Source organism: Meriones unguiculatus, chromosome X (genome assembly GCF_030254825.1).
Source record: "Meriones unguiculatus strain TT.TT164.6M chromosome X, Bangor_MerUng_6.1, whole genome shotgun sequence".
Classification (NCBI taxonomy): Eukaryota; Metazoa; Chordata; class Mammalia; order Rodentia; family Muridae; genus Meriones; species Meriones unguiculatus.
Genome location: NC_083369.1, coordinates 119,301,258 through 119,373,346, shown reverse-complemented (window position 1 = coordinate 119,373,346; position 72,089 = coordinate 119,301,258). Strand labels below are relative to the sequence as shown.

Here is a 72,089-nt window from a genome sequence, read left to right as displayed (position 1 = left end):
TGTAGCCATGGCTGTCTTGGACTTGCTTCGTAGTCCATGCTTGCCTCGAACTCACAGAGATCTGCCTGCCTCTGGGTACCTTAGTGCTGGGATTACAGGTGTGTGCTACTGTGCCCAGCTCACCCAAATACATTTTATCCCTGATTCAAACTTCCACTATGTAGATAGTGCTTATGTCCATCATCAAGCATGATTTTTAGTGGACTTTTAGGGACTCGGCTTTCTGTCACACCTCCTAAGACAAACTCCTGATCCGGTGACAAAAAATGTAGGGTTAGGGCCTTCCATACACAGTGAATACCCAAGGGCGCCTAAAAGCAGCTTTTCCTGAGACCTTCCTACTGGTGCAGTCACAATGGGAGGGAGGGGCCAAATGACTCAGTCCAGTGCCTTTCATTGTCTATAGCTGTGACATAGGCAAGAACATTGACTCTCATTGGCTGGCGAGCAGATAAAGGTGGGCTCTCCCTGGCTGGCGAGCTTTAAGGGAAGTGGACAGCAGCCAGGGAAGAACCTTGTCCCTGGCTCTCCTGAGTGTGTCCGTTTAGACATTCACTAACATCCCATAGAGACTGGGGACTGGGTCCACAGTCCTGGAGACACACAACAGAGACCTGATGATTAATCTGTAAACATCAAGCCTTTCCCAGGCTGATAGTGATTCCACCATGCTAAGTATTCTACGGAGGATATCTGCTTTATTTCAGTGGAATAAGAAGTCTGAGGAAGCACCCGAAGAACAGCCTCAAGGTAATCTTCTTCGAGTTAGCCCCCATGTCTGCCACTCAACGAGACTCTCCAGAAAGGTTCTCTTCCAACATGAGATGAAGTAGAATGGGCAGGAACAGTGGGGAGCAGTCTGCCACCATTCTGAGTGGCTGTTGAGCTGAGGATGTCCCTGAGTTCATGAGAGTAATGTCAATACTATACTGTGGCCCAAGCTGCTTTGGTGGGACCCACTCACAGAACAGGAGACACAAGTGTGAACTGTGTTGTCAAGATGACTTTGCATCTTGCCCTTGGAAGATGCTCTTGAGCATTCCCCAGAAGGGGAAATGGTTCCTGTCTTATGTTCAGACAGGTGATGTTATATGTTCATATCTACATGGGTGGTGTATAGTGTTGCTTTGTTATGATGCAACACTGAACAAATCAAGTTTGAAGGAGAGTGTTTGCTTCCACACCACTGTTCATCATTGAAAGAAGTGAGAATAGGGACTCAAGCAGGGCAGGAACCTGGAGGCAGGAGCTGATGCAGAGACCATGGCTTGCTCAGGCTGCTCTTTTATAAAACCCAAGACCACCATCCCATCAAGCACTGATTAAGAAAATGCCTTACAGGGTTGCCTACAACCTGATCTTGTGAGGGCATTTTGTCAAGTGAGGTTCCTTCCACTCTAATGACTCTAGTGTGTGTCAAGTTGACATAAAAATAGACAGTACAGATGGTCAGAGCAGATTTTCTGAATACTGCTTGCTTGCATTTGACATGAACCAGTGTGACCTTTGTTTCCTGTTTAATAGACATCTCAAACCTGCAGTCTGTGCATGGAGTCGTGACCAGCTTGTGTGCCAATTATGGATGGATTAACAAATCCATATTCTTCCACACTGACGTAGTCTGTGATAATATGCCTGTGAGAATCGGAGTAAATGTCATCGCTCTTGTGGAAGAAGATGAAACAACTCAGGTCCTGAATGCCATCAAGGTAACACTGAGTTTTCCCAGAGTCTCTTAACCTAGTGGGATTTTGATTTCTCTCCTGGATAAGACCAACACTAATGTAGGGTGAGTTTAATTGGCTTGTTCTGATATGTGGTTGCTGTATCATGTTTTTTCTCTTCCTAAAGAGTTGTTTCAGTTGTCTTCAGTATTTAAATATGTTGAATGATGACAATTATGTGAACTCATATAATCTGCAACTTCCACTGATAGGAAAAGCTTATTTTCTCTTCTATGAATACAAACAATTGGAAATAGTATGATAAACATAATGTACTTTATACTCTTTTTATACAATATTCAAGCTGTATTTACTGTGCAACAAAGTTCTGTCATAGATTTTGTAAGAGTTAGTTCTAAAAATAGAATTAGCTCAGGTATTTGCATATCAATGACTATTCTCAAATAAAGTTTGGCTATACTGTTCTAATGTGTAGCCTCAGGCATAGGCTACAGAAAAACCTTTTTATCAGTACTGATATGCAAGGTACATTTATCATTATCATTATTAGTATTGGAAAATTACCAAAAATTTTAGAACTGAATGTTAGAGTCATGATTTTTTTTTTTTTTTATTTTTTTCAGAATTTCCTAAATACTTAAAGTGTCTTTGGGTGACTGAATCTGAGTTCTGGACCATGGTGTACTTACTGTGCTTTTCTAGGTGGGGTCACCCACATTCCTCTAATAATGTCTCTTTAGGGTGTGTATAAACTCACATTTCTCATAATGTTGGGCTTTGGTGAAATGATCTGCATTGGTACCAATCTGAGGTGAATTGGCTTAGTGTTTCTCTCCAGGAAATGTGATAAAGCACATTGTCAGTCATATTTCATTCCAGAATAAAGAAACTCTTATCCTCTAAGTTAAAAAAAAATATTCAAAGTGTAAGAAAAGCAGACATTCCTGATGAGACCTGATATGTATCTTCCTGAGATATTTCAATAGCATGCATATTGTTCACTTTTGCTTTTCAAACAGGCAGCCAGTCACTGTTTCTGGATAATGGAATTACACAGTATGGTTTGTAGGAGATGGTTTTCTGCTTTGTGCTCATGTGGCTATTCTATTTCCATATAAAGGATATACATGGATAATTTCAAAGGAGAAATACTTCCAATAAGGGTCGTTATCTTTGATAAGCCAGGAACATAGTATCCTTACAAACTGTAGGTAAATGGAGCCAGCCTTGCATGACTTGTCTTTGCAATCTCTTCTGGGTTACTTCTTCCAAGGCATTGAGAGCTCCTGTACCCAGGCCACATAGGGCTTAGCATGCTTTCCTCCCTTCTCCAAAATTGGGTTGCTCATTCTTGTCTCGGTTGACTTAGTTCTGCTCCACTCCTGTCTGCCAGGAAACCCACTTCTCTTCCTTTCCATGTACCTCAAAGCCCATTTCCTCCAATTACCCCACGACATGTCACTCTAGCAATTTCTTTCTGTATACATGTGCAAAACAATTCTCTAATTTGAGTGACAGCCATAATTACAACTTGTTCAGGAGTAGATATTTAAATGTATTTTACACTGTTGAATTTTGAGTTTCCAGAAAGCAAGAGCCCTGTATTCCTAAGGTCAGAAGGTAAGTTTGTGAGTGAGTTAAACAAAGGTGTGAAGTTCACATTTGCAAGGCAATTAGTAGTCCATGGAGCAAGAACACAGAATTTTTTTTTTTTCGCGTACACAACAAAGCAGATCTTTATTTTTAACTAGCTTGCAAGAGAATTTCTCTGAGATGGATGGCGGTCTTCTAGCAAATACTCTCCCCCTTTTTGTTTATTGTGGAAACAATACCAAAGGCACCTAGTGAAAGAGAACAGCATTAAAAGAGAATTATGTCTACTCCCACAATAAACTCCCAGGATCCATGCCGCATGTGGTTGTCATGCCGTATGCTACCCCAGGTTTTCTTCGTTCCTTGTGGTTTGTAACACATCTGAAGTGTTAGTAATCTCCGGAGTAGACCTGAGCTTGGGCTTGCTCAGTTTTCCTTCACGGTAAACTCCAGCCCTGCATATTAGCACCCGTGTAGAGTCTTCTTGGTGCACTCTAGCAGCATAGTACTCACCGTCTCTTGACATGTTACCTGATTAGAGGTGACTTCTTGGAAGGGGTTACTACAAGATTTCCTGCCCGCCATATTAAATACCAGGTCTCCATTAAGAAGTCAAGTAGCAATGTCAGCTAGGCAGTGGGTAAATGAGTTCAGGAAGAGAAATGATTGTAGGCCTAAGTTTCTATACAGGAAGCACACTGTTAAGGCTGAGTAAGAACCCAAGGTGATTCGTAAGTACAGACAAAGGAGATTCAGTGAGTGGTTAATGGAACAAATCAAGGTAAAGGAGAAAGTCAATGTAAGCAATAGTCCCAAGAACTTAAGAGTCTCAAGGGCAGTAAAATCCAAGAGAAAAATGGCTGGGAGATTTAAATCAAATATAATCAGGCAAGTAGATTTGGTCTGTGAGCCATGTGAGAACAATGCACAGATTTTTTTTTTCTGGAGTTTCAAACCACTCGAGCCATGTGACTTTAATACAAGTAAGACAAACACAAACTATGTTAGTTATTTCACATGAGAGGAAGGGTGGCATGACTGTAAAAATCAGCACTGGTAAAATGTCCCGAACGCCAGATATCATCTCAGGTCCATAGCATATCTTTAACAGAAAATGCTTGTTGGAGGGTTGATAAGAGTTGTTTAAAAGCTTTCTGCAGCAGGAGGGATGTGTGATAGGAATAATTGAGTCCATTGTCTCTGACACAGAACTATACCCTGGAAGTATCCTCAAAATTGTGAGAGGTCAACCCACTAAAACCTGTTGTTTTAATGGCAACTCCTTGGGAAGTGTACAAACTCCTGAATATAATTGAGGTTTTACCTGCAGCTACTGTCTTCTTCTCTTATAGGTGAAAATTATGAACAATCCACTTGACTGTAAGGATCCATCAAAACTCCGCAAGAAATTTTGTATTAAATATGTCACTCACGTAATGCAGGACAACATCTACGTTAGCAATGGTGTTTCTTTTCCTATACACCTGTTTTCTGGAGGTAGGATTTATAGCTTTAACAACATTGGGCAAGGCATATAGGTATTGGGCTTGGGTTAGAAGCTCTTGAGAGTGTGGAAAGTGTCTTTGAAATTGAAAGTAAGGCACAATTAATGGGAAAAGGGCAATACTTTAAACATCGCCTACAGATTCTGTCCCTTGTGAATGTCGTCATCATGTGTCCATGTGGTTTTCACTAATTGATTCATTTATTTGGCTATTTTTTAATTCTGATTTGTGGTATAGGCTTTGTCAATGTTACCTGAAGCAAACAACATATGTGAGAACTGTTCATGAGATTAGGAATCACTTCCCTTGCCCTTCTGAGTGTTGAGATCATAGTCTTTTCGCCAGTGCATCAGAATGCATTCAAAATCAAATCAGTGAGAGCATCACACATGTATAAGAGATTTACCTTGAAAGTACTTCCATCACTTCAAAGCAAAGGTGCAGACAGGTCTCTTTCTCTTTGGGTCCTCTTTCTAGAACACTCAACAGATAGGTTCTAATATTTTGTCCCTAGACCAGGTACCAAGGTTCAAGCATGTGACTGTAATATGTAGCTAGTTACCATCCTCAAAAGAGATATCAGTGTGACCCCTTGAGTAAATCCAGGGCTCCTAGCCATAACTTCCATTCTCCAGAAAAACTCATGTCATTATCAATGCCTGACAAATCATTATAGATACCCATCATTAAAAGGGCCTAAGCTTTCCTTCCATAAGTAAGCTATGTGAGGTTTCTAAGCCTTTGGAAAAGTTACCCTACATGCAAGAAATGTTGGTCAGCATATTGCTGTGACAAAGGGCCTTTGGAAAAGGGATGTGACCCTAGTGGAATTCTTACACTTCTAACTTTGTTTACTGTTTCAGCATTCAGGCCTTTCAAGGGAGATTTGGTGCTAGTGGCCTATTCCATGATCCCAGGAACTTCATATATCAACATTGACTCTGTGAGACCACTTAGCTTTCAGAATATGCAAAGGGTAAGTTACTTCATAGGTAGGTGGCTACCTATCCTTCCTTCCTGATACCTTTCTCACCCAGGGTTTTGTTTGGTATGTGTGGCAGTATATCCCCTGCCAAAGTGCGTGAAATGATATACACATTTGTTCACTAACTGAAAAGAAAATAAGCAGAAAGTTATGTAGAGCATACACATACTCAATTCCTAAGCTGTGAACTTTACTTGACGTTAGGCTGTTCTGTGGACAACAGTTACAAGACTGTCTTGGCTATGAGACAATCGTGGGGAAACCCTGAGTGCAGGGGGTTTGAGGTGTTCAGCCTGCTGATGAAGACAATCAAGACTTTGGTCAGTAAGGCCTGAGATGAGATGTAAAACCAGGGAAGTAGAGTGTGTAGGGCAGACACCCAGGACTTCTCCTGTTTCCCGGGTTTAATTAGAGTGTGGGGGATGGTCACTCAGATGTTTTGACTCAGTACCCAGGCATTTCCTGTGTGTCAAGGATGAGAGCCAGGATAGGGTGAGAGACCTGCTGTTTGGAGCTGAGGGGCTGTGGAGGGCCATCTGTGGAGGGTTATCCTTCATACTCATTGCCATTATTTTTCATTATAGGCCTGTATTACCAGACTCGATGGAAGAACTGGAGTCGTGGAACACTGCATGATGTTTACACTGGATTCTCTCCATACTCTCAGTGGTTATACACCTGCATTATATGACGTGGTTAACGTGATTGCGGTAGACAGCATTCAACTACCGTATTCTTGGAGGGTGGTATCCATGATTCCTGCGGACATGTTGTATTAACCCATCTTGTTCAATCCTTTCAAGTGTTCCTACTGGGTGTTACCGCCTGGTGAAATATACTAGCATGGCTGAGAAAAACAAAAGGTGAATGAATTCAGGACTTTTTTTTTGAGCGTTCTTGGGTTATTTGTTTGTTCTTTTTTGTGGAATTTTTCATGACATAGGTTTCTTTTGGAAGATGTCCTGTCATTTCAAGAATGTGCACTATTGGGTCTTGAATGTAGAAGAAACCAATTGCATTCAGGTCAAATTCACTATTTTCCATACGCAAGAGTGTATTCTCTGCTGTGGAACCTCTTTCCTATCCTAGGATTTCACTTCCATATAGACAAACAGGTTGAGTTTTCTTTTTTTAAATCACCCAGCTGTTAGAATAGATTTGGTAAACATTAGGGGAGGATCTCTAAAGCCTCTTTTAACCGAAGTCCTGGCACAGTAGTATTGCTTTGCTATAGTTTTAATAGTAGGGATTAAGTTTCTCAACAATCTATTAGAAATTCATTTGTTCACTGAAATGGGAATGCTAGCATGTGCTAAAATATGCTCTGTGACGGAATTCATGGGATAGGAGTAGCTTTTTTTAGATATGAATCCTGTGGAAACATCAAAGCTTGAAGTCCATATTGATTTTCCAATGGTAAAGGGCATCGGAATATCTCACATCTGCACTCCATGAAATTTCTCCTCTCTCTTTCATGAAATATAAGTGCGTCGGTGGATCAGTGGCATTTGAGGCTTGAATATCACTGGGAAGGGTTTTTGTCTTCACCCCTCCTGTACTGTCTACAAGCCTGGCCTCCAGTAAACAGTTTGATGTTTGTGCAAGGTTAAACATAAAGGTGAAACAACTAAGAGGAAATGAAAATTTAAAATAATTGCCATGTAGTGTCAGGAAGACACTGCTGAGTTTTCCAAGAAAACAAATGTTACCAGGCCACCTCCAATCCATTGCTGACCCTCCCCAAAAACACCTGGTTTTGCTTTGGCTTGAGTGAGTGCCTGGCCATCTGTGAGTTAGTGATTGACTGCAAGCACTGCAAGTTTGGCCTAGGAGTTAATTAGGTTTCTTGATTTTTCTGCTGGTAGTTTTGTATTTTCTCCCGGACACAGAGCCTTTTCTGTTGTTGGTAACTAGGAAAGGCAAGCTGAACTGCTCTCTGCAAGCCCTCATCTGAGAACCGGCAAGTTTCTCCAGATTCAGCCACTAGGTGACACACTCTGTGAGCTATTGTTTGCTGTTTCCTTCATTTTTTTTATTAATTACAGTTTATTCACTTTGTATCCCACCATAAACCCCTCCCTCCTTCCCTCCCAGCTCCACCCTCCCTCCCCTTCTTCTTGATTGCCCCTCCCAAGTCCACTGATAGGGGAGGTCTTCCTCTCCTTCCTTCTGATCTTAGTTGATCAGATCCCATCAGGAATGGCTGCATTGTCATCTTCTGTGGCCTGGTAGGGCTGCTCTCCCCTCTGGGGGAGGTGATCAAAGAACAGGAAAGAGCAGGCCTATCAGATTATGTCAGAGGCAGTCCCTCTTCCCATTACTATGGAACCCACTTGGACACTACGCTGTCATGGACTACATCTGTGCATGGGTTCTAGGTTATCTCCACGCATGTTTCTTGGTTGGAAAATGAGTCCCTGGGTAGACCCCTGTGTTCAAATTTTCTGGTTCTGTTGCTCTCCTTGTGGGGTTCCTGTCCTCTCCAGATCTTACTATTTCCCACTTCTTAAGATTCCATGCACTTTGCCCATCAGTTGGCCTTAAGTCTCAGTGTCTGCTTTGATATTCTGTAGGGCAGAGCCTTTAAGAGGCCCTCTGTGGCAGGTTCCTAGGTTGTTTCCTGTTTTGTTCTTCATCTGATGTCTATCCTCTTTGCCTTTCGGGATGGAGATTGAGCGTTTTAGTCAGGGTCCGCTCTCTTGATTAGTTTTTTCAGATGATCAGGGTTTAGTAGGTTTATCTTATGTTATATGTCTATATGAGTGGGTAAATACCGTGTGTGTCTTTTTGCTTCTGGGACAACTCACTCAGCATGAATCTTTCCATGTCCCACCATTTACCTGCAAATTTCATGATTTCCTTATTTTTCATTGCAGAGTAATACTCCATTGTGTAGATGTACCACAATTTCTGCATCCATTCTTCAGTTGAGGGGCATCTGGGCTGTTTCCAACTTCCGGATATTACAAATAAAGCTGTTACAAACATGGTTGAGCAAATGTCCTTTTTGTGTACTTGAGCCAAAACAACAACAAACATTTCGAATAAGAAATTTCCAATCATTGAAGTTGACGTGCACTGTGGATTCTCACTTGTTCCAACACTGGGGAAGCTGTGGCAGGTCTTTCATAGTTGGAGAGGTCTGGTATGGCTGCTGTTTTCTTCAGTGCAGTAATCTTCTCTTCATTGTTAGTTCTCCTAGGTTGTTCACATTAATCTTTTACTCATTCAAGTCACATAATTTTTTTCCTAAAATGAGGACCACCACCTCTAAACTCTTTTTTTATTTTTTAATTCTTCATTAATTACAGTTTATTCACCTTGTATCCCCCCTGTGTTTCCCTCCCTCCTCCCGTCCCAATCCCTCCCTTCCTCTACCGTCTGCATGCATGCTCCTCCCCAAGTCCACTGATAGGAGAGGTCTTCTTTTCCTTCCTTCTGATCCTAGTCAATTAGGTCTCATCAGGAGTGGCTGCAGTGTCTTCTGTGGCCTGGTAATTCTGCTTCCTCCTCAGGGGGAGGTAATTAAAGAGCAGGCCAATCAGTTCATGTCAGAGACAGTCCCTGTTCCTTTTATAATGGAACCCACTTGGATACTGAACTGCCATGGGCTACAACTGTGCAGGGGTCTTAGGTTATCTCCATGCATAGTCCTTGGTTGGAGTATCAGTCTCAGGAAAGACCCTGTGCTCAGATATTTTGGTTCTGTTGCTCTCCTTGTGGAGTTACTGTCCTTTCCAGATCTTACTATTTCCTCCTTCTTTCCTAAGATTACCTGCACTCTGCCCAAAGGTTGCCCATAAGTCTCAGCATCTGCTTTGATAGTCTGCAGGGCAGAGCTTTTGAGGTCCTCTGTGTCAGGCTCCTGATTTGTTCCCTATTTTCTCCTTCTTCTGATGTCCATCTCCTTTGCCTTTCTGGATAGGGATTGAACATTTTAGCAAGAGTCCTCCCTCTTGATTAGTTTCTTTAAGTATACAGATTTTAGTAGGTTTATCCTGTATTATATGTCTATATGAGTGAGTATAAACCATGTGTTTCTTTCTGCTTCTGGGATAGCTCACGTAGGATGATCTTTTCCAGTTCCCACCATTTACCTGCAAATTTCATGATTTCCTTGTTATTTATTTATTTATTTTTTTCTTTATCAATTACACTTTATTCACTTTGTATCCCCCCTGTGGTTCTCTCCCTACTCCTGTCCCATTCCCTCTCTACCTCCACCCTCTGCATGCATGTCTCTCTCCAATCCACTGATAGGGGAGGACTTCTGTTCGTTCCTTCTGATCCTAGTCAATTAGGTCTCATCAGGAGTGGCTGCATTGACGACTTCTGTGGCCTGGTAATGCTGCTTCCCCCTCAGGGGGAGGTAATTAAAGAGCAGGCCAATCATTTCATGTCAGAGACAGTCCCTGTTCCTATTACAATGGAACCCACTTGGATACTGAACTGCCATGGGCTACAACTGTGCAGGGGTCTTAGGTTATCTCTATGCATAGTCCTTGGTTGGAATAGCAGCCTCAGGAAAGACCCTTGTGCTCAGATTTTTTGGTTCTGTTGCTCTCCTTATGGAGTTCCTGTCCTCTCCAGATCTTACTGTTTCCTACTTCTTTCTTAAGATTCCTTGCACTCTGTCCAAAGGTTGCCCATAAGTCTCAGCATCTACATTGATAGACTGCAAGGCAGAGCTTTTCAGAGGTCCTCTCTGTCAGGATCCTGACTTGTTTCCTCTTTTCTCCTTCTTCTGATGTCCAGCCTCTTTGCCTTTCTGGATAGAAATTGAGCATTTTAGCAAGTGTCCTCCCTCTTGATTAGCTTCTTTAGGTGTACAGATTTTAGTAGGTTTATCCTATATTGTATGTCTATATGAGTGAATGTATACCCTGTGTGTCTTTCTGCTTCTGCGATAGCTCATGCAGGATGATCTTTTCCAGTTCCCACCATTTACCTGCAAATTTCATGATTTCGTTGTTGTTATTTTCTTGAATAATTTTTTTAATTTAACTTTTATTAATTACACTTTATTCACTTTGTATCCCCCAATAAGCCCCTCTCTCCTCCCCTCCCAATCCCATCCTCTCTTCCTCTTCTTCACACATGCCCCTCCCCAACTCAACTGATAGTTCTTTCTCATCTTAGTCTATCAGTTCTCATCAGAATTGGCTACATTTTCATCTTCTCTGGTTTGGTAAGGTTGTTCCCCCCTCAGGGAGAGGTGATCAAAGAGCAGGGCAATCAGATTATGTCAGAGGCAGTCCCACTTCTCATTACTATGTAACCCACTTGGACACTGAACTGCTATGGGCTACACCTGTGCAGGGGTTTTAGGCCATCTCCATTAGTCCTTGGTTGGAGTATGAGTCTCTGGGAAGTTTCTTGTGTTCAAAATTTCTTGTTCTCTTGCTCTCCTTGTGGAGTTCCTGTCCTCTCCAGCTCTTACTATTTCCCACTTCTTACATAAGATTCCATTCACTCTGCCCAACAGTTGCCCATCAGGCTCAGCAGCTGCTTTGATAGTCTGCAGGGCCAAGGCTTTCAGAGGGCGTCTGTGGCTGGTTCCTAGGTTGTTTCCTGTTTTCCTCTTCTTCTGATGTCCACCCTGTTTGCTTTTTGGGGTGGGGACTGAGCCTTTTAGTCAGTTTCTTCTCTCTTGATTAGTTTCTTTAGATGTAAAGATTTTAGTGGGTTTAATCCTATGTTTTATGTCTATATGAGTGAGTATATACCGTGTGTGTCTTTTTGCTTCTGGGACAACTCACTCAGGATGATCTTTTCCAGGTCCCATCATTTACCTGCAAATTTCATGATTTCCTTAATTTTCTTTACAGAGTAATATTCCATTGTGTAGATGTACCACAATTTCTGCATCCATTCTTCAGTTAAGGGCCATCTGGGCTGTTTCCAGCTTCTGGCTATTACAAATACAGCTGTTACAAACATGGTTGAGTAAATGTCCTTATTTTGTACTTGAGCCTCTTTTGGATATATGCCTAGGAGTGGTATGGCTGAATCTTGAGGAAGTGCTATTCCTAGTTGTCTGAGAAAGCACCAGATTGATTTCCAGAGTGTCTGTACAAGTTTACATTCCTACCAGCAATGGAGGAGGGTTCCCCTTTCTCCACAGCCTCTCCAGCATGTGCTGTCACTTGAGTTTTTGATGTTAGCCTTTCTGATGGGTGTCAGGTAAAATCTCAGTGTTTTTGATTTGCATTTCCCTGATGACTAATGAAGATGAACAATTGTTTAAGTGTTTCTCTGCCATTCGATACTTCTCTATTGAGAATTTTCTATTTAGTTCGGTTTTTCCTTTTTTAAAATTTTTTATTTAACTTTTATTAATTACACTTTATTCCTTTTGTATCCCCCCATAAGCTCCTCCCCTCCTCCCCTCCCGGTCCCACCCTCCCCTCATTTCTGCATGCCTGCCTCTCCCCAAGTCCACTGATAGGGGAGGTCCTCCTCTCCTTTCTAATCTTTTTTTTTTTTTTTTTTTGTTCTTCTCAATGCAGTTTATTCAGGAACCTTGAACAATCTTCTGACCCTGGGGAAAGCCAGCCCACAGCTTAAAATAGCCTCTGGGTAGCCAATCCCAGCGTGCCTTGTGGGAAATGCAAATAGGTCCACATACATGGAAGCAAGCCAGATCCTCAGCCTTAGCCAAATATGGAGTTGTTTGTGACAGAGAGCATTCACCATTGGGAAGGTGGAAGGCAGAAACCAGCCCCATCTTTAAGGCGCGGCATTACGCAGCTCTCTACAGTTCCCCCTTTTTGTTTTAGACGCATCAGGCAAGAGTAGAGGTCTGATATGATATTAGAAAGAAATTGGGACTTTGTACCAATGCTCATTTAGGTGTCATCCACCCAAAGAGCATCAGACCTGTCCGATACCTTTTTCTCAGAGGCGGGACCTGGCGGATCAACCAGCATGCAATCAGACATGCTCTTCTCTGGGTCGAAAGCAGCTGACCCTGAGTGCAATGCTTAGCCTCGCATCCTGAGCATAACATTTTAACTTTTTATGGTAGCCAACCATGCCTGGGGAGACTGTCCTGCTTTAATGGCAGTGTAATTGTGGTAATGATACTTGCTTTTTTGCCCAATGCCAGAATGCTAGTGAATTTAGGTATGCCCTGGTTACTCGCATGCCTCGCTGGGTGCCTGTGCCCATTGATGCCACTCGCACTATGACTCTCTTCAGACAGAAAAGGCATCTTGGAATTACAGCCGCCAGTGTTACTGCCATCTCATTGGCGTCTGTTGGAGCTACCACCGCGGCATTAGCCACAAGTCATACTATGCAGACTGCTCAGACCCTAAATAATCTTTTAGCCAATGTAGCTCATGCTTTAGATGTACAAAAAGGAATTAATGCTCAACTAAAAGGAGACTTGATGGTGTTCAATCAGAGGATTGACCTCCTGCAGTAGCAAATTGATACCTTATGCCAAATCGCTCAACTTGGCTGTCAATGGAAGTATGCTGGACTTTGTGTTCACTAACATACAATATGAGAATTTTTCCCATGCTGCAAATCTGTCTAAACAATTGTCTAGCTATATTTTAGGTAATTGGACTGAAGAATTCGATACTATGATGGAGCAGCTGAGAGTGGCCATTGTTACAGCAAATTCTACCAGAGTGGACGCAGGACTAGCCACAGGATTATCATCATGGATTGCTGCAGCCATGAATCATCTGAAGGAATGGGCGGGCATGGGAGCATTAGCAGGCCTTCTGGTGTTGGTCTCCTTGGTTTGCCTGTGGTATATATGCAAGATTAGAGTGTCACAACAGTGTAATGCAGCCATGATCATTCAGGCCGGTTTTTCATTTTTTAATTGGGTTACTTAATTTGTTGTTTTTAAACTTCTTTAGTTCTTTATATATATTGGATATTAGCCCTCTGTCAGATATATATTTGGTGAAGATCCTTTCCCAATCTGTAGGTAGTCATTTTGTTCTGACGACAGTGTCCTTTGCTTTACAGAAGATTTTCAGTTTCATGAGGTCCCATTCATTGATTGTTGCTCTTAGAGACTGTGCTGTTGGTGTTCCATGAAGGAAGTTGTCTCCTGTGCCCATGAGTTCAAGCCTCTTCCCCACTTTTTCTTCTAACAGGTTTATTGTTCCTGGTTTTATATTGAGACCTTTTATCTACTTGGACTTTAGTTTTGTGCAGGGTGATGAGTATGGATCTATTTGCATTTTTCTACATGTACCCACCCAGTTAGACCAGCACAATTTCTTGAAGGTCTTATCTTTTTTCCATTGTATGGTTTTAACATCTTTGTCAAAATCAGGTGTCCATAAGTGTGTGGGTTTATTTCTGGGTCTTCTAGTTCCATTGATGCACCATTCTGTTTCTATGCCAGTACCATGCAGTTTTTATAACTGTTGTTCTGTAGTACAGCTTAAGATCAGGGCTGGAGATACCTCCAGAAGATCTTACATTGTAGAAGAATGTTTTAGCAATTCTGAGTTTCTTGTTATTCCATATGAAGGATTTTTCTTTCAAGGTCTGTAAAGAAACGTGTTGGTAATTTGATGGGAATTGCATTGAATGTGTAGATTGCTTTTCATAACTCAGCCATTTTTACTATGTTAATACTTCAAGCCATGAGCATGGGTGCTCTTTCCATCTTCTGATATCTTCTTGTAATTCTCTCTTCTGAGACTTGAAATTTTTTTAATACAAGTCTTTGACTTGTTTGGTTAGGGTCACACCAAGGTACTTTATGTCTTTTGTGGCTATTGTGAAGTGTGTTGTTTTCCTAATTTCTTTCTCAGCCATTTTGTCGTTTGTATGCAGGAGGACTACTAATTTTTTTGAGTTAATTTTGTATCCAGCCACTTTGCTGAAGGTGTTTAATAACTGTAGATGTTCCCTGGTAGAAATTTTGGGGTCACTTAATTATACTATTATATCATCTGTAAATAGTGATACTTTGACTTCTTCCTTTCTGATTTGTATCCTCTTGATCTCCTTCAATTGTCTTATTGCTTTAGCAAGGACTTCAAGAACAATGTTGAAGAGATATTGAGAGAGTGGGCATCCTTTCCTTGGCCCTGATTTCAATGGGATTGATTTAAGTTTCTGTCCATTTAGTTTGATGTTGACTATAGGCTTGCTGTATATTGCCTTTAATACATTTAGGTATGTGCCTTTTATCCCTGATCTCTCCAATACATTAGCCATGTTGGATTTTGTCAAATGCTTTTTCAGCATGTAAGGAGATTATCATGTGTTTTTTTTTTTTCTTTCAGTTTGTTAATATGGTGGATCTCATTGATGGGTTTCCTTACACTGGAGCACCCCTGCATACTTGGGATGAATCCTACTTGGTTATACTGGATGATACATTTGATTTGTTCTTGTATTCGGTTTGCAAAGATTTTGTTGAGTATTTTTACATCAATGTTCATAAGGGAGATTGGCCTGAAATTCTCTTTCTTTGTTGGGTCTTTGTGAGATTTAGGTATCAAGGTGACTGTGGTTTCATAGAATGAGTTTGGTAGTGTTCCTTCTGTTTTTATTTTATGGAATAGTTCGAAGAGAATTGGAGTTAGCTCTTCTTTGAAGTTCTGGTAGAAATCTGCGCTGAAACCATCTGGTGCTCGTTTTTTTTTTTTTTGTTTTTTTTTTGTTTTTTTTTTTTTTTTGATGGCAGACTTTTGATGATCGCTTCTATTTCCTTAGGGGATATAAGATTATTTAATTGATTTACCTGGTCTTGATTCAACTTTGGTCAATGCAATCGATCAAGAAAATTGTCCATTTCATTTACATTTTCAAATTTTGTGCCATATAGGTTTTTGAAGTAAGTCTTAATGATTGTTTGTATTTCCTCAGAGTCTGTTGTTATGTCCTCCTTTTCATTTCATATTTTGTTAATTAAGATAGTGTCTCTCTGCCTTTTAGTTACTTTGGCTAAGGGTTTGTCTATCTTGTTGATTTTCTGAAAGAACCAGCTCTTGGTTTAATTGATTCATTGAATTATTTTATTTGTTTCTAATTTACTGATTTCAGCCCCGAGTTTGATTATTTCCAGCCATCTACTCCTCTTTGGGGTGTCTGCTTCTTTTTTTTTTTTCCCTAGGGCTTTTCGGTGAGCCATTAAGTTGCTTGCATGAGACGTTTTGAATTTCTTCTTGAACGAACTTTCCTCTTAGCACTGCTTTCATTGTGTCCCATAAGTTTGGGTATATTTTGCCTTCATTTTCTTTGAGTTCTAGGAATACTTTAATTTCTTTATTTCTTCCCTTACCCAGTTGTCATTGAGTAGCAAGTTGTTCAGTTTCCATGTGTGTGTAGGCTTTTTGTTATTTCTCTTGTTGTTGAGATCTAGCTTTAGTCCATGGTGGTCAGATAGGATACATGTGATTATTTCAGTCTTTTTGTATCTGTTGAGACTTGTTTTGTGACCAACTGTATGGTCTATTTTGGAGAAGGTTTCATGAGGTGCTGAGAAGAAGGTGAATTCTTTTGTGGTTGGGTGAAAGGTTCTGTAGAAGTCTGTTAGGTCATTTGATTCATGACATCTGTTAGTGTCATTCTTTCTTTTTTTAATTTATGGTTTGTTGTCCTATCTTTTGTGGAGAGTGGTGTGTTGAAGTCTCCCACTATCAATGTGTGAGGATATACGTGTGGTTTAAGTTTTGTTAATGTTTCTTTTATAAATTTGGGTGCTCCTGTATTTGGGGCATAAATGTTCAGAATTGTGATGTCTTCTTGGTGGAGTTTTCCTTTGATGAGTATAAAATGACCTTCCCCATCTCTTTTGATTAATTTTGCTTGAAAATCTATTTTATTAGATATTTGAATGGCTACTCCTGCTTGCTTCTTGGGTCCTTTTGCTTGGAAAACCATCTTCCAGCCCTTTACTCTCATGTAATGTCTATCTCTGTGACTTAGGTGTGTTTCTTGTATGCAACAGATTCTTGAGTTTTGTTTATGTATCCATTCTGATAGTCTGTGTCTTTTTATTGGAGAGTTGAGTGCATTGAAGTTAAGGGCGATTAACGACCATTGGCTGTTAGATGCTTTGATTTTTCTGTTGGCTTTGGTAGTGTGTTTGTGTGCTTGGCTACTTTTGGCTTAGCTGTAGTGAGGTTATTTGTTTCCTGTGTTTTCCTGAATGTAGTTAGTTTTTCTGGGTTCTATTTTTTCTTCTAGTATCTTCTGTAATGCTGGATTTGTGGGTAGGTATTGTTTGAATTTGTTTTTGTCATTGAATATCTTGTTTTCTCCATCTATAATGACTGAGAGTTTTACTGGATATATTAGCCTGGGCTGACATCTGTGTTCTCTTAGGTTCTGCATGATATCTGTCCAGGCCCTTCTTGCTTTCATAGTCTCTTTTGAGAAGTCAGGTGTGTTTCTAATGTATTTGCCATTATAGGTTACATGGCCTTTTTCTCTCGCAGCTTTTAGTATTTTTAATTTGTTCTGAATACTTACTGTTTTGATTATTATGTGGTGGGAGGATTTTCTTTTCTGGTCTAATTACTTAGGTGTTCTGTAGGCCTCTTGTATTCTTATAGGTCTCTCCTTTAATTTGGGGAAATTTTCTTCTATGATTTTGTTGAAGATATTTTCCGGGCCTTGCAGCCCAGGAGGGCACTGTGTCTGAGGGGCAGGACAGCAGTGTTGGCACAGCGACCAGGAGACTGAACTCTGGGACCTAAAACACCAGTGTTTGTGATTGCCAGGTGAGAGGAAATCCTATGGTGTGGAAATCAATTGACACCGAAATCAAGTCATCTCGTTAATCTTTGGAAAGGTCCTGGGGACCAGCAGATGCACCCACTGCAGCAGATTGGAGCACACAGCCTTCTGTGATGCCCCCAGCAGCCATCCTGGACTGGGACACACAGCTTTCAGCACAGAGTGAGGAGCCCATTCTACGGACCAGAGCAGAGCCCTCAGTTGCTGGTCTAGAGAGGAGTGCACATCCTCGCACCCAGAGGTGTACCCCCAGCCACTATCCCAGACTGAGGTGGGGGTGCACAGACTCCTGCCCATAACAGAGCACTCAGCCTCTGGCCCAGAGACTTTCTGTGCTGTGTGCTTGACTCACCTTTCCAGACAGAACTAAGTGACCCAGGGTACCAGAATGAATTTCCCTATTGGGAGAAAACCCCACAGCTAGGGAATCAGCAGATTCTTCAAGAGTACTGTACCTGGGAAACAGTGTAACAACAGCAGCAGCTCACTAAATTCAGAACAAGAAACTCAGAAGCAGGGCAGCTGTCTTCCGGACTTCTATGGGTGAGAGGAGAGCCCCCTTGACTAACACAGACCACAGCCACTACTCAGTCTATAGGCTTGAGGTGAGCAGTGGCAATTCCGGAGAAACACTGGCCATACAGTGACCATACTGAAAAAGCAGAGGAAGCCTCCTTCAGGAAACCTCATCTTCCTGCCAAGGGGTTTCTCCCTATCCCAGGATTCCAGGAAGCACCAGAAACAAACAACCAACACCTAAAACAGCCCAATGGTTAACCAACAAAAGACAGAGCAATATGGCATGTCCAGAACCCAGCCACCCAGAGGTGAGCAGCCCTGGACTCCCTAGCATAATTGAAATTCAAGAAGATGACCTTACATCTATGCTGATGAAGGGATAATAGAGGAAACAAATAAAATATGTAAAGAATTAGAGGAAGATAAAAATCAGATTATGTCCATCTGTGAAGAAATACAGGAAGATGCATCCAAACAGTTTGTGGCCTTCAGAGAAGAAATAATTAAATCACTGAAAAAAAAAAAAAAAACAGAGAAATGTTCAGACAAAGAGTTCAAGGAACTAAAAGAAAACCAGGAAAATACAATCAGACAGGGGGAGGAAATAAACAAAACACCACAAGATCTGAAGACAGAACTGGAAAACAAAGAAAACACAAACGGAGGAAATCATGGAGAGGAAGAATTCAGGGAAGAAAACAGGAAGTACAGAGGTTTTGTTCATTTAATTTTTTTCTTTTTCTTTTCTACAAAACCAAAACCAAAACAACAACAAAAATTCAGATAAGAAATTTCCAGTCATTGAACTGGACGTGCACCTTGGATTCTCACACTTGTTCCAACACTGGGGAAGCTGTGGCAGGTCATTCATGGTTGGAGCAGTCTGGTATGGCTGCTGTTTTCTTCAGTGCAGTAATCTTCTCTTGTTGCTAGTGCTCCTGGGTTGCTCACATTAATCTTTTACTCATTCAAGTCATATAAGTTTTCTAACATGAGTACCACCACCTCTAAACTCTTACCCCTTCAATGTATGCTATGGTGTCAGGGAGAATATGGAGATTTGCACTCTCCAAAGGAAGGCTGTGCACTTACAGTGAGACTGACTGTTCTTCCTATGAAGTCCGACGGCCATTAGCAGGTTCCTGGACCTTGTCTCTTGCAAAGTCAGTTTGGATCAAGTTCACAGGACCCACCCAGGAACCCTGACCAGTTCCCTTATGTTGATCAGTGGTTGACACCTGTTTAAAACTCAGTTCAGATTTGTGCTTCAAAAGATTATCCTGCTGTTTTGGTTGCTAAATTTCTCCATCTCCATCTTCCTGCTGAATGTCATGCCCCTTTCAGAAGTCAGGGATGCTCTGCTGGTCCTTTCCTCACCATCATTCCTATACCCACATTCATATCTCTCATCTGCTGCTCCTTCTGACTATCTACTTCAGAGGAAAGGGATTGTATAATTAGCAGAGTCAGGGAAGGCTTTTAGGCCTCAGCTACTGTATGAATAGTGAAAAGCTACTAACTTTTGAGGCAACTTTCCCATCCAAGCACCCTGATTGGGATCCCACTATGTATGCTGGTTCTCAGGCCCTGGACACTTTTCATTGCTCTGCTATGTCTTTAATTCAGGATGCAGCTTGAAAAATCATAAATTGGTCTATGACCACGAAGGTTCTTCACATTCCAGAAGAGTTTTCTGGGGCACTTCTCTTGACCCAATGGATGCAAAAAGTGCCAGGCATTAAATTTGGCTTTTGTCCTTTAATCAGCCCTAGATATATGGATATACAGAAATGCTCCAACACTAGATGCCTTTGCAGGGGTGAAATAACTCCCAGCTCATCAAAATAACCCAAAAGATTTTCAATAACCAAGATACTGAAAACCAAAACAAGCTGCCTTCCTGTGAGGACTGGCTTCCTGCTTTGCCCTCTGAAATCAAGCCTGCATTACAACTGCTGTCTCCTGACCTTCATCTTTTGATGCTTGATGTTATGTCATGGAGTCCTAAGGAGGATCACTCACACACTGACAGCGTCTAAGTTTCCATTGCTCATCCAACCCTTCTGCTCAGGACAGAACAGGACTGGGACATGTGTTAAGTCACCAGAGCACATTTTGGCCTGGATTGTCCTAAGTTTTTAGTTGGAAAATGAGACTGAGCACTAGCGTCAGGAAGACTTAAACCCTGTCACCTAAATGAAGCTGTGTGCTGGAGTGGAGTCATGTTCAGAGTTGTCTATGTTCTACATGTACCTGTGTGTTCCCCTAATCTTATACACAACAAAGCAGCAGGTTGTGTGGCCACCCCTGTGGTCACCAATATTTCTTTCAGTCAGGTCTTACCTATGTTCTATAAATAAGTCTGGATTAACTAATCTTCTCCAGTGGAAACTTGACCATATGAGGTGGGGTTAGATGTTGCCTAGTGTCCCACTGCCTCATCCTTTGTGCCTTGTGACTGATAAAAAAGGAATTATTCTAAATCCCAAACTTATATTATGTTGTTCTCTTTTGAATCAAGGTTTCACTATGTAGCCCTGAATGTCCTGGACCTTACTGCTATGAATTGTAATGTAAATACCCGTGTTTACTGTTGGTCTCAAGCAACTTCTGCTTTGTAGAGCAGGCTGGCCTTGAACTCACTCATGCACTGGCCTCTGTCTCCCAAGTGCTGGGATTAAAGGCATGTGCCCCCATGCCATGCCTCCCTTACAAAATCTTTATTCATAAAAGTTAATTAACAGATGTTCATTTAGGTGTCATCCACCCAAAGAGCATCGGACCCGTCCGATACCTTTTTCTCAGAGGCGGGACCTGGGGCATCAACCCGCATGCAATCAGACATGCTCTTCTCTGGGTCCAAAGCGGCTGACCCTGAGTGCAGTGCTTAGCCTCGCATCCTGAGCGTATCATTTTAGCTTTTTATGGTATCCAACCATGCTTGGGGAGAATGTCTTGCTTCTAAATGAACATCTGTACAAAGTCCCAATTTATTTCTAATATCAGAGATCAGACCTCTACTCTTGCCTGATGCGTCTAAAACAAAAAGGGGGAACTGTAGAGAGCTGCAGAATGCTATGCCTTAAAGATGGAGCTGGTTTCCGCCTTCCACCTTCCCGATGGTGAGTGCTCTCTGTCAGGAACAACTCCACATTTGGCTAAGGCCGAGGATCTGGCTTGCTTCCATGTATGTGGACCTATCTGCATTGCCCCCGTGGCATGCCTGGGTTGGCTACCCAGAGGCTATTTAAGCTGTGGGCTGGCTTTCCCCGGGGTCCGAGGATTGTTCAATGTTCCTGAATAAACTGCATTGAAAAAAAAAAAAAAAAAAAGTTAATTAACATTGTAAAAGAAATTTGCTCCCACAGGTAAAAAGCTGATGAAATTTTATTTGGAAGTCAACAGGAACAGAGTACTGCATTTTATAAAGCTAATGATCAAAGATGGTTTAAAATACAGTCAAATTTCAAAGACATATGTCTGAGGTAATACAAATTACATCACTCAGGTTCTTGTTTTCCTCAGCTCACCAGAATAATATTTTTGAAGTGTTGTATTTAAGGAAAACAAAATATTTTGGTGCTTGTACTCTTCCATGTTTCTACAGTTCAACATTTAACCATCTGTAATTTTTCTTTGCAGCAGAGTCTTCTGCTTTTGAAACTCATTGTGTATACTGTTAAGTACATTGGTATAATTCTTCTCGAAATCCTCCAAAACCTAAAGCACAAAAGAATGCTTTAGTTCCAAAACAACTTTTCATCACAGTTTCTCAAGATAGTTTAAAAACTTAAGAATCTTTTCACATTCAAATAAGATACAATATCAATTCCATCTTCATAAAAACATTGGAATACATCCAAATTCACCCCATATTTTATATATATGTGTCTGTGAACAAGTGAATCAAAGATAATTATAACATTATGAAAGTAGTGTACTTTGTGTGAAAGCACTCTCTGTGAATTAATAGTCCAGTGAGATGTTAAGGTTAGAGAGAGAAAAAAGAAAGTGTGGCTCCAAGTCTCCCTAAAGCTCACTTGAGAGCATAAAGAACTTGGCACTAATTTGGACAACATAGTAAGACCCAGTCTGAAAAAGCAGGGTGGAGCTGGGCAGTAATGTTGTTTGGTAGAGTGCTTGCCCAGCATGAATGAACCCTCCACTTGATCCCTGGCACAATGTAAACAAAGCAGTGGGACACACTTGTAATCTTAGCTGAAGAGAGGTGAAGGCAGAGGGATTTGGAGTTCTCAGGTATTTATGAAGACCAAGGCTAGTGTGAGCCACATAAGACCAAATATTTATAAAGGGAGAAAGAACAAAAATGTGTAGAATTAGATACACTAGAAAATCCAAAAGTCCAAGTAGTACGCATGACTTTTTAAAAGGTTCTCAAATAATAGCTTAACTTTTATTTTTTTTCATGATTAACAGTCAGTGTGAATGATAATTAAATGATCTGTATTACAAGAATTTTTCTAAGGTATATAAAACAAAAACTACATTTTGGTACATTTTTTTTATAGGATCACAATGTTTAGCCCAAGCTACACTCCATCATCACATGCTTCTCTCTCAGGCTTCCCAGAACTGGCATCATTTGCCTGTGCTCACATAATTACTGAAAAACTTACGTTAATTAGCTAACATGTTACTTTTGCCTAGTACTTAAGGTGTACTGTTATGTGAATGTGTGGAGAGACTTTTAAAAAAAATGACAAGGTAGTTCACTCCTTTCAATGCAAAAAGAAAACCCATGCAAACAAAATTATTCAAACACTTCATAAATGGAATGGAAACAAGTCAATTTTTAGCTACAGTGTAGAAAATGGGGCAATTCCAAGTAGGTTGGCAAAAGAATAAGGTTTCAAAAATACGGAATTAACAACATTCTAAGGAAAGAATATATCTAAAGAATGGAAGTCCATCATCACCTGTGGGTTTATATAAAGCAATTATGTACAGAGATGAGGTTAATGAGCAGATGTAGTAAAAGGAAGGGATCTTATAGAACAGGAAGTTACAGATTATATTTGCAGAAAGTAATGTTTTAGATAGCGTACATAGCAGACATATGGAACCAATTCTCTGCTAAATATACAAATAGATTTTTTAAAAAAACTCAACTAGTCTATTGCACACTTTGGGCCCAGACTCAGAGGACCCAAGCTGTATCTGACTTGAAAGACTCCTCCTTGGGAACTAGCTTTCATGGTACCCGAAGTTGGCAGAAAAGTTTCAAAAGAAGGCAGGCAACCAACAGTCCTACTTAGCCAGAGGGAACATGAACCACAACAACTGCCAGCATGGCATGATACCTCTAAAGGTGCAGTAACCTTGGCAATAACAGATCTCCAAATGGACTTAAGACTCGCTCTTTGATGTTCATAGAAATGAGTATAAAGTTCTTTCAAAGTGTCTTAAAACTACTGTTTGGACCTTGATATGCCTATCTACTTATATAAAATCCTTTAACTCTATAACTTTTATAAAAATTTTATCATTTATATATGTGGGTGTGTCTATGTATGTACATATATGTACGTGGTTGTTCATGGAGGCTAGCAAGAGTGTCCTATGCCTTGCAGCTGGACTTGTGAGCCTCTTGATGTGAGTTCTGGGAAGCAAATTCCAATCCTCTGACAGAGCAGCAAGCACTCTTAACAGCAGAGCCATTTCTTCAGTCCCGGAATTTTAACACTCACCTTTTGTGTTCTAGACTCTCTTTTATGATTATATGAAAATACTTTGGTACCTGTAATTATTTTAAAATCTATTATATCATGAAATGCTTCTATAATACATTTGGAAACAAAATATTGAACAATATCAACTAAGCACTTCCTTATTTAACAAATACTGGATACACAAAGACAGATAGTTATGATGTTATTATATTATGCATTTGATGCATAAGCACATTTCTAATAAAAAGTCTCAACATTTCTTGTTTTGAATAATTTCTCACTAAAATTTTGAAAAATCTGCCATCACTTCATTCACAGTCACTTATTCACAATGGAAAAAAGGTAAATTTTGAAATGTATTAAGAGAATGCATGATGTTAAAATTTATTACGTACCTTTAAGAACTCATCATCTGCCTGCTTAAGTGTTTTCAGGCTGTCAGTCTGAAGCATTCTAGTTTGTTGAAAAGTCTTCTGTTGATGTTTAAAAATACCCTAGAAGTAAAAATGGAAAGTTGGGTAATAACAATTAAGTATGAAATTTGTTGCTCTTAATGCTGTTCTTGGCTTCACTCATGCTAAAGAAAGACTACAACAAGGTAATGCCATGGACAAAAATTTTAAACTCAAATCATCCCTTTAAATTAATCTTTAAAAGGATTCCTTAAAAGAAGTTGTTTTCATAATAAATGCCATCAATATTTTATTTTGGTACTTTTTATCACTGAGTTTACACAATTGGTGCCTTTACCACTAACCAGCAAAAATCATCCTCGAAGTCATGGAGTAGGAATTTTCAAAGCCAGATTCTACACTGCACAAAACAGTAGAAACTCATTATCTTCCTGCTTCAGTATCCCTTGTAGCTGGGATTTGAAACATGCAGCTCATGTGAGTGAGCAGAAATTCCTAATATTCAAGATATAACTTATTACTCCAGTAATGTCTACACATACGATTTTCCAATAACTCTGTCCTTTCAATTTCTTAACCAATGACTTTGTTATAACCTATTTATCCACTCATTTAAATACTTGTACATTACATTTGGCCATTTTTAATAACACACCTTTCTATAGTGCTGGTAATGGCAAATATGTGTTAACTCCATGTCAGATATGATTTTGAACCTTATTAAGGAAATGCTCACCATTTAATTTCAAAGATGAGAAAATTGAGTTACAATGGTACAGTGTCTGTTGTTCCAAGTTTTGCTATTATTGAAGTCTGAATAAGATCCAAAATATTATGCTTCCAGAATCTAAGCTTTAAGTATTATGAAAACTCTTTCTCCACGTATTATGAGATAATACTGAAACACTTTCCACTGCAGCTTACTCATTTTGGTATTATGGGTGAGCAATCTTTCAAGACCAAAAATTCATGAACCCTACCTTCTATTTACTGTTGCTCCTACGCTTGTCATTTTCAGTTTTTTTTCCAACCTCAAATGCTATAGCCAATCATTAAAATTGCCTCTTTGCATATAAATCTTACTCTGTTCTGACTCACATTTTCTTGGTCAAATCACAAGTTTGGAAGCCTCAGCCCTAGCTAATCTCCCTGATGACAGCACATTCACAACCTGATGGCCTTATTTCACGGAATACATAGATACGATCCAAAGACAATATTCAGTCTCTCATCACTGGATCTACCACCCACCTCCAACTGTACATGCCAAGTTTTACGCTCTGCTTTCCATTTTAAAAGCTGTATTAAACTTCTTTACGAAGTTCAATCTTTTCACATACCCCATTCTTAAGAACTCAGCAATTATCCTTGCTTTCCTCTTTTAAATATATGTCTCGTCTCTTAAAACAAACAACAAACAACAAAAACTACAGTATTACTCCTTAGGCTATCACAGTTTTTCCTATCATGTATGTATTTCTCAGGTTTCTGCTCACTTTCCCAATCTACTCATTCAGATTCAGAACACCTATGATGATGTCTATATTGTCAAGTCTAATTTATTTCACCTAGAAGTGGTATATTGTGAAAGTAATAATCTTTTCTTCTTTTAAAAGGCTTCCTTTACATGGAGTAGTTTTAATTTCTACCTAATAAATCATTTGTTCTCAATCTGCTTTACTAGTTCACTCTCACCCCTGAGAATCAGTGCAATGAAGATGTCCAGGGATCCGGCCCTTAGACTTTTCACTTACATCCTCAGTCACAGTTTGATGTTTTCATCTGATCTTCATGCTTTAAAAATTACCTTAAATTAACAATTCTCAACTTATCTTTAAGAAATGGCTTCCTCCTGAACTACATCGTCATATACTAGTGGCTTATTTAACTGCCCACTGAATGTCACATGTGTGACAAATTGAATATTCTGTAACTAGACTGATTTCCAACCACAAGACTGTTTGAATACAATCAGGACCTCAAATGTAATACAAAAATGGTTTTCCAAAAGAAAATGGTGAAAAGACACAAATGGGAAGTGTAATCAGTGCCATGAATTATATGCATGGGGTTAGTTTTCATCAGCCTGGGAACAGAGAAGTACCACACTTGTTGACTGAGGAGGGAAAATGATTGTGACTTGGTACTATGGCTTTGTAAAAGTGTGCTTGCCTACTTGCAAAATGTTCTGAGTTAAGTCATGAACTCACAACGAGAAAGAGAAGGACAGAAAGAAGGAAGGAAAGGGAATTTGAGGTGAGGGAGACGGATAGGAGAGGAGCATGAAGAGCAGCAGAAGAAAACGATGTAAATCATATTCTGACTATAGTGTTTAATTGAGGAAGTGGGAAATGATCAAAACTAGTTCAGTGATATTCCTCCATAGGAATATTCTGCTAGGGCTATTGAGAAAGACTGTTTCAGTTCACTAAAGCTAATAAATTTTTAGGTGAGTCTAAAAATGGAAGATTTCAGATATGCCATCTAGCAAGATCACTGAGACCCAGAAACAGCTCAGATAATATCATGTAATGCATCCTTCACACCATTCAACTATGACTGAAACAAACCCACCCCTGATTTATTTCACATAAAACAGTCATCCTCCATTTATTCCTTTACAAGTTTCTGTTGCTTGAAATTACAAGAATCTCAACTAATATCAGAAGCCAGATGGCCTTTATGAACAGTAAGTGTGTCTATATTTCTGTGATTTTTGGTTTATCAGTAATAGAACACAAAGCCAATAACAGATCCCCAAACTTGGCTCATTTCCTAATGCAAGGATACCTTCTTTAATTTGACTTGACACTTAGTTATAATAGATTAATTATAACAATAACTGTGATACCAACATTTATTTCATTTTCTTGGTCTTCAACTTGCATTATATCAGAATCCCATTGCTTAAACACAGTTATAATCTGCTCAGTATATTCAATTTTAAACTCCCGCCTGTAAAACATAATAATGAATGTCACATTACATATCAAGATGAAGAGAATGTCAAAGAAAAATTAAATTACCACATTATGTACCATGTAACAGAAAAGGGAAGACATAATAGCAAAGGAAATATTCCTGTAGGAAAACAAAAAGTAAAATTAAATTTATATTGATTCCAGAAATAATTTTCTTGACTAATAAAAATGTGTTTCTCTATGGCTGGCTTATTGACTAATAAGAACATTTGATCATTTATCTATCTTTATGTATGTTTATATATATGTCATATACATATAAATTTTAGAAAAAATCATTCCAATTCCAAGCAGTTTTGTTTCATTTTTTTTTCTACTGAATAATGCTATAATATCAACACTGTACGAGTTCCAAGTAGAAATATTTCACTTCAGTTTTTTAAATCTAGTTTGGTATACCCAAGATCACAAGGGAATGCTTATCTCTCCTAAAATTCATACATGATGTAAAATATGAAACTGAATTTTTCTATCTTGTAAACATCTATAAAAATGAATAGATTCTATGATACCTACCTTTTACTGTACTTTTAGAATGATCAGAAATGACTTTTAAAAAAAAGATAACCTTCCCCTTGTGGGGTAGCCTTACTAGGCCACAAAGAAAGAGGATCCAGGAATTCTGATTTGACCTGATAGGCAAGGATCAGATAGTAGGGGAGGAGGACCAACCCTATCAGTGGACTGCTGGAGGGACACAGTAGGATGGGTGGGTCTGGAGGGGTGTGGGAGGGGGCTACAACTGAGAAACAAAGTGAATAAATTATAATAATTATAAAAAGTTTGAAAAAAAGATTTAAAAAATTTTATTAAGAAGCAAAAAAGAAGGAATTGATTAACACGGTCATGTCAAAAATCAAGCCACACATGACTTTTGCCACTGGCTACACCTCTCAGAATAGCCAGAAAATGGAAACAACCCACATGTCCCTCAACTAAAGAATGGATAAAGAAAATGTGGTACATTTACACAATGAAATACTACACAGCAATTTAAAAACAAGGGAATCAAGAAATTTGAAGGCAAATGGGGTTAGAAAAGATCATCCTCAGTGAGGTAACCTTGAAGCAGAAAGACACAGATGGGTTATACACACTTATAAGTGGATATTAGCTATATAATATAGGATAAACATACTAAAATTATTAGTTCTAAATAAGCTAAACAACAAGGAGGGCTCTAGGGAAGATGTTTAATCCTCATTCAGAAGGGCAAACAGGATAGACATTGGAAGTATGAGAAAATAGGGAACAGGACAGGAGCCTTCCACAGGTGGCCTCTGAAGACTCTACCCATCAGGGTATTGAAGCAGATGCTGAGACCCATAGCCGTCTTTGAATAGCATCTTAGGACTCTTATGAAAGAAGAGGGAGACAGATAAACCTGGAGGAAACAGGAACTCCACAAGGAGACCAAGAGTGTCAAAAATCTGGCCCTGGGGGTCCTGCAGAGACTGATGAATCAACCAACTAAGGAACATACACGAAGAGGACCTAGACCCCCTGCTCAGATGTAGCCTATAAACAGCTCAGTCTCTATATGGGTGTCCTAGTAAAGGGAGCAGGGATATCTCTGCTATGAACTTGGTTGCCTGCTCTTTGATCACCTCCCACAGGTGGGTTGGCCTTACTAGGCCACAGAGAAAGAGGATACATTTAGACCTGATAAGCAAGGGACAGATAATAATGAAGGAGGAATTCCTCAATCAGGTGACTAGGAGAGGTAGAGGGGGGAGAAGAGGGAGGAGGGTGGGACCAGGAGGAGATGAGGGAGGGGGCTATAAGCAGAACACAAATTTTAAAATAATAGGAATAAGAAGAAAAAAAGAAAAATTATAACTCTCAGGGTGAGTAGTGGTGGTGCACTGCTTTAATCCCAGCTTTCAGTAATTAACGGCAGGTGGATCTCTGTCAGTTCACAGCCAACCTTATCTAAAGAGTGAGTCTAGGACATCCAAAGCTGCACAGAGAAAAGGTCTTGAAAAGCAAAACAAAGCAGAACAACAAGATAACCCTCATAATTTGTTTTTTAAAAGGAAAAAACAGTGATATCCCGAGGCTTCCCAGAAACATGTCGCAGTCCAGGAGGTTAATACAAGCAGTAGCTAGGAGGAAAATAAAGCCAAGAATTTTCTATAGACTCTGTTTAATGGAGTAATTGGTACCAATGTATACTATAAAACATACAAACGTGGCTCTAAAGAAATGAAGCCTTCCATCTAATGTGGCTGCCTTGCCAGGTCACAGTGAATTGAAGTTGAACTAAGTCCTAATTCAATTTGATGTTCTGGGGTGGGTTAGTCATGGTAGCATTCGTTTTCTGAGGAGAACAGGAAGGGGGACTGAGGGAAGAGAGTGGGAGGAGGAAGGGGGCTATGATCCATATGTAAAGTGAATATATAAATTAAAAAGAAAAAGAAAAGAAATGAAGCCTTACATTTCCTCTTGATGAACTTTCCAGTGTTCTCTGATATTCCTGTTGCAGTCTTTGACTACACTTTTAATATAGGACTGCATTCTTGTTTTGTTTTCCACAACGTCACTGCTAAGGTGAGCTATGTTGAAAAAAATATTATTAAAACTTAAAGTTAAAGAAAACGTTATTGCTCCCACATATACAAGTAAATGAAGACACAGGTAAAATCCATTCTACGGTACCAAAAAAAAAAATACAAAATAGTATCAACCAAATTCCTCAAGCTTGTCATATTTTCCTGGACTCAAGGTTTTTGCTTTTCGGACTAGATATACTCAATCAGTAGTGTTCATACAAATATTCCAAAGTCAAATAAAATCCTGAAATCTGCAACATTTGTGTTCCTAGCATTGTGAATGAGAAATACTAACATTACTAGATTTCTGATTTGCCTACTGGAGATAGTCTTGTATGTTTTGGGGATCATAAAAAAGTTCTAATACACAAAATAATAAAAAAAGAAAAACCTTTCATTTCTTTCCCAAGGAAAAATTAGAAGAAAAGACAAACTTTATTATTATTATTATTTTTAGCTTATAGAATACTCTGTACTTGGGAGGATGCTTGGCTGTATTACTTTTGTAACTAATCTTATGTAACAAATAAAACCCACCCTGTTAAACAGCCAGAATCCAGGCTGGGTGTGGCTGTCACACACCACTATTGCTGGCAGTTGGGAGGCAGATGCAGGCAGATCCCTGAGTTCAAAGATAGCTAAGTAGTGAATCACAGACAAATTAAGGGTACATAGTGAGAGCTTGTCTGAAAATATTTTTAAATTGAGTTAAATTAAAAGAAAAATTGAAGGCCACCTGAGCCTTACATTCCTTAACCTTTTATGAAAAAACCCATATCCTAGTTGGCATATTTCTGTTCACAAACATGGAAGTAGAGAATTAAAAATAGCAGGGTTAGTACATGTATGGAATTTCACTCAGGACTTTCCCACCACATTCTGGAATCACCAATTTTGCCTTTGTTGCTGTTTTAACAGATGGGCTGGCTAGATTTATGTCACCTTGACCTAATCTAAATTTATCTGAGGAAAGGTAACCTCAGTTAATGAAATTCTTCTATTAGATAGGATTGTAGCCAAGCCTGCAGGCCCTTTTTAAAATAAAATATTTAGAATTATTATAATTTATTCAATTTGTATCCAGGCTGCAGCTCCCTCCCTTATTTCTCCCAGTCCTACCCACCTGACTTTTCCTTCTATTCCTCTTCTCAAATCAATTGATAAGGGAGGTCCTGCTCCCCTGATATCTGACCCTAGCATATCAGTTCTCATCAGGCCTGTCTAGATCCTCATTCTCTGTGGCCTGGCAAGGCTGCCCCAGCCAGGGGGAGAGGATCAATGAGCCAGCCACTGAGTTCATGTCATAGACAGACCCTGTTGCCCTTACTATGGAACACACATTGAGATTGAGCTGCCTACATCTGAGCAGGAGGTCTAGGGCTTCTTCATGCATGGTTGTCATCAGTCTCTGCGGGCACCCTTGGGCACAGATTTTTTGGCTCTGTTGGTCTCCTTGTGGAGTTCGTGTCAATCCAGGTCCTTCTATCTCTCCCTTCTACCATAACATTCCCTGTAGTCTGTCCAAGGTTTGGCTATGAGACTCAGCATCTGCTACCATAGGACATTTGCTCAACTATATTCGTAGTAGTTTTATTCGTAATTGCTAGAAGCTGGAAACAAACCAGATGTCCCTCAACTGAAGAATGGAAAAAGAAAATGTGGTACATTTACACAATGTAACACTACTCAGCACTTAAAAACTAATATATATATATATATATATATACATATATTATATATATATACATATATACATATATATACATATATACATATATATATGTATATATATATACATATATATTTTATATATATATATAAAATAAAATTTGCAGGCAACTGAATGAAACTAGAAAAGTACATCCCGAGTGAGGTAACTCAAAAGCAGAAAGACACACAGGGTATATACTCACTTCTAAGTGGCTCTTATCCATATAACATAGGATAAACATACTAAAATCTATAGTCCTAAAGAAGCTAAACAACAAGGAGGCCCCCAGGGAGGATGCTTAACCCTCATTTAGAAAGGCGAACAGTGTAGACATCAGAAGCGGAGGAGACAGGGAGCTGGGCAGAAGCCTACCACAGAGGGTAGGCTCCTCTGAATGAATCTACCTATTAGGTTATTGAAGGAGACACTGAGTCTCATAGCCAAATCTTAGGCATTCTCTAAACCAGTGACTGAGGGCAGTGTGTTCAGATCAGAGAGAGAGAGAGAGGTCCAGGAAGAGAGAGAAGCAGAGAGGCTGGGAGAGGAATGGGAGTTGCCTTTGTTAATTCAGTTATGTTATGTAAATATGTTTTTTCTTTTATATATCTCAAACGTGATACTTTAGTGGGCTACGGTTTGTCCACTCCTGTTACTTGTGGCTTTTGCCAGCTGGTAATGGCTTAGCTAGTGCCTTCCATGTGAGGCGCAGAGAAAGGTGTGATCTAGGACCCTGAGGATATAAATTGAGGGAGTGAAGTATTGGCATGTGACAAGTAGAAGTTTGGAGAGACCTGAGAGATGGACAATGGGTGTGCTTGATTGGATTAGACAGATGGAGAGGAAAGCTTTGTGGCACAGTGTCATGGAGAACACGGACACTTTTGTTTCTTTTTGATGGAGATTGGTATAGTCCCAAAAGACCCACTGACCCGAAACAGATGGGAGAAGTAAAAGGGACCTCTCAACCTACTAACTTTTCTCTCACACTTCAGGTTGGGGGGTTGGAAGGAAGATGCAGGCCTAAATACCCCTAATAAAGTAGTGTTTAAAATGGAACATTATGAGAGAGAGAGAGACAGACACACAGACAGAGACAGACAGATACAAAGACAGAGACAGACAGATTCAAAGACAGAGACAGACAGATGCACAGACAGAGAGACACAGAGGCACTTCTACACATCCATGGGCACATGTTCTATAAAAATTCAGGCTGAGCCATCCAGGTGCTGTGGTGCATGCTTGTAATACTAGCAATCAGGTAGTCAGAGGCAGGGTGATCTCTTTGAGTTCGAGGACAGCCTGGTCTACAAAGCAAGTCCAGGACAGCAAAGACTACAAAAAGTAACCCTATCTCAAAATAAAACTATTTCATAAGAGGAAGAATGTAAGAAAAGAAAATGAAATGAAAGGAAAGAAAAAAAACAACAAAAGAAAAGAAACAAGAAAAGAAGAGAATAGAAAAGAGAAGAGAAGAGAAAAGAATAGTTCAGGCTAAGTAATCCATGGGAAGCAGGCCAGTAAACAGCACTTTCATGGTCTCCACATCAGCTCATGCCTCCAGGTTACTGCCCTGTTTGAGTTTCTTTCCTGACTCTCTTTGATCATGAACTCTGATGTGGAAGAAGAAACCAAATAACCTCTTTACCCCCATGTTGCTTTGGTCATGGTTTTTCATCACATCAATTGCAATCCTGACTAAGACAAGAGGATTTCTGGCTACTTGCTGAGTTTCAAGGCCTGAATGGTTTTCTGTGGTGGCCTCAGTTGTGCTAAGTTCTGGGGGTCTATGAAGTTCTGAAGGCCTGTTGCAGTAGTAGAGATGCTGTTTTAAAAGAAAAAGAAGTTGGGAGGGTGAAAGGAACCCGGGAGGATTACTAGAGAATACAGTAAATGAAACATTGATATGCGATGTGTATAATGATGTGTATATATAAATATGTTAATGCAAAGAATTATAAAAAACTTTTCTCATCCATGTTTCTTTCTGTAATTTCATTTAAGTCACATATACCCAAAAGTATCAGTTTTACTTTTCTTATCAAGGAAAAATGTTAACTAAAAGATTTTCTGGTACTAATTAAAAAATATTTGTGTAGAATCCTATCACTGAGAATAAAGCATTAGCTAGCAATCCTATAGTACATTAACACTGATTAGTTTTTAAATTTTTCTCTAGATGCAAATACATCAAAAACTGTACCTCCAATTTTTTCCAGCTTATTCTTTACTTCATGTCTGTAAAGAAATTAAAGCTCTGAGTTTAGTTCCTTGGTCAAGCATTTACCCCATGTACAATGCGTTAGGTTTCATCCCAAGTACTACCAAAGACAAGCCTTTTAATTAATTGTTTATAAAATTCTTGGCTTTAACAAACATCACATGTGAAATAACTTATCCAATACTTGATAATCAAAGTATAATTTTCTCTTTCTTTATTGCTTTTTTTTTCCTGGATATTTTGTTTGTTTGCTTTTTTCTCTCTTTATTTTTATTAATTACACTTTATTCACTTTGTATACTTCCATAGTGCCTCCCTCCTCCCCTCCCGATTCTACCCACCCTCCCCTTTCTTCATGCATGCCCCTCCCCAATTCCACTGATAGGGGAGTTCCTCCTCTCCTTCTGATATTAGTCTATCAGATCTCATCAGGAGTGGCTGCATTTTCATCTTCTGTGGCCTGGTAAGGTTGCTCCCCCCCCCCTCAGGGGGAGGTGAACAAAGAGCAGGCCAATCAGATTATGTCAGAGGCAGTCTGTCTTTTTTGCTTTTTTAAAAATCAGGAACCCATTTATCTCAAGATGACCATGAACTAAATATATACGTGATAATATTACTGAGTCATCTTATCGCCCTGCCTGTACCTCCCCAGTGATGGGATTACAGGTATAAAAATATTTCATTGAGCAGGAAAGAAAATATATATTACCCTGTATCTCCATCCCTTCTTGGAGGAACCAATGCCTTCTCAGTACTACCAAGTACTTTACATTTTTCTGCATTGAACAGAAAAAAAAGGAAAAACATTTTAATTTAAACATACTAGTTTAGTTAATTTTAATAAAATAGTAATGTTTGTAGTTCTTTGAGGCATTTTTTCCAATATTGTATCTTAAAGGAAAATATAAATGCAAAATATTATTCTAAAAGTTATATGAAATAAAATCATAAGCTATGACTGTTTTGTTTAATATCTTTTCATGTCTTTGTATGGTAATAATACTGTATGTTATTTCAATTTAGTGATGTGTGTGAAATGCAAAGTCAAGGTATTATATGCATTCCTAGAATTTTGATACAGGCTTATGAAGAACAAATAAGAGCAGCCTTGTTAGACTACAGAGGAGAATATTGCAGCCAGTGCTGATAAGCCCTGATAAGCTAGGGTGAGATGGAAGGGGAGGAGGACCTCTCTTATCAGTGTACTTAGAGGGGGACAGGGAGGAGAGGAGTGGGGGAGGTGGGATTGGGAGGGAATGAGGGAGCGGGATATAGCTGGGATACAGAGTTAATAAAATGTAACTAATAATAAAAATAAAAAATAAAAAAATACAAGCCTTTTATTGTAATTCAAGCACCAATGTAAAAATCAAATGAACCAGGCAGGTAAAATGGTTTAGGAGGTAAGGTAGCAGAGGTTAATGCCACGCCTGAAATCAACATGATCCTTCTCTGACACACTCATGGTGGAAGGAGGAACCTAAACCCTGTACATTGCCCTCTGACCAAGCCCCTCCCCCCAAACACAAATATACACTGTGGGAAACCACCAGCACTCAGAACTGTATTTATTGTACCTGTTAGAGTAGACTCTGCTGAACACTCCACATCATCATCTTTTATTTCTATCACTTCCTCAACAACTTCTTCTTCTTCTTCTTCTTCTTCACTATCATCAATGATGTAGATTACTGAGTGCTCCTCTTTGTCCATTGTTGGCTTCTCAGACTTAAGATTTCTTTTGTCAGGGGAAATATATTTTAATGTTTTGTCACTGAAAACTGAAAAAATAGCAGATCTGTGATCTAAATCCAAAGCAATCAAGTAAAATAAACCAGTAAGTTATAAAACATCCAATAAGAGTGACCCTAGTTGAAAGAAAGGTTACCAGTTTCCATATATTATTGAATCAGAAGGTATCAAATTTATTTATGGTTGTGAGCTTAGCATTTAAGGGCTGAGCCATCTCTCCCAGCACAGAAACACTTAAAGAAATGTTCAAAGTCCTTAGTCATCAGGGAAATGCAAATTAAAACAACCCTGAGATTTCACCTTACACTCATCAGAATGGTTAAGATCAAAAATTCAAATGACAATACATGCTGGAGAGGATGTGGAGAAAGGGAAACATTCTTCCATTGCTGGTGGGATTCCAAACTTGTACAACCACTTCAGAAATCAATCTGGGACTTTCTCAGATAAGTAGGAATAGTGTTCCCTCAACATCCAGCTATAACACTCCTAGAAATATATCCAAGTATATATCAAATATATAACAAGGACATTTGCTCAACCATCTTCGTAGCTGCTTTATTCATAATAGCCAGAGTCTGCAAACAACCCAGAGCTCCATCATCTGAGGAATGGATACAGAAATAGTGGTATAGTTACCTGATGGAATACTACTCAGCAATTAAAAACAAAGAAATCATGAAGTTTGCAGGCAAATGGTGGGAACCAGAAAAGTTCATCTTGAGTGAGGTATCCCAGAAGCAGAAAGACATGCATGATATATACTCACCTATAAGTGATTATAATATAATAGTATTATATTATAATAATATATAAATATAGAATAATATTATTGTATGAGACAAATAATATAAGATATACATAAAAATTTAAAATCTGTGTACTTAAAGGAGCTAAGCAAGAAGGAGGACCCTTGGTAAGATGTTCAATCCTCTCTCAGAAAAGCAAATGGATAGACACAGAAGATGTTGTAAACATGGAACAGGACAGTTGCCTACCACAGAGGGCCTCTGAAAGACTCTACCCAGCAGAGTATCAAAGCATATGTTGAGACTCACTGCCAACCTTTGGGCAGAGTGTGGGGTATCTAATGAAAGGAGGGTGAAATGAAAGACCTGGAGGGACAGGAGCTCAACAAGGAAAGAAACAAAATCAAAACATCTGGGCCCAGGCGTCTTTCTGATACTGATAGTCCAACCAAGCAACATGCATGGAGATAACCTAGAACGCCAGCATAGATGTGGCCCATGGCTGCTCAGTGTCCAAATGGGATCCTAGTAAGGGGAACAGGGGCTGTCTCTGACATAAACTTAGTGGGTGTCTCTTTGAGCACCTTCTCCTCAGGAGGGAGTACAGCTGTACCAGGCAACAGAGGAAGACAATGCAGCCAGTCTTGATGCGATCTGATAGGCAAGGGAGGACTTCCCTGATCAGTGGACAGGGGTAGAGGCAAGGGAGGAGAAGGATGAGGAAAGAAGGGATTAGGAGGGGGGAAGTAGAGGACTACAGCTATGGATACAATGTGAATAAACTGTAATAATCAAAAGTCAATAAATAAAAAAGAAGAGGAATGGGGAGATGGCTTAGGTTTTATGAGTGCATACCATTTTACAGTGGATCTAAGCTTGTGTCCCAGCACTCACACGAGGTGGTTCACAACTTCCTGTAATACCAGCTCTAAACCTCTGGCCTTCACAAACAACTGAGCTCTAATACCCATATTTACTGATGTTCAAACCTATAGACATAAGTGAAAATTAAATTCTTATGAAAAAAATGTAATGATGGCTTTAACCCTGATTTGTAATTTGTCTGTGCTTAACCACTGGAATATCTAATTTTTGGTCCAATCACTGTCAGCTTCTTAAGAATTTTGATTTCCAAAGTGGTTGTATAAGTTTTCATTCCCACCAGCAATGAAGTCAATCTGGAGTTTTCTCAGACAACTAGGAATAGAGCTTCCTCAAGATCCAGCTATACCATTCCTAGGCATATATCCAAAAGACGCTCAAGTATACGACAAGGACATCTGCTCAACCATGATTGTAGCATCTTTGTTTGTAAGAGCCAGAAGCTGGAAACAGCCCAGATGCCCCTGTATCCATTGAGGAATGGATACAGAAATTATGGTACATCTACATAATCAGCGATAAAAAACAAGGAAATCATGAAATTTGCAGGTAAATTCTGGGAACTGGAAAAGATCATCCTGAGTGAGGTATCCCAGAAGCAGAAAGACACACATGGTATATACTCACTCATAAGTGGATATTAGACATATAATATAGGATAAACATACTCAAATCTGTACACCTAATGAAGTTATTCAGGAAGGAGGACTCTGGCTAAGATGCTCAATCCCCATTCAGAACGGCAAATATTTATTTATTTACACAAGAAAATATAAATAAATATTATTTATTTAGGACATAATCAAGTAGATAAGTTAACATGATAGTTGCATTCTCACATATACTGAATCAGTGTTTACAATGGCCAAGATGTTAAGCCTAAGTGCATGCCACAAAATAAATGAACGAAGAGCTTGTGTGTACAATAAAACATTATTTAGCCAAAAAAGTATTTTGAAACAATAAATCATGCAGTGAGTGACCCAAAGCAATCCTATGGATGCTCTCACTGAAACACATAAGCATACTCCAAACATGCTGATAGCAAAACAAATATAAAACTAAATTCGACGGATCTGGGGAGGTAGTTTGCTGGTTATCAATCAAGAAGGTGTGGGCTCAACTGTCAAAACTTCCAGAAAAAAAAAAAAATGACTCAGCTACGGTGAGTCAGATCTCTCTTTAATCACAGCATTCCATTCTGGAGGCTGAAAATTGCTAGCTCACAGTCAGCTCAAGCCACATATGGAGTTCCTGTTCATTCTTGCCTTCAGTGAGACTGTGTCTCAAAATGAGTCAAAAAGGCACACAAACAAAAAGCCCAAGGGAACAAACACAATGATAGATGTGTTTATATATTATTATAATCTTAATACTCAAAAAAGACTGAAGGAGGAATATTAGCAGGCCATTTCCAAATACAGAGTAATATAGTGCCTTAGAAAAACAAAGAGTAAAATCAGGACTATCAAAATGGCTCAGCAGTTACAAGCACTTAGCCACCTTTTAGCCACTATTTTTTTTTCAAGGTGTTTTTTTTTTTTTTTGCGTAGCCGTGGGTGTCCTAGAACTCACTTTGTATACCAGGGTAGCGTCCAACTCAGAGATCCACCTGTCTCTGCCTCCCGAGTTCTCTGTGCCACCAGGCCACTGACCCTGCCACCACCTGTTCAACCCCTCCTTCGCCAAAACAGATATTCAGTTCCCAGCACCAGCAGTCAGTGCTACTAAGCTCACAAATGACCGGAACTAAAACACCAGCGAATATAATGTCCTTTCTGGCCTCTACAGGCACAAAAGACACTACAGACACATGACAAAAGTAGAATTTATTTTTAAGTCTACTCTGGTCCTTAAATAAGTAATGCCTTTGCAGTCTATACCAACCTTGTGCAACAGCATTTAGAGAAACATGACAGCGGGGTTCTAAAGGATACAGCCTGGCTTCGGAGAATATAAAGAGGTAAATTAGTTTTTGTCCTCAGTACACCAGGCTGCAGGCAACAAGCCTCCAGCCATATCTGCAAGGGTCCTCTTGGCTCTTACATACAGTTGGTCTCTCCCAGTTCCCAGATCCACCCAAATCGCCATTCTCCAACCCTCCTACCCTCTCAGCTCCTCCTTATGTGAATCCCGAACCCTCCTCTCTAACCTCCCCCATTGCTCCCAGTGGCCATCTCTGTGATGGCAGCATATTCCTCCCAGTGGTCCCACTCCTCTAGAATTTCCTTCCTTCCAACCAGGGTTCTGCCTGTTCAAGGCCCAGAACTCAGCTAGTTTCACCATATCCATTTTCCTGTCAGGGGCCTTGGTGAGGCTCATCTACACCTTCACTTCCCTATCAAAGGCCTTGGGTAAGGTTAACTACCACCTCCATTTCCCCGTCAGCGACCTTGGTAAGGTCCCCCACCTCCATTTTCCTGTCAGCGACCTTGGTAAGGTCCCCACCTCCATTTTCCTGTTAGTGACCTTGGTAAGGTCCCCCACCTCCATTTTCCCGTCAGTGACCTTGGTAAGGTCCCCACCTCCATTTTCCCGTCAGCGACCTTGGTAAGGTCCCCACCTCCATTTTCCTGTCAGAGACCTTGGTAAGGTCCCCACCTCCATTTCCCCATCAGCGACCTTGGTAAGTTCCCCACCTCCGTTTTCCTGTCAGCGACCTTGGTAATGTCCCCACCTCCATTTTCCCGTCAGCGACCTTGGTAAGGTCCCCACCTCCATTTTCCTGTCAGAGACCTTGGTAAGTTCCCCACCTCCGTTTTCCCGTCAGCGACCTTGGTAATGTCCCCCACCTCCATTTTCCCGTCAGCGACCTTGGTAAGGCCGGACCACCTCCGTTTCCCTCTCTGAGGCCTCTGGTAACGCGACGGGATTTGCCTCACAGCTAAAATGGTGACCGGGACTCCCTCGAAGGCGCCCACTCCGTCCCTCCTCACACTCCTTCTCCTCTTCTTACACTCCTCCTCCCCTTCTCACATTTGTCTCCTCCTTGCCCCTGAAACAACCCTCCTTGGGTGACCGGACTTACCGTTCTCTGGAAGCGTCTCAAGCAAAATGGACACTTGGTCAAATGAGAGAAAAGCCGGTATGAGCCAGCCTCCTTGCTGAGTGGCTGAATGGAGTGCGCATGCGTGCTAGCTGTTTTCCGTGTATACTTGGTTTCGCTATGTGACTGGGGGTATGTGAGCTCTAGAAGCGCAGTAACTAGCCGAAGTTTTTCTGGTTTTCCCTTGAACTGCTGGGATGCTAGGATATTTGAGCCCTCCTACTTTCTCGTTTATTAAATTTATAGCACCATTGCCCTCCCAGAGGCCCAGAATTCTGATCCTAGAACATAGCAGATAGTTTTTTGTTTAGTTTTATTTGTGTTTGTTTGTTTGTTTAGTTTTGTTCGTTTGTTTGGCCTGTACAGACACACAGACAAAAATAAATATCAAATACTTTTTAGTATTTTAAAAAGTACAAGGAAATGAGTCAAATATGAAAAGCTCCTCACTTCTGAACCAGCACTTTGCCAACATTCATTGAAACATTTATGTACTGTCCAACACTTGCCTGCATCATCTGCACTGCACCTGTCTCACCCATGTTGTTTTGTTATTCCACATTCAGACATATAAAGTGTGTTGGTATAATGTTTTGTGGAATGCATACAATATACCCTTGTTCATGCAAATACTGATTTCTCTACCCTAGTACCTGGTATCAATCCAGATATTGCATTGTGATGCTTATTCTTAGCATTTACCTGTGTCAAGTGTGGGTAAACATTGTAACACTTGTTCTCTGTATTGCCAATAAAAACAACTAGCAATGCTGAGGAATGGAGAAAAAAATAGTGGGACATCCTGGTCCCAAGGGGAGGAGAAAGAAGGAGTGGGAGGAGAGATCTGAGAAGAGAAACAGGAGGAGAAATTAACTGGACCTAAAATATGACTAAAAGAAGCATAAAGTGGGAAATCGGAATGGGAGGAAGCTATGCAGGCTTGGAGTCTTAGGATGGAGTAGTAATTGTCCAGCATTGTGCTCTAGGTTAATTAAATAAGTCCTAGTCACTGTGTGGTAATTTAGGAATACAGCTGGTTTAGGAATAGCTGCTGTTTAACTAAAATATTAATCAGTATTAAATATTAATAGTCATCAACACAAATGGGTCCTCAAAGAGCCTGTCCTGAACAATAAAGAGACTTCCCAAGAGGCCTGTGCTCCTTGTCCGGAAGAAGGCTCTTCAACAGGCCTATTCTTCTGTAGATCAGGCTCCCAAAAGCCCTATCCTTCTTAGTCCCCAAGAGGCCTGCCCTTCTCAAGTAGAACTGACTTCAGTGTAAGGACATGCCTCCTAGGAATGTTAGAAGGACTCAGTCAGTTTTGGTGTCTGCAAACAAACACTAGAGACAACCAATGTTCTCCAGGCTCAGTGAGAGGCATGGCATTCTGCAATGTCTTCAGTAGACAACTTTCTTGAATCCTCCCCAGCCAGATGGAAATGTGGTTGAATTCTATATGCATGAGGTTTTTTCTTGCATCCAAAAAAATGTGATAAGTCCAGGTGAAAAAGATCCAGACCATGACAGTAATCGGGCAATTAAGATTAAAAGAGTCCTTTCATTGTGGCCACCTCAAAGTATCTTGGTGCTGAAGCTCAAGGGCACAGCATTTTGAAAGGCAAACATCATAATTCTATCAGTGTTAGATGTGGGTCTGAGTAATCTTTCCATATTTGTTTTGACAGAACATAGAAGTTATTTCAGACTCAGCATGACACTAATTTAGTCTTCACCTTCTTAATTTAGTTTAAGTCTGTATAAACATTAATTATTGTAGTTACTACATCTGAATCATGGTCAAGATCATGGACCTTCCAAATATGTTTCCAAGGAAGGTGTGACTGTTGTGGGGAGAGAGGGCCGAGAAATGTAGAAATGTCTAAACAGACCAAGAAAGAATAATGGAGTCAGGACAAAACGGAGTAACTTTAATCACTTCGGAATAATTAAGGTGAAAGATAAAAATCTAATGTCATTCTTTTGTAGGTACAAATCCAATTAAAGGAATGGGTCTAATTTTGTCCCTTTTAAAAAAATGTTCTCTAAGTATCTCAGCATAATTTACTATCTTGTTCATTTTTGTCCTATCAATTCAACATATCATCTTTTTAGACTGAATTGAATGAGCTTGTGAATTTCCCACTTATAAGTAGCACTTCTAAATTCTAAAATTCTTGTATATATTTTAATTCTACTCTAATCCGTTTATCTTGATAGGTGTTTGGTTTTTATAATTTTTAAAAATTATCTGTTTTTAAAAAATTCTTTTTCCATACCTGACAAAAGGGAGTCATATGAAAGGGGAGGAGGTCCTCCCCTACTAGTGGACTTGGAAAGGGGCAGGGAGGAGATGAGGGAGGGAGGGTGGGATTGGTGAGGGAAAGAGGGATACAGCTGGGATACAGAATTAACAAAATGTAACTAATGAGAAAAATAAAATTATGGAAAAGAAAAAAAATTCTTTTTCCATTAATTACTTCCTGACTGCTTTCCCTGCCTTCCCTCCTCCAGCTTCACCCTCTATACCTGCGCTCTAGCCTAGATCCATGCCCCCTTCTCCTCTCCTCAGAGAAGTACAAGCCTCCCACAGACTTCAACCAAACACACCATAACACACTACAGTAAGATGACATAAGCCTTTACCTCCAGGCTGGACAAGGCAACCCAGTAGGGATAAAGGGTACCACAAGTAGGTAAGAAGTCAGAGACAACCCCTGTTCCCACTGTGATGATTTCCACAAGAACACCAAGCTACTCAGCCACAACAAATGTGCAGAGGACCTAGGTCAGACTCCTCCAGGCTCCCTGATCTCTCTGAGTTCCCATGAATTCCAGTCAGTTGATTCTGTGGTCATTTGTGTGGTGTTTCCCTGATTGCTCTGGTTCCTCTGTTCTTTCTTCCCCCTCATCTGTAGGACTCCTGGAGCTCTGCCTAATGTTTGGCTGTGGGACTCTGCATCTGCTCCCATCAGTTGCTGGAGGAAGTCTCTCTGGCTTCTTTGATGCTGATTCTGTTAGGCTCCAGTTTCCAGCACAGTTATTTTCACCTTTCTTTTTTTTAAATGGGACACTTAAGAATAGATGGCTCAGCTGTTAAGAGACCTGAATGGTCTTCCAGAGGATCTGGTTTCAATTCCCAGAACCTACCACATGAAAGCTCACAATATCTGTATCTACAAGATCTGATACCCTCACACAGATATACATGCAGGCAGAACACCAATTTCCATACAATAAAATAAATTATTTTTCAAAATTAAAAAAGTCTAAGGCAATTCTTATCATCTTGTCTCTTTCTGGAACAAAAATAACATACGTTATTATGTCTACTGGGTATTGATTACTGGTATTACGATTATAGGGAAACATCCTAACAAGGAATAAGATATGTTTTACACTAAGTAAACATGCTTTTTTTGTCTATATGTTTGTGTGGGCACTATATACTGTACAAATATAGAGGCTAAAGGATATCATGGTTCGTTCCTCAAGTGTAGTGCAAGGTTTTCTTGGCACTTGATGATTAGGTTAGTTTGGCGGGCTAATGAGATCTAGAAATTTCCTTGTCTTCATCTTCACTTTCCTGTGCTCCCCCACCCTTGAATGACAGACATGCAGTGCTACACTGGTCTATTTCAAAGTGATTCTTGTTATCCAATTCAGGTCTCTTGCTCATATGGCAAGAACTTAACTGATTAAGTCTATTCCCCAGGTCCTACTTTTGGGTTTTTAAAATTTATTTTGTAGAGTTTTAACCTCTCTCTCTCTCTCTCTCTGTGTGTGTGTGTGTGTGTGTGTGTGTGTGTCCTTCCATGGTCATATTTTGGTAGTAAGATTTATAGTTGTTGAATAAAAGAAAATTGTTTTTTATTTTTTCATTCTGAAACTGCAATGCTGGATATACTTGGTCCTAGATGTTGCATGGAATGCTTCCATGAAAATGGTTCGGCCTGATGTTTTTCTGTGGAATAGTGACCTGATAGTTCTTTTGATTTTTTTTTTCAAATATTTTGTCTTATTTAGGTAAATTTTAGTTAACTGTCATTTTCCACACAATTTAGTTTTGAAAAAATTTTGTGGACATGTACTAAGTCAACAGTGTTATATAATAAAGTCTATTTGGTGTTAATTTTTTTCTTCTTATGCTTAAGTGAACAACAGTGTGTTATATTATAATGACATTGCCTTTAATTTGTTAAATTTTTTATTTTATTTTTTGAGCAGGTCATTTCTGCGTAAAGAGGCTAGGTATTTGTAGGGGCAACTGTTCTAAGGGCTCAAACTATGAGCCAGAACAAACCAGCAGCCAAACACTGAACTCTTTGGCTATATGCGTGAAGCCCTTTCAATTTTTTTTTGATGAAGGATCTCACTTTGCTATGTCGATTGGAGTTCAATTTGCTCTGTAAAATAGCAGATCTCAAATACAGAATGTTCCTGTTTCTGCCTCTTGAGAAGCTGAGGTTGCAGGCTTGTACCATCAAAATCAATGTTTTTTTTTTTTTTGTTTTTTGTTTTTTTTTTGTTTGTTTAATTTTTTTTTTTTTGTCTTTTTTGGGGACAAGGTGTCACTATTTGCTCCTCGATATCCTTGGCTCTGGTGTCTTCCTGCCTCAGTCTCCAGCTGGACTGTTAGGCTTAGAGATGTGAGCTAACACAGCCAGTCTTATTTTTTATAGTTTCAAATATTTTATTTTCTTACCCATAATGTATGGTGTTCTCTGAAGATTTCACAGCATGACATGTATTATGCAGAGGAAAATGTAAACATTCAACATAAACCATGGCCTCCCCACCTCCTTCACACAGACTGAAAAAGAACATTTCTAGTAAGGAAACAGTTTGCACTATCTTTGTTTCACGAATGCTAGCCAAGATAAGCAAAATGAAGAGATATAGGAAGCTTTTGCTAAAATATTTGTAACAAATAAGTATACACAAAAACTTCACAAAAGGCTAGTTTCGTCTTGAAGCAGAGCACATAGCAGTTAAGACTGGGACAGATGAAAACACTGGCTGGGATTGTAAGCCACTCAGTGACCTAGAGGGAGAAAGGACTTACAGGTAATGGAGATTTTCATTTTGGGTATTAACATTTCCAAAGTTTGGCAACCTCATCTTTTAAATTTATGCAAACTATGTAATCAAGAGGTACATTTTAAATTGCTCTACATGCAAAACTCCATGGTATGCAAAGACACCATGTACTTGGATATTTCTTTCACAGACAGAGCCCATGATGTGCAGTACTCAGCTGAAGGAACAACTAAGGAAGAGCGATGGTAGGCAGGTGTGCTCAACTGAATACTCTTTCACCTTGATTCAACCTGCCCTTTACCATTCCCGATTATAAAACCAATTTTTATAGAAAAATTCTATAGAGAAAACTGTTATATAAAAGTAACCAGAAAGCTTTACTTCCAGCCAATAGAACCTTTGTAGAAAAGAGAAAGGATAGTGTCGAGTGGGAGAACATGATATGCTTCTATACTGCACAAATTTATTAGATGGTCATCCATCACTATTTGTGTGTGCAAAATAACAACAACAAAAAAGTCATCATTTGTTATCTTGCCTGCTGGCAAAGAAATTTGAAATGTATAAATCTGGATAAAATCTTCCCTCCTATGACATGCAGATTAGCAAGATTTTCCCCATTTTAACCAAAATTGGGATTTTATATAAATAAATATGTGCTCATTAAAACATCACTAGGTTTTTAGGTTAACTGTATGTCTTTTGAAATGCAGAAGAAAAATCCCCGGTTCGCACATAGTTTAGTGACAATATATTCACTTGTCTTTAATGAAGCAACTCTATTTTAAGATATTACATGATTTATTTGGGTTTTCTTTTCTAAATAATGCATTTAAAGCAGTCATTACTGCCTCAGAAAACTTCTGAACTTCATAAAATCACAACTGTTAATTACATTTTCCCCCCTCAGGGAGAGTTAATAAAAAAAATAATTGCAGCTCTCATATTTGAAACTCTACTTTATTTGGGGTGTTTAGGCCTCAACCTCCCAACCCTATGTAACAGAGAGAAGGTTAGTGGGGAGAGAGGGCCCCTATGCTCCTCCCAGATGTTTAGGGTAAATGGGATCTTTTAGGGCTATACCAATCTCCATCAACAGCAGACACAGCTAGCAGTCTTCTTAAAGCTGCTGTGCCTCAAACCACTTCCCTCCAGTTGTCCCTCAGTTCTCTCCAAACTGCTACATGCCACAAGCCAACACAGAATGCCACCACTTCTCTTTCTAGATTCTCAATTTATATTCTTTGAGTCCTAGACCACACCCATCTCTGTTACCAGCTGGCAAAAGCCATTCACTGCACAAGACCATTATCAGCTGTGGACAAACTGTAGCCTATCTAAAATCACACACTTGGGATTAAAACAAAAGCATATTTACATAACATAACTGAGTTTAGAAAGAAACCAAAGCTTTCATTACTCGTGCCTATCAGCCTGAAGCAGCCATAACAAATCCTATACTTGGGATTAAAACAAAAGCATATTTACATAATGTAGCCGAGTTTACAAAGAAACCAAAGCTTTCATTACACATAGCAGCCTGAAGCAGCCATATCACATGCAGTTCTTCTATGGACACAAGAGCTCACCTCTTGGCAGCAGCACAGAACTAGACCTCCAACAGAGAAGGATTAAATCGCTGCTCAGCAATAAGACACTGTCCCTGGAAACATAGTCAGAGATATAAGTAAGGTTACAGACTCATTAAAAATTGTAATTAAAGTAAACAATAGGGCAATAACAAATGTTTTATCAATCTCTCAAAGGAGAAAGCACAGAGAGAGGAAAACAGCTGACCTGGCAAAAATGGTAAACCTTCTACCCACATATAAAACTGTGTGAAATAAATGTAAGGATGTTTTATATTCTAAGTTGTGCTTGACACTTTTGTACTCTAACATTTTGTTTCTGAATCAAGTATATTAAATTAAAAGCCAAATTACTAAATATATAGTAATTTACATATATTCATATATATATTCTTGTTATAAAAGATGAAGTTAAATAATGAAATTAAAACCCATCTCCTTCCATTTCGCCACCATACTCCTATGTTGTCCTTCAAATTTAAAGTGCTACACTGAGCTATTGAGGGAATAGGAGTTTAAGAACATGTAGTTGGCTTCCAGAGGCTCACGTAGGAAAATGTGGCTTCACAGGTGAAACACTTCCATTTAAATACACACTGAGCATTGTTCCATGTCTTGAGCAGATCTTTAGAGATGGAGAAAAAAGCAAAAGTATTAGGTGGTATTCTTCAGAGAGTCACACATCTACCACCATCTTTTTGTCAATATCTAAACTACTTACAACAGCACAGCCTTTGCCAAAGGATATTCTTCCATCTCCATCCTTATCTGCATTTATAATTGTTTTGTCTACAATCTGCTGTAGCTGTGTATCTTTCAGGTTGTTCCCATCCGTCATCTTCAACACCTGGAAGAGTTCTCCATTGGAAATATAGCCATCTTTATCCATGTCACAAATAACAGAAAGCAACCCTCAACTTTGGTTCCTTATTGCCTTTGACACGGAACTGAGAGACTCCTTAAATGAATTCTCTGAAGTCTACTCCTCCATCTGCATACTTCTCTGTCTGTGACAAATATGTTTATTACCCCCTGTATGAAAGGATTCTGATGTACCTCATATCCGTAAATGCAGAATAACCTGTGCAAAATGTGTAAAAGCACAAGAGGATGGAAGGCATCAAGACAACAAGGTTCTGTAAGTCAATAAGACCAAAGCTCACTCCCACCAGCAACGGAGGAGGGTTCCCTTTCTCCACAACCTCTCCAGCATGTGCTGTCTTTTGAGCTTTTGATTTTAGCCATTTTGATGGGTGTAAGGTAAAATCTCAGTGTCCTTTTTATTTGCATCTCCCTGATGGCTAAGGATGTTGAGCCATCTCTTTAAGTGTTTCTCTGCAATTCTATATTCCTCTATAGAGAATTCTATGTTTAGCTCCATACCCCATTTTTAATTGGACTACTTAATTTATTGCTTTTTAACTTCTTTAGTTCTTTATATGTGCTGGATATCACCTTCTGTCAGATATAGTGTTGGTGAAGATCCATTCCCAGTCTGTAGGCTGGCGTTTTGACCTGATGACAGTGTGTTTTGCTTTATAGAAGCTTTTCGGTTTCATGAGGTCCCATTTATTGATTGTTCAGGAAGTAGTCTCCTGTTCCAATGAGTTCTAGGGTCTTCCCCACTTTTACTTCTAACTGATTTAGTATCTGGTTTTATGTTGAGGTCTTTGATCCACTTGGACTTTAGTTTTGTGCAGGGTGATAAATATGGTTCTATTTTCGTTTTTCTGCATGTTGACATCCAGTTGGACCAGCACCATTTGTTGAAGATGCTGTCTTTTTTCCATTCAATGGTTTTGGCTTCTTTTGTCAAAAATCAAGTATTCATATGTGTGTGGGTTTATTTCTGGTTTTTCTGTTCGGTTCCATTGATCCTCCTTTCTGTTTCTATGCCAACACCATGCAGTTTTTATTACTATTGCGCTTAAGTAGAGCTTGAGATCTGGGATGGAGATACCTCCAGATGATCTGTTGATGTACAGGATCGTTTTGGACATTGTGGGTTTTTTGTTTCTCCATATGAAGCTGAGAATCTTTTTTTCAAGGTCTGTAAAGAATTGAGTTGGTATATTGATGGGAATTGCATTGAATATGTAGATTGTTTTTGGCAGGGTGGCCATTTTCACCGTGTTAATTGTACCAATCCATAAACTCGTGAGATCTTTCCATCTTCTGACACTAGACAATTAGGAATAGTGATTCCTCAAGACCAGCTATAGCACTCCTAGGCATATACCCAAAAGAGTCTCAAGTACACAACAAGGTCATTTGCTCAACCATGTTTGTAGCAGCTTTATTTGTAATAGCTAGAACCTGAAAACAACCCAAATGTCCATCAATGGATTTTCCTTGAACTGCCCCTCTGGCCAGGTTGAATGAGCACCATCAGGTCCAACCACATCCCCACTGTCCAGGCACTATGCCTCATAGTGTGCCCTTAGAAACCACAGATATGTGAGTTATACTTACAAAATGCACCCTTTTTACACTGCTCAGAATGGCTAAGATAAAAAACTCAAGTGACAACACATGCTGGAGTGGTTGTGGAGAAAGGGGAACCCTCCTCCATTGCTTGTGGGAATGTAAACTGGTACAACCGCTTTGGAAGTCAATCTGGTGCTTTCTCAGACAATTAGGAATAGTGCTTCCTCAAGACCCAGCTATACCACTGCTAGGCATATACCCAAAATTTGCTCAAGTACACAATAAGGACATTTGCTCAACCATGTTTGTAGCAGCTTTATTTGTAATAGCCAGAACCTGGAAACAACCCAGATGTCCATCAACGGAGGAATGGGTACAGAAATTGTGGTATTTTTACACAATGGAATACTACTCAGCAATCAAAAACGAGAAAATTATGAAATTTGAGGGCAAATGGTGGAATCTAGAAAAGATCATTTTGAGTGAGGTATCCCAGAAGGAGAAAGACACACATGGTATATACTCACTCATCTAGACCTATAAGATAATATAAACATAATGAAATCTGTACACCTAAAGAAGGTAAACAAGAAAGAGGATCCTGGGTAAGATGATCAATCCTTACTTAGAAAGACAAATGGGATGTGCATTGGACATAGAAGAAAACAAGTAGCAGGAAAGGAGTCTACCACAGAGGGTCTCTGAAAGACTTTACCTAGCAGTGTATGAAAGCAGATACTAAGACTCATAACCAAACCTTCATCAGAATGCAGGGAATCATATGAAAGAAGGGGAAGTTAGTAAGACTTGGAAAGTATAGGACCTCCACAAGGACCAAATATTTATGGGCACAGTTGTTTTTTCTGAGACTGACACTCCACTAAGGACCATGTTTGGATATAACCTAGAACCTCTGCTCAGATGTAGCCTGTGGTAGCTCAGTAACCAATTGGTTTCCCATAGTAAGGGGAACAGGGACTATTTCTGACAGGAACTCAATGGATGGCTCTTTGACCTCCCCACCCCCTAAAGGAGGAGCAGTCTTTCTAGGCCACAGAGGAGGACTTTGCAGCCAGTCCTGAAGATAATTAATAAAACAAGTTCAGATGAAAGGGTAGGAGGTCCTCCCCAATCAGTGGACTTGGAAAGGGACAGGGAGGAGATGAGGGAGTGAGGGAAGGATTGGGAGGGAATGCGGGAGCAGGATACAGCTGGGATACAGAGTTAATGAAATAAATAAATAAATAAATAAGATTTAAAAAAAGTTCAAAGCTCACATGAATTCACAGAGACTGAAGCAGCAAACACAAGAATGTGTCCTTTCCTTTACAGAAGCTTTTCAGTTTCATGAGGTCCCATTTATTGATTGTTGATCTTAGAGCCTGTGCTGTTGGTATTCTGTTCAGGAAGCCGTCTCCTGTGCAAATGAGTTCTAGGCTCTTCCCCACTTTTTCTACTAACGGATTTGTGTGCTGGTTTTTATGTTGAAGTCTTTGATCCACTTTACTTTTATGCAGGGGCATAAATATGGATCTATTTTCATTTTTTCTCCATATAGACGTCCAGTTGGACCAACACTCTTTGTTGAAGATGCTATCTATTTTCTATTGAATGGTTTTGGCTTCTTTGTAAAAAATCTAGTATCCATAGGTGTGTGGGTTTATTTCTGGGTCTTCTATTCAGTTCCAATGATCCACCATTCTGTTTCCATGCTAATATCATGCAGTTTTTATTACTATTATTCTGCAATAGAGCTTGAGATCAGGGATGGGGATACCTCCAGATAATCTGTAGTCATACAGGATCATTTTAGAAATAAAGGTTTTTTGTTTTTGTTTTGTTTTTTGTTTTTTCCATATGAAGTTGAGAATTTTCTTTCAAGTTCTGTAAAGAATTGTTTTGGTATTTTGATGGGAATTGCACTGAATCCATAGATTGTTTTTGCCAGGATGTCCATTTTCACTATGTTAATCCTACCGATTCATGAGCATGGAAGTTCTTTCTTTCTCCTGTTCTCTCCAAGATTTTAAACATAAATGGGTGTTGGATTTTGTTGAATGCTTTTTTTACAGCCAAGGAGATTCAAATAATCAATGAGACCAAAAGCTGATTATTTTAGAAAATCAACAAGATAGACAAACTCTTAGCCAAGCTAACTAAAAGACAGAGAGAAACTATCCAAATCAAGAAAATCAGAAACAAAAAGGGGGACATAATAACAGACACAGAGGAAAACCAAACAATCATTAGGTCTTACTACAAAAGCCTATATGCCACAAAATTTGAAAATCTAAATGAAATGGACAGTTTTCTTAATAGATTCCACTTACCAAGATTAAACCAAAATCAGATAGAAAAACTGAGTGGTCCTATATCCCCCAATGAAATAGAAGCAGTCATCTAAAGTCTCCCTTCCAAAAAGAGCCCAGGGCCAGATGGTTTCAGCACAGAATTTTACCAGACATTCAGAGAAGAGCTAACTTCAATTCCCTTCAAACTATTCCACAAAATAGAAACAGAAGGAACATTACCAAACTCATTCTATGAAGCCACAGTCACCTTGATACCCAGAACACACAAAGACCCAACAAGAAAGAGAGAGAGAGAACTTCAGACGTATCACTCTTATCAACTTTGATGCAAAAATACTCAATAAAAGACTTGCAAACCGAATCCCAGAACACATAAAAAATATCATCCACCATGACCAAGTAAGCTACATCCCAGGCATGCAGGGATGGTTCAATATACAGAAATCCATGAATGTAATCCAACATATATACAAACTGAAACATAAACCATTGTTTTGGGGAAAGTATGCTAAATTTGTCTTTTAGCGTTTGATTCATGTCTGAAATATTTTACTTCATTATAAAATGTTATTTGTGCATAATTTCAATGTTTTTGAACACTGGAATAAATAATAACCATTATTTGAGTACTGATAAATTTTTACTTTTGAAAACTGTGTTTTACAATTAGGAACCCAAGAGGAAACATTATGTGTTATAACGGAATAAGCATTTTGTTTTAGATGATGAATTCAAGGAGGAGAGTAATGATAATCTATATACTGCTCCTTTAACTGAACTTAAGGAAGAAATAGCTGTGTATCAAAAGAAATGTATGAAGGAGATTCTATGTTATATTTTAAATGCTGGAAATTATATAATTTAGCAGAAATTTAAGTGTTTTATACTAAAATATGCATAATAACTAAAAGTTTATCATGTTTATTTCCCAACTCTATGAGACAGCAGCAGGAAGAGATTGCAAGATTCAATCCATAATCCCTTGTATCCTATCTTATCACCATGGACTAAAGCTGGACCTCAATGGCAAAAATAGCAAAAGGCCTACACACACATGGAAACTGAACAACTTGCTACTAAATGACAGCTGGGTCAGAGAAGAAATAAAAAAGGAAATTAAAGTCTTCCTAGAATTCAATGAAAATGAAGGCACAACATACACAAACTTATGGGACATAATGAAAGCAGTGCTAAGAGCTAAGTGCTAAGTGTTCATAGCACTAAGTGCCTTCAAGAAGTAATTCGATCATTTTTGCCCCTGTCCACTTTCTTGATTATCTTCTTTAGGTGTGTAGATTTCATTATGTTTATCATATCTTGTAGGTATATATAAGTGAGTATATACCATGTGTGTCTTTCTCCTTCTGGGATACTTCACTCAGAATGATCTTTTCTAGATCCCACCACTTGCCTGCAAATTTCATGATTTTCTCCTTTTTGATTGCTGAGTAGTATTCCATTGTGTAAAAATACCACAATTTCTGTATCCATTCCTCCGTTGATGGACATCTGGATTGTTTCCAAGTTCTGGCTATTACAAATAAAGCTGCTACAAACATGGTTGAACAAATGTCCTTGTTGTGTACTTGAGCAAATTTTGGGTATATACCTAGGAGTGGTAAAAGGCATTTGAAAGACTCAACCTAGCAGTGTTTCAAAGCAGACACTAAGACTCATAACCAAACCCTCGGCAGAGTGCAGGGAATCATATGAAAAAAGAGGAGTTAGTATGATATGGAAAGGATAGGAGCTCTACAAGGACCAAATATATCCGGGCACAGGGTCTTTTCTGAGACTGACACTCAACCAAGGACCATCTATGGATATAACCTAGAACTTCTGCTCTGATGTGGCCCATGGTAGCTCAGTATCCAAATAGTTTTCCAAAGTAAGGGGAACAAGGACTATTTCTAACAGGATCTCAAGGTCAGGCTCCTTGACTCACCCCCCCCCCCCCCTGAGGGGAGGAGCAGTCCTGTTAGGTCACAGAGGAGGACTCTACAGCCAGCCCTGAAGATACCTGATAAAACGGGGTCAAATGAAAGGGGAGGAGGTCCTTCCCTATCAGTGGACTTGGGAAGGGGCAGGGAGGAGACCAGGGAGGGAGTGTGGGGTTGGGGAGGGAATGAGGGAGCAGGATACAGCGGGGACACAGATTTAACAAAATGTAACTAAAAAAAAATAAAATTAAAAAAAAGAAGTAATTCGAAACATTTCATGCAAGCAACATAATGTCTCACCTAAAAGTCCTAGGAAAAAAGAAGCAGACACACCAAAGAGGAGTAGACAGCTGGAAATAATCAAACTCAGGGCTGAAATCAATAAATTAGAAACAAATAAGACAATTCGAAGAATCAATGAAACCAAGAGCTAGTTCTTTCAGAAAATAAACAAGATAGACAAACCTTTAGCCACACTAATTAAAAGGCAGATAGAAACCATCAAAATCAACAAAATCAGAAACAAGAAAAGGGAAATAACCACAGACACTGAAGAAATCCAAATAATAATTAGGTCTTATTTCCAAAGTCTATATGCCTCAAAATTTGAAAATCTAAATGAAATGGACAATTTTCTTGACATATTCTACATGCCAAAGCTGAATCAAGACCAGGTAAACCAATTAAATAGTCCTATATCCAATAAGGAAATAGGAGCTGTTATCAGAAGTCTACCATGTAAAAAAAGCCCAGGGACAGGTGGTTTCAGCATGGATTTCTACCAGACCTTCAAATAAGAGCTAACACCAACGCTTTTCAAACCATTCCACAAAATAGAAACAGAAGGAACACTAACAACTCATTCTATGAAGACACTGGAACCTTTGTACCTAAACCTCACAAAGACCCAACAAAAAAAGAATTTCAGTCCAATCTCCCTCATGAATATCAATGCAGAAATACTCAACAAAATACTAGGAAACCGAATCCAAGAACCCATCATAGATATCATCCACTACAACTAAGTAGGCTTCATCCCAGGAATGTAGGGGTGGTTCAATCTATGGAAATCCATCAATGTGATCCAACACATAAAAAAAAATGACGGAGAAAAAAAATCATGATAATCTCTTTAGATACTGAAAAGGCATTTGACAAAATCCAACATCCATTCATGTTTAAGGTATTGGAGAAATCAGGGACACATAGCACATAGCTGAACATAGTTAAGGCAATATACAGCAAGCCTATAGCCAATATCAAACTCAATGTAGAGATGTTTAAATCATTCCCACTGAAATCAGGGACAAGGCAAGGCTGCCCACTCTCTCCATATCTCTTCAACATTGTTCTTAAAGTCCTTGCTAGAGCAATAAGACAATTGTAGGAGATCAAGGGGATACAAATTGGAAAGGAAGAAGTCAAAGTATCACTATTTGCAGATGATATGATAGTATACCTGAGTGACCCCAAAAATTCTACCACAGAACTCCTAAAGCTGATTAACAAATTCAGCAAAGTGACTGGATACAAAATTAACTCAAAAAAATCAGTAGCCCTCATGTACGAAAAGACAAAAGGGCCGAGAAAGAAATTAGGGAAACAAAATCCTTCACAATAGCCACAAAGGACATAAAGTACCTTGGTGTGAACCTAACCAAGCAAGTCAAAGACTTGTATGAAAAAAAATTTCCACTCTCTGAAGAAAGAATTAGTAAAAGATACCAGAAGATGGAAAGATCTCCCAGGCTCATGGCATAGCAGAATTAATATAGTAAAAATGGCCATGTTACCAAAAGCAATCTACAGATTCAATGCAATTCCCATAAAATTACCAACACAATTCCTTACAGACCTGGAAAGAAAAATTCTCACCTGCATATGGAACAACAAGAAACCCAGAATTGTTAAAACAATTCTCTACAGTAAAAGATCTTCAGGAGGTATCTCCATCCCTAATCTCAAGCTGTACTATGGAGGAACAATACTAAAAACTGCACGGTACTGGCATAGAAATAGACTGGTGGATCAATGGAATCAAATAGAAGACCTGACATGAATCCACACTCTTATGGACACCTGATTTTTGACAAAAATGCCAAAACCATTCAATGGAAAAAAGACAGCATCTTCAACAAATGGTGCTGGTCTAACTGGATGTCTACATGCAGAAAAATGCAAATAGATCCATACTTATCACCCTGCACAAAACTAAGGTCCAAGTAGATCAAAGACCTCAACATAAAACAAGACACACTAAACTGCTTAGAAAAAAAAAAAAGTGGGGAAGAGCCTTGAACTCATTGGCATAGGAGACGGCTTCCTGAACAGAACACCAACAGCACAGGCTCTAAGAGCAACAATTAATAAATTGGACCTCATGAAACTGAAAAGCTTCTGTAAAGCAAAGGACACTGTCATCAGAACAAAATGACAGCCTACGGATTGGGAAAGGATATTCACCAACCCTATATCTGACAGAGGACTAATGTCCAATATATATAAAGCACTAAAGTAGTTAAACAGCAAAAAATCAAGTAATCCAATTAAAAAATGGTGTACAGAGCTAAACAGAGAATTCTCAATAGAGGAATATCGAATAGCAGAGAAACACTTAACGAAATGCTCAAAGTCATTAGCCATCAGGGAAATGCAAATCAAAACGACCCTAAGATTTCACCTTACACACATCAGAATGGCTAAGATCAAAAACTCAAGTGACCTGTTACTTGTTTTCTCCTAAATCCCCTGTCCATCCCAATTATCTTTCTAATTGAGGATTGGTCATCTTACTCTGGGTCCTCTTTCTTGTTTATCTTCTTCAGTTGCACATATGTTTGTATGTTTATCCTATCATACAGGCCTCTATATAAGTGAGTATATACTGTGTGTGTGTTTTTTTTTTGCTCCTGGTATACCTCAACCATAGTGGGCCTCTGAAAGATTCTACCTAGCAGTGTATCAAAGTAGATGCTGAGACTCAGAACCAAACTTTCCGCAGAGTGCAGGGAATCATATGAAAGAAGGGGGAGTTATTATGACTTAGGACAGGAGCTCCAAAAGTACAAAATATATCAGAGCACAGGGGCCCTCTATGAGACTGTATCTCCAACCAGGGACCATGTAAGGATATAACCAAGAACCCCTGCTCGGATGTAAGCATGGGAGCTCAGTAACCAAGTGGGTTTCCCTAGCAAGGGGAACTGGAACTATTTCTGACATGAACTCAAGGACTGGGTCCTTTCCCTTCCCCAGCTCCTGAGGGAGGAACAGTCTTGCTAGGCCACAGAGGAAGACATGGCAGCCAGACTTGAAGAACCTGATAAACTAGGGTCAGATGGAAAGGGAGGAGGACATCCCCTGGAAAGGGGCAGGGAGAAGATGAGGGAGGGAGGGTACAATTGGGAGAGAATGAGGTAGGGTGTTACAGCTGGGATACAAAGTAAATTAAATGTAATTAATACAAAAAATAAAAATTTAATAAAAAACCAATGGTTTAATGAACTTTCAAATACAAAATGGAGCAGGAAACATGCATAGGTTCACATGATTCCCAGGTACTCTAGAAGCTCAATAAGGACAGTAGATATTTCAAAGTAAGCATGAGCAACACAGTGAGACCCTGACTCAAAAAAGGTGAAGAAGAAAATATACATGAATAAAGACTACAATGGCCTATCAGTAAGAAAATTTTGAAATTTTATAGTAAGTTTGCACATGTCAGGATACATTTTATCAGTACTAATGGTAAATGTGACATGACTTCACTAAAGGGAAAAACAATATGTACTATGAGATCTTTTAAATTGATGTAAATTAAAACTACATTGTTAAGCTGTATGTAGTGCTGCATCCCCTTAACCCCAGAATTGAGAGGGCAAGGAATGTGAAAATCTGTGAATTCAAAGCTCAATTGTCCTGTGTAGTGAGCTCTAGGTCCTCTAACACTATATAGTCAGAAATATTATATTTTAGCAAGTCAGGGTATTTTACTTTAAAAGTTCTAATATATGCCACATTTTTAAAATGCAGGTTCTCAGTATATAGCTCAGTCAGGCTTCAAACTTGACATTGTCTTGCTTTAGCCTCCATGATACTAGCAATATAGGCATTTGCCATCATTCCACACAGGCTGAAGAAATAAATTTTAAACGTTTATATATTTATTCAATAAAAAAATTATTCTACTTCCTAGTGTCTGAAAAAGTACTATGAAGTGCAGTGCAGAAAGATAACAAAAGATAATAGTAATAACAATATAATAACAACAATAAAGGATGTTTACATCTTTTTTTCCAATGAGTTTAAAGCTAAACAAGAATAATACTAAGAAACTAAAATACAAAGAGAAATGCAACTTTCTGTATATACAAAGCACAAATTGGTAAATGAAGTTGGCAAATTAATAAGAAATCAATAGATAAGGAAGAATTTAACATATTAGGGAAGAATACTATTACAGCATGGACGTATGATCTGTGGGATCAGAGAAAGTAACTATATAGAGACAAATGAATAATGGGCACATGTAGATAAAGCTTTCAAAAATGATACAATCATGAGAAACCTCAAATATCTAAGAATAAAAACTGAAAAATTACTGATGGATTTGAAGGAAGAAAGAGATGTAGAAAGACCATGTGGCAAACCTATGAAGACAGACTGAAAAATAGAGACCAGATAAGAGTTTTCATAGCAAACAGATGATCAATAATACAAAGAATGAAGTAAGGTTAATAGCAGTAAAAACAACCACTGCTAGGCATATTTCCAAAAGGGGCTCAGGTACACAATAAGGATATTTGCTCAACCATGTTTGTAGCAGCTTTATTTGTAATAGCCAGAAGCTGGAAACAGCCCAGATGCCCCTCAGCTGAAGAATGGATGCAGAAATTGTGGTACATCTACACAATGGAGTATTACTCTGCAATGAAAAATAAGGGCATCATGAAATTTGCAGGTAAATAGTGGGACCTGGAAAGGGTAATTCTGAATGAACTGTCCCAGAAGCAGAAAGACACACATGGTATATATTCACTCATATAGACATATAACATAGGATGAACCTACTAAAACCTGTACATCTAAAGAAACTAATCAAGAGAGAGGACCCTGACTAAAATGCTCAATCTCCATCCTGAAAGGCAAAGAGGATGGACATAAGAAGAAGAAGAAGAAGAAGAAGAAGAAGAAGAAGAAGAAGAAGAAGAAGAAGAAGAAGAAGAAGAAGAAGAAGAAAACAGGAAACAACCTAGGAACCTGCCACAGAGGGTCTTTGAAAGGCTCTATCCTGCAGAATATCAAAGCAGACACTGAGACTTATGGCCAACTGTTGGGCAACGTGCAGGGAATCTTATGTAAAAAGTGGGAAATAGTAAGATCTGGAGAAGACAGCAACTCCACAAGAAGAGCAACAGAACCAGAAAAATTGAACATAGGGGTCTTCCCAGAGACTCATACTCCAACCATATACCAGGTATGGAGATAACCTAGAACCCCTGTACAGATGTAGTCCTTGGCAGCTTAGTGTCCAAGTGTGTTACATAGTAATGGGAAGAGGGACTGACTCTGACATAATCTGATTGGCCTGTTTTTTGATCACCTCCCCCTGAGGGGACAGCAGCCTTACCAGGCCACAGAAGAAGACAATGCAGCCATTCCTGATGTGATTTGATAGACTAAGATCAGAAGGAAGGAGAGGAGGACCTCCCCTATCAGTGGACTTGGGAGGGGCATGCGTGAAGAAGGGGGAGGGAGGGTTGGACCAGGAGGGGAGAAGAGAGGGCCTTATGGGGGGATACAAGGTGAATAAACTGTAATTAATAAAAATAAATAAATTAAAAAAATAGAAAACACAAACTGAACGAATCCTGGAGATGGAAACTTAGGTAAGAGAACAAGAACTACAAATGTAAGATTCACCAACAGAATGCAAGTGATTGAGGAGAAAATCTGAGGCTACAATAAAAGATACAACTGAAGAAATTGATACATTGCTCAAACAAAATATTAAATCTGAAAAATTCCTGACACAAAACATCTGGGGAGCACTATGAAAAGACAAATCCCAACAATAATAGGAATAGAAGAAACAGAAAAAGATTCCCGGCTCCAAGGACCAGAAAATATTCTCCCACCACCTAGTAATCAAAACACTAAATGTACAGAACAGAGAGAGATTATTAAAGTCCTTGAGGAAAAAAAGGCCATGTAACTTATAAAAGCAAAACTATCAAAATTACAGCTGACTTCTCAAAAGAGACTGTAAAAACCAGAAAGGCCTGGGTAAATATCTTTTTTTAAAATAATTTTTTATTAATTATACTTTATTCACGTTGTATTCCCCCCATGAATACCTCCCTCCTCCCCTCCCAGTCCCACCTTCCCTACCTTTTCTCTATGCATGTCCCTCCCCAAGTCTACTGATAGGGGAGGTTTTCGTCTGCTTCCTTATGATCCTAGTCTCTCAGGTCTCACCTGGACTGGCTGCATTGTTTTCTTCTGTGGTCTGGTAAGGCTGCTCCCCCCTCAGAGGGAGGTGATCAAAGAGCAGGCCAATCAGCTCATGTCAAGACAGTCCTGATCCCGTTTCTATGGAACCCACATGTACATTAAAATGTCATGGGCTATGTCTGTGCATGGGTTCTAGGTTATCTCTATCAATAGTCCTTGGTTGTAGTATCAGTCTCAGAAAAGAACCCTGTGCTGGGCAGGTATCTTACAAAAACTAAGAAACCACAGATGTCAGCTCAGTTTACTACACATGGCTACATTTTCAATTACCATAGAGAGAGAAAACAAGATATTTTATAACAAAACAAAATTTAAACAATATCTATGTACAAATCCAGCCCTAAGAATACACGAGAAGGAAAAAAATCCAATACATGGCAGTTAACCGCACCCAAGAAAACACAGGAAATAACTACACTACAGCAAAACCAGAGGAAGGGAAATACACACATATAGACACCAACATCCAAATAACAGGAATTAAGAATCATGGGTCATTAATATCTCTCAACTTCACTAGACTCAATTCCCCAATAAAAAGACCCATGCTAAGAGAATGGATTTGAAAACAGGATCCATCATTCTGCTGCATCTAAGAAACACACTTCAGCAACAAAGATAGACATTACATCAGAGTAAAGGGCTGGAAAAAGGTTTTCCAATCAAATGGACCCAAAAGAGCAAGCAAGCAGAAGCAGCCATTCTAATATCCAATGAAAGAGACTTAAAAAAAATAATCAAAAAAAGATTAGGAAGGACACTTCATACTCACTAAAGGAAAAAAAATCCACCAAGATGACATTTCAATTCTGAACATCTATGCCCCAAATACAAGGACACCCACATTTTTAAAAAGAAAAAAAATCACTACAGCTTAAATCACACATTAAATCATACATGTTAATAGTAGGAGACTTCAATTCCTCACTCTCACCAATGGACAGGTCATCCAGACAGAACCTAAACAGAGAAATAATGAAACTAACAGATGTCATGAATCAAATGGACTTAACAGATATTTACAGAACATTTCATTAACGTAGAAAAGAGTATGCCCTCTTCTGAGCACCTCACAGAATCTTCTCCAAAATTGATCATATACTTGACACAAAGCAAGTCCTCACAGACACAAGAAAATTGAAATAAACCTCTTGTATGTTATTAGACAACCATGGATTAAAGCTGAAATTCAGGCTAGGGAGATGGCTCAGTGGTTAAGAGCACTAGCTGCACTTCGAAAAGACCCAGGTTCAATTCCCAGCAACCACATGGCAGCTTACTACTGTCTATAACTCCAGTCCCATGTATTCTGACACCTTCATGCCAAAACACAGATAATTAAATAAAACTGAAATTTAACTACAGAAAAGTTATAAACTCATGGAAAAACAAACAACTCTCCACTCAATGACAACTGGATCAACGTGGGAATAAAGAAACTTAACATTTACTAGAATTCAATATAAATGAAGTTCTCAACATACCCGAACTAATGAGACACAATGAAAGCAGTGGTAAGAGGAAAGTTCATAGGATTAGACTATGCCTTCATAAAGAAACTGGAGGGAACTCATACTAGCAATTTTAAAGCACTCTTGAAAGCTCTAGAACAAAGAAGAAGGAAACACACCCAGGACGAGTAGACAGCATGGAAAAATGAAACTCGGGGGTAAAAATCAATGAATTAGAACAAATAGGACAATACAAAATTGAACAAAACCAAGAGCAGATTCTTTGAGAACATCAACAGGATAACAAAACCGTTAGCCAAACTAAGTAAGAGACAGAGAGACAGTTCCTTAATTAACACAGCAAGAGATGAAACGGGGACATAACAACAGACACTGAGAAAATCCAAAGAATCATTAGGAATTCTTTCAAAGACCTATACTCCACAAAATTGGAAAGTCTAAATGAAATGAACAATTTTCTTGATCAATTCCACTTACCAAAGTTAAATCCTACAACCACTGAGGAGATAGAAACAGTCATTAAATTTTTCCCCCAAACCAAGCAAACAAACAAAGCCCTAGGACAAAGGGTTTCAGTACAGAATTCTACCAGATTTCAAAAAACAAACAAACAAACAAACAAACAAACATAAAGAAACCATCTAATACCAATACTCCTCAAATACTCCAGATATATTTGGCTCTTGTGTAGATCCTGATCTCTCCAGGTCTTACTAACTCTCTCTTCTTTCATATGATTCCCTGCACTCAGCCCAAAGTTTGGCTATGAGTCTTAGCATCTGATTTGATACATTGCTAGGTAGAGTCTTTCAGAGGCCCTCTATGGTAGGCTCCTATCCTGCTTCTTGTTTTCTCCTACTTCCAATGTCTATCCCATTTGTCTTTCTAAGTGAGGATAGATCATCTTACCCTGGGTCTTCCTCCTTGTTTAGCTTCTTTAGGTGTACAGATTGTAGTATGTTTATCCTATCTTTTAGGTCTAGTATCCACTTATAAGTGAGTATATACCATGTGTGTCTTTCTGCTTCTGGGATACCTGACTCGGGATGATTTTTTCTAGTTTCCACCATTTGTCTGCAAATTTCATGATTTCCTTGTTTTTAATTACTGAGTAGTATTCCATTATGTAAATGTATCACAATTTCTGTATCCATTCCTCTGTTGAGGGAGATCTGGGTTGTTCCCAGGTACTGGCTATTTTGAGCATATTTTGGATATCTGGGCACAGGTGCTTGCTGAGACTGATTCTCCAACCCAGGACCATGCATGTATATAACCCAGAACCTCTGTTTGGTTGTAACCCATGGCAGCTCAATATCCAAGTGGGTCCCTAGTAAGGGGAACAGGGACTGTCTCTGGCATGAACTTTGTGGCTATTTCTCTGACCTCCCCACCCCATGTGGGAGGAGCAGTTTAGATAGGCCACAGAGGAGGATATTGCTGCCAGTCCTGATGAGACCTGATAAGCTAGGGTCAGATGGATGGGGAGGAGGACCTCCCCTATCAGTGGACTTGGAAGAGGGCAAGGAGGAGATAAGGGAGGGAGGGTGGGATTGGTAGGGAATGAGGGAGAGTGCTACAGCTGAGATTCAAAGTAAATAAACTATAATTAATATAAAAATAAAAATTTAATAAAAAATTATATTAAAAATTAGAGAAATAGGCAAGATCAATGGATTCATAGTTCTTAGCTAAATAAAAAACCCATGAAGCTAGAGGAGAGCAAACTTGATGCTTACCAGTTGACTGTGCATTCCATGACTCACCTCTGTGTGTACTAAAGAGTGGACTGGATCAGTAAGACAGAAGCCATGCTGATACCACTTTGTTGTGTAAACATATATGGACACCTTTAAGCTAGAGGTCTGTGAATTATTGACATTACTGTGAGTGTCTCTATAATTTGGGTGCTTTTTGGAGACATCCTTGTCCTTTTCACTGAACTAAGAATTGATCTATGTAAACTTTCTGAGGAAATCACCGTTAAACTTTAGGGCGTTCAAGAATTGTTTTCTAATTGTACTGTGAATAAGTCAAGAATTTTTCAATGTATATTCCAGTGTAAACAAGGTTTTCTATTTTTTCCTGATATTTTTGAAAAATTGTCTTGTAATAAATTTAATAGAAAATAAAAAAAACATACACCACAAAATAGAAACAGAATGAGCATTTCCAAAGTCATTCTATGAAGCCACAGTCACCCTGATAACTGAACTATACAAACACTCAAGAAAGAAAGGGAATTTTAGAGCAACTTCCCTTATGAACATTTATAAAAATGCTTAATAAGAACTTTGCAAACTGAATCCAAGAACACATCAAACACATCATACACCATGATCAATTATGCTTCAATGCAGGAATGTTGGGGTAATTCAATACATAAAAATCCATCAGTGTAATCCACCATATAAGCAAACTGAAATAAAAAAAATGATGATCATCTCATTAGATGCTGCAGAAGCCTTTGACAAAAATTCAACAGCCCTTGATATTAAAAGTCTTGTAGAGATCAAGGATACAAAGCACATACATAAACACAATAAAGGCAATATACAGTAAGCTCATAGCCAACATCAAAATCAAATGTATAGAAACCTAAAGCAACAGCTCTGAAATCAGGGAAAAGAGGACGTTGCCCACTCTTGTTGTATCTCTTCAAGATAGTACTTGACTTCCTAGCCAGAGAAATACGGCAACTAAAGTAGATCAAGGGGATACAAATTGGAAAGGAAGAAATCAACACATCGGTATTTTTGGATGATATGATAGTATACATAAGTGACCTCAAAAATTCTATGAGGAAACTCCTACAGCTGATAAACAACTTCAGCAAAGTGGCTGGATACAAAATTAACTAAAAAAAAAAAAATCAGTAACCATAACATATAAAAATGATAAGAAGGCTAAGAAGAAAAATAGAAAAATAACACTCTTTACAAAAGCCACAATTAATATAAAATACTTTGGCATAGCTCTAACCAAGTAAGTGAAAAGACCGGTATGACAAAACTTAAAGTCTCTGAAGAAAGAAATTGAAGAAGGTATCAGAAGAAGGAAAAATGTCCCATGCTCATGGATTGGTAGGATTAACATAGTGAAAAAGGCCAACAGATTCAATGCAATTCCCATCAAATTATCAACCTAATTCTTTACAGTCTTTGGAAAAATATACTAAACTTCATATGGAAAAAAGAAAAAACCACAAAATTTCTAAAACAATCCTGTACAATAAAAGAAATTTTGAAGGTATCACCACCCCTGATTTCAAGCTGTACTATAAAAGCAATAGTAATAAAACCTACATGGTGTTAGCATAAAAACATAAATGTTGATCAATGGGTTACATCCAGAAAGAAACCCACATACCTGTGGACACCTGATTTTTGACAGAGAAGCAAAACCATACAATGGGAAAAAGATAGCACCTTCAGCAAATGGTGCTGGTGTAACTGGATGTCTACCTGTAGAAAGATGCAAATAGATCCATATTTATCACCCTGTACAAAACTTAAGTCCAAGTGGATCAAAGTCCTCAACATAAAACCAGATACACTAAGTCTACTGGAAGAGAAAGTGGAGGTCAGCCTTGAACTAATTGGCAAAGGATTCAACTCCCTGAACAGAACACAACAGCCCAGGCACTAAGATCTACAATTAGTAATGGGATCTCATGAAAGTAAAAAGCTTCTGTAAGGCAAAGGACACTGTCAATAGAACAAAATGAGAGCTTACAGATCAGGAAAAGATATTCATCAACCCTACATCTGACAGAGGGCTGATACCAAGAATATATAAAGAACTCAAGAAAATATACACAAACAAAACAAATGATCCAATTAAATAATGAGGTACAGAGCTAAACAGAGAATTCACAACAGAGTAATTTCTAAAGGCTAAGGAACACTTAAAGAAATGTCCAACATCCTGGTCATCAGGGAACTGCAAATCAAAACAACTCTGAGAGTCCATCTTATACCCATCAGAATGGCTAAGATCAAAATGTCAAGTTGCATCACATTCTGGAAAGGATGGGGAGCACGGCGAACACTCCTCCATTTCTGGTCAGAGTGCAAATTTATACAAACATTGTGGAAATCAGTCTGGTGTTCTCTCAGAAAATTGAGAATAGATCTACCCAAAAATCTGGGTATAACAATCCTGGGCATATACCCAAAAGATGCTCCACCATACCACAAGGATACTTGCTCAAATATGTTCATAGCAGTTTTATACATAATAGCCAGAAACAACCTATATGTCCCTCAACCGAAGAATGGATAATGAAAATATAATATTTACACGGTGCAATACTACTCAGCTATCAAAAACAAAGAAATCATGAAATTTGTATGCAAATGGATGGAACTAGAAAAGGTCATCCTGAGTGAGGTAACCCAGACCAAGAACGACAAGGATGGTATGTACTCATTTATAAATGTATATTAGCCATAAAGTGCAGGATACTCTTCCTACAATTCACAGACCCAAAGAAGCTAATTAACAAGGAGGCCCAAGGGAGGATGCTTGAATCTCACTCAGAAGTGAAAATAAAATAGTCATTGGAGGTGAATGAAGGCAGGAAGCAGGGTAGGAGAGGAGATGGGTAGTGAGCAGGGCTTGGGATTAGTTGTAGGAAGAGCAGTGGAGTGAGGGCTAGGTGAGAGAATGTTGTGTGGCATCTCTGCAATAGCAGAGGGGCAGGAAGTTTAAGGGGGCCACCATAGATGATTCTCCTGACAGTGGTGGATATAGAGCCTGAAGTGGCCATCTCCTGTAGTCAGGCATTACTTCTAGTGGGAAGATAAAAACACCAACCTACCTACCCAACTTGGAACCCAAAGTTAGCCCTGCCTACAAGATGTGAAGGGACAAAGATGGAGGAAAGTTTAAGGGAATGACCAACCAAAGACCGGCCCAACTTGAGACCCACTGCATGGGAGAAAACCAGTCACTATTAATGTTTTACTCTGCTATGCTTTCAGACAGGAGTCTAGCATATCTCCTCTGAGAGGCCTCACCCAGCAGCTCATGGAAACAGATGCAGAGACCCACAGCCAAACACTACACAGAGCCCAGGGAGTCTTGTGGAAGACTTGGCAGGAACAATTGAGACAACAGGGAGGGGTCAAAGACTTGACAAGAAGACCCACAACTCACAGAGCCTCAACCTCTAACCAAAGAGCTTACATAGACTGATCCTAGGCTGCCTATATATATGTAGCAGATTCTCAGCTTGGTCTTCATGTAGGTTCCCAGCAACGGGAGCATGGGCTCTCTTGTTCTGAGGCCTGCCTTTGGATCTGGTTCCCCTATCTGGGCTAACTTGTCTGGCCTCAGTGAGAAAAGATATGCTTAGTCCTGCAGCAACTTAATGTGCCAGGAAGGGTTGATATCAATGGGGCTCTCCTTCTTCTCCGAGGAAGAGATGTGAGAATAGGGAAGGGGTGTGTGTGTTGTGAGGCACGGGTAGGAGAGAAGGGGGTTGTAGTAAGGATGTAAAGTGAATAAATAATTTTTAAAAAGAATATTTTTTTTTAACTAACGAGACACTGAAATAATCAGACTAACACTATAACCTATAATTCTTTTAATTGTCATGAAACCTATATTTTTGAATTACAGGCCCATGTCAAATTAAGGTCTCTCAGTACTTTTCCAGAGAGCAGAGAATGTAACAGCCCCTCCTGACCCTAGTCATCTACATGGACAGAGATAAGGAAATGTACAAGTAACTACCTCCCCCTGGTTGCAGAAGAAACATTATTTATGATATTAAATTAACTCTTTTTTAAACTGTCCATACAGTTATCTAACAGACAATAAATAGTTTATATGGCATCTACCATTTCCTCAATTAATATATTTCCTGAATGAACATGAATTACTTTTAATATCATAACTTTTTATTGTTATTTAAGGAAGAAATTGTAATCTTCACTGACTTCCAAGAAATATATATCAGTCCTGTGATGACCTGGTACTACTTGTTTACAAAAAAATCAAATGGAACATATTCACTGGAGATTCCAATATAGAGCCGATAGTGTTTTCCAAAGTAAATTGCCACAATATATACTCAGAAATTATATAAACATAACTCTAAAAATACCAAAAAAGTTACATTTGCTTTTGTTTGCTTTCCCACACTTGTTTCATCTTGTAGCAACTCTCTTTGGAAATAGTTTCAGAGTATATTTATATTTTTCTTCTCTTCTCAGGATGAGAATTATTAATATCATCAATATTGAAAATAATAATCAATATTTTAAAAAACTTCCATTGTTTTTGAATTATCAGTATTTGTATATGTGGGTAAAGATTATTAAACAATATCAGTGATACTTAAAGATTAAATTTAAATATAGCACTAACATGTATAAAAATTTTATATGTTTACTGGCTGATAGTGGTACATGTCACAGTAGGCAGAGGCAGGTGGATCTCTGTGATTTTGAGGACAGCCTGGATTATAGAGTGACTTCCAGTGTTGCAGTGGTTTTTCCTCCTGGCTTTAAGTTCCTGAAAAAAATGACTCATGAGACTCAAAATATTTATTTACAAATACAAATACATAAAACATACAGCTAGAATCTTCTCTGAATATCTCATAATTTAAAGTCTCCCATTTTACTAATCTACATTTTGATACATGGCTAGTTACCTGTGCTCCGGTACCATGCATCCTTCCTCCTCACATTTTGCTGGACAAATATCCTGCACATGGCTCTATCCTAGAATCCTTTCTGCCTGCCATACGTCTCACCTTTTATTCTAACTATTTATAGGCCATAGGATGTAATTAACAGTACATGCATCCATGAAATACACAAAATATTTTTTTAAACTGCAGCCAGGGCTACACAGAGAAACCTGGTCTTGAAAAACCAAACCAAACCAAACAAATAAAACAGTATAGCAAAGTTTCATATTTTACAGCACTTAGAATTTTGCATTTTCAGAATAGGGATGTATAACTAGCAAAGCCAATGCAAATAAAATAAAACAGACAAAACTCTGATATCTGAAATATTTTTGGACCTATATATTTTGGATGAGAAATTTCCAACCTCCTCTCAGTTCTGATTTTCTTAATTGAAGATAATTTTAAAATTGAAACATGATGTTAAAGAACTCAGGAGGAAAACAAAGAGTCAAGGGTGAACTCTAAGTGCTTCACCAACAGTTTGCTAAAAGAGAAATATTTCAGGAAGATGATGCAGCCAGCCTTGATGAGACCTGATAGGCTAAGGTCACATAGAAGGGGAGGATGACTTGCCCTATCAGGGGACTAGGAAAGGGGATAGGGGGAGAAGAGGGAGGGAGGGTGGGATTAAGACTACAGGTGAGAGGTGGCTGTAGAAAGGATACTAAATGAATAAATTGTAACAAATAAATATATAAAAATAAAAAAATACTGTCCAACTGAAATGATACAGTGAACTCACAGACTTTGATTAGAAGTCAAACTTTAACCATAGAAATGATCCTAGAAGTACAATTTTAGAACTCATACAATTTATAAAGAAAAATACTCTTTAAAAAATTACAGTCCAATAGCCAGGCAGTGTTGGTACATGCTTCTAATTCCAGCATTTGGGAAGCAAATGCAGGTGAATCTCTGAGTTCAAGGCCAGCTGGTCTACAATGCGAGTACAGGACAGCCAGGGCTATACACAGAGAAACCTTTTCTCAAAAAACAAACAAACAAACAAAAAATCAAAACAAAAAAACCCCAGAATAATCCAAGCCGTTTTTACATCAAATATAGGTAAAAGAGGGTCAATAATAATTTTAAATATATTTTTAATAAAAAAAGCAAAAGACCATAGATGAAAAACTAGCTTTGGTGTTGTGAGATGGCTTGTTGGTTAAAATGCCTGTTGTTCTAGGCATTGAGGCTTGAGTTTGTTGTTTGTTTTGGCTTTGTTTTAGTTATTTCAAGACAGGGTCTCTCTGTGTACTCTCTACTGTCCTGAACTTACTTTGTAGACCAGCCTGGCCTTGAACTAACAGAGATCTTCTTGCCTCTGCCTCTCAGAGTGCTAGCATTACAGACATATGTCACCATGCTCAGCTGAGGCCCTGAGTTTGAATTCATATAAAAGCCAGTTGTGATGTTTGTCTTTAACCACAGCACATAGGTGTAGGGATAGGCAGATCCCTACGGCTCCTTGGCTGTTTAGTCTCCGTGAAATGATGAGCAACAGATGCAGAGAGATCCTGTTAGAGAGATGCTGTTTAAAAAAGTAAATTGGAGGACCTACTTTTTCCTACTTCTTCCTCTCCTTCTGCTTCCTTCCTCACCTCCCAGTCAGAACCAGGATGTCCCACCCTATCCTCTCCATTGCTCAACATTGTGGCTCATTGTTTGAATTGACAAATTAGAGAACAAATGGTGGCATGTTTACAAAAGCTTGAGACAGGTGATGCTAAAAATAAATACCACAATGCCATGTCCGGATTGAAACCAGGTAGTGGGGGGAGAGAAATCAGCATTTGAATGAATAGGGGTAAGATGTATACATTCCAAAAGAACATTATACCAACAGATTTTCTCCTTTTTACATTTATTGTTTAGTAATTTTTCTTTATCATTGAGAACTTCACATACATATTCATGAAATGTGACATATATAGCCATTTTCTCTCTCCATCTCGTCCATGGATTGCAATTAACATGTCCCTCTCCAAAATTTAAGTTTTCTTTTTTTATGTATAATTGAGGATCCAAGATGGCTATGCCAAGAGGACACTGCATCTGAGGAGCAGAACAGCAATGTCAGTACAATGACCAAGAGACTGAACTCTGGGCCCTAAAACAACAGTGATGGTGTTTCCCAGGTGAGAGGAAACTCCATGGTGTGGGAATCAGTGGAGTCCACTCTCACTCAGTTCATCCAGCCAGAACCAGGAAGATATCCCTGATCCCACAGGCACTAGGTTGCCAGACCAGAGTCATATGCCAGCGTGTCCTGATCACCTTTCCAGGCTGAACGGTGGGCACAAAAACATCAGGCACTGGGAGTCCCTGTTCCGAGAAAAACCCACAGGGAAGGAAGGAAACGAGACTGACCTCAGGTCACCCAGTAAATCTCTTCCAAAGGTCCTGCAGACCAGTGGGCATGCCCCACCAGCCCTGAGTGGAGCTTCAGCCGACAGCACAGAGACTTGATATGTGCCTGACTCTCCTTCACAACAAACAGAACTGTGTGCCCCAGGGCATCAGAGACTGGGTTTGCCTGTTGGGAAAAATCAATCAATCAATCAAACAAACAAACAAACAAACAAACACATGGAAAGAAGCAAAAGGGGACTGACTTGCGGTTACCCAGTCTATCCCTGGAAAAGGTTCCTCAGACCAGTGGACACACACCACCAGCCCAGAGAACTGCAGTGCTCAACTATCCATCACAGACAGAACTGTGTACCCCAGGGCATCAGAGACTGGGAGTCCCTGTTAGGAGAAAACCGCTCAGGGAGGGAGATAGCTTAAAACATTCAGAAAACCACACCACCACCCACCAGCACGTACGGGAAAGTTCTCAGGAAAAGGTCTCAGGTTCCTGTGAGGTCACCACCTTGTAGCTACTACCTGCTAGCACCTGAGCCATCTATGTGACACCCCAAAAACCATAGACTGGACATTCTTGTTGGGAGGAAACCCCATGGTGGGAGAAACATCTGGCCCTACCTCAGGATACCCTAGCTCCAGAAAAGTTTCTGGCTATCCACAGGCTCCTGATTCTAGCCTCCAGATGCATGCATGAGAGCAGAGCTCCCCTGCCACTGACTACAGCTTTGGTACTGGAGCACAGAGCCCCAACCTCAGATCTACAGAAGCCTGGTATCCCGGAGATCAAACCCCAGATACTGCTCCAAGGGACAACCAGTTATCCCTGATTAAAACTGACCAAATCACAGGGCACCCACGTTACAGTAGCAGCTCACTAAATTTACAGCAAGAAACCCAGAAGCAAGGCAGCTGTCTCCAGGACTTCTCCGGGAGAAAGGAGAGCCCTCTTGAGTAACAAGGACCACAGTTACCATGCAGGTCTGTACGCCTGAGGTAAGCTGTGGCAATTTCTGAAAAACACTGGCCATTCAGTGACCATACCAAAACGCTGAGGAGGCTTTCTTCAGGAAAAGTCATCTTCCTGCCAGGGGGATTCTCTCCACCACAGGATTCCACAAATCACCAGAAACTAACACCCAACACCTAAGATAGCCCAATGGATAGAGGTCAGAGTAAAAGTTCAACCAACAAAAGACAGCAATCTGGCAACTCCAGAACCCAGTTATCCAGGGACAAGCAGCCCTGGACACCCCAGCCTAATTGAAATTCAAGAAGATGACCTAACATCAATGCTTATTAAGAGGATGATAGAGGAAACACATAAAATGCGTAAAGAACTAGAGGAAGATAAGGTCAAACAGATTATTGCTATCTGTAAAGAAATGGAGGAAGATAAAGACACACCGATTATGGCCATCTGTAAAGAAACAGGAAGTTGCAGCCAAACAGTTTGTTGCCTTTAAAGAGGAAATACTTAAATCACTGAAAGAAAAAAAATAAACACACAAACAAACAAACAAAAAAACAGAGGATTGTTCAAACAAATAGCTGAAGGAATTGAAGGAAAATACAGTCAGACAGGTAAAGGAATTCAACAAAATGGCTCAAGATCTGAAGATTCAACTAGAAAAATTAAATGGAGGATATTGTGGTGAGAAAGAACTTAGGGAAGAAAACAGGAACTACAGAGGTGAACATAACTTATAGACTA

General features: G+C 39.2%; 2 protein-coding genes across 2 annotated transcripts; one reads left to right on the top strand and one right to left on the bottom strand.

Moving 5' to 3' along the window:
- The first annotated feature begins 668 nt into the window (after window positions 1–668).
- On the top strand, window positions 669–6,547 carry LOC132649949 (cancer/testis antigen 55-like). Its single transcript, XM_060374721.1, has 5 exons — window positions 669–750; window positions 1,525–1,709; window positions 4,631–4,775; window positions 5,647–5,759; window positions 6,353–6,547. The coding sequence occupies exons 1-5, from the start codon at window positions 669–671 to the stop codon at window positions 6,545–6,547; spliced, it is 720 nt and encodes a 239-aa protein (XP_060230704.1).
- A 14,853-nt stretch (window positions 6,548–21,400) lies between these two features.
- Window positions 21,401–40,063, bottom strand: LOC132650039 (synaptonemal complex protein 3-like). Its single transcript, XM_060374871.1, has 8 exons — window positions 39,994–40,063; window positions 35,160–35,363; window positions 34,292–34,358; window positions 33,565–33,599; window positions 29,536–29,653; window positions 26,973–27,072; window positions 24,100–24,198; window positions 21,401–21,734 (listed from the first exon to the last, which is right to left on the bottom strand). The coding sequence occupies exons 2-8, from the start codon at window positions 35,293–35,295 to the stop codon at window positions 21,630–21,632; spliced, it is 660 nt and encodes a 219-aa protein (XP_060230854.1). The 5' UTR covers window positions 35,296–35,363; window positions 39,994–40,063; the 3' UTR covers window positions 21,401–21,629.
- Window positions 40,064–72,089: the final 32,026 nt, after the last annotated feature.

Bases quoted from the DNA above. Each gene is read 5' to 3' on its own strand.
- LOC132649949 (XM_060374721.1), top strand. From the start codon at position 669: ATGCTAAGTATTCTACGGAGGATATCTGCTTTATTTCAGTGGAATAAG. The intron at 751-1,524 runs GTAATCTTCTTC...CCTGTTTAATAG, and splicing joins ACCCGAAGAACAGCCTCAAG to ACATCTCAAACCTGCAGTCT. The intron at 5,760-6,352 runs GTAAGTTACTTC...TTTTCATTATAG, and splicing joins GCTTTCAGAATATGCAAAGG to GCCTGTATTACCAGACTCGA.
- LOC132650039 (XM_060374871.1), bottom strand. From the start codon at position 35,295: ATGGACAAAGAGGAGCACTCAGTAATCTACATCATTGATGATAGTGAA. The intron at 27,073-29,535 runs GTAAGGCTTCAT...TATGTTTTACAG, and splicing joins AAAGTTCATCAAGAGGAAAT to GCGGGAGTTTAAAATTGAAT. The intron at 21,735-24,099 runs GTACGTAATAAA...TTTGTGCTTTAG, and splicing joins CAGATGATGAGTTCTTAAAG to GTTTTGGAGGATTTCGAGAA.